Below are 71,218 nucleotides of genomic sequence, written 5' to 3'. Positions count from 1 at the left end.
CTAACCTGAACTTCAGTTTTTGATCCACTTCACAGTCTATAATAATTGATAATTGAGAGTGGCTTTGAAATGTTATCAGCCAGCTCCTTCAGTTCTCATGGATGTATCCCATCAAGCCCTATGGACTTGTGTCTGTGCAGTTTGTTGAAATGCCAGCTAGTTTGATTCTCCCCTACCAAAGGTAAGTCTTCACCACCCAAGGTCTTCCCCTGAGCCTCATAAGCCTGGGATTCCTGAAGACCATCTTACCAGAAAAGGTCAAAGTGGAGTAGGCAGAGTACCTTCATCTTTTCCATATCCTTTGTCAACAGGTCCCTGCCCCTGCAGCTTGAGTGCCACAGTTTCCCTACTCTCCCCTTCACCTGTAGAAGTTTTTCGTTTTGCCTTTCACTTCCCTCACAGGTTTCAGTTCCAGGTGGGCTTTGGTTTTCTTAGGCCCATTTCTGTACAGTTGACAGTGTATATAATAAAAATAATATATCTGTATATTCCTCTCAGATTCCCTGACCTTGATTCTTCCTCTTTATGCTCCATTTCAATTTTTGTTTTTTACTCACTTGTTCATCTATGCTGTCCTCCTGACACCTTTTCTTAATTTTCTGTACAAGTGGATGGATCATTTACAGTGATCTTTGAAAATCAGCCAGCCCTCCTGAGCCATTCTTCTTGTCAGGAACATATCTTATGTGAGTCTCCCAAGCAGATGCCCTGAACAAGCCAAAATCTAGGAATTGCTCTCCCAAAGTACAGGTCTATAACCTTGCTATTTGCCTGCTCTTAGGATGTTGAGCTCCACTATCTTATGGTCTACTTGGCACTATATCTGCAGTCTGGGAAAAAGCAGCTCAGAAATGAAAAATGTTTTTACTGTTGGATATTGCTATGCTTTGTGTGATGGTAACTAGGAAAAAATAAATAAACAGTAACAAAATTACGCCCCAAATATACTTGACAGCTACAAAACTGAGTACTATTTAAAATAACATCCATGGTGGGTAAAGTAATACGGTCTGAAAGAACTTTTAGACAAAACTGAGATGTTTAGTACCCCTCCAACATTACAGCACTATTAAAGTCCAAATTTCCATTTTTAAACCACACTGCAAACATAACTTAATCAAGTGTTTAGTTCTCTGCATAATCATTGCCCAAGTTCCACGTCAAGCTAAAGAATTTATATAAGAAATTATATTTAAAATAAACTTTTTTTAGCTTGCCCACAGCTATCTCATCTATTGGTATGAGGAGTCCACAGGAGACATGTTGCAGTCAAAGCAGAAAAGCAGTATCATCTGATAAAACTTATCATTTTGTTGATCTCCCAGGTGGGAAGGGAGCACAAAATAGGAACGACCTCCCCCATGAAGTACTGTGTCCTTCTTGCTTCTCTCTCTTCTGACCTCTGCCTCTCCCCAAGCTCTCTTCTACTGAAACAGATGATTTTGTCTCTAGTTTTATATCTTATAAAGCTGTGCTTTGCTTACCCAGAACCCCCAGATGCCAATAAGCAGAATAAAGTATTTAATTCCTGCAGTAGCAGTATCATTTATTAACAGGGCCATTAGCATTTGTTGCAGGATCTGCCTGGCAGTTAACATAAGAAATTGGCTGTGAACCATTTCCGATGTCTTTATATTGCAGAAAGCTCCCTGCATTAAAATGTTGGGTTCTTCAATGTCACTCTGACAGCTCCCTCACTCTCACATACATACATACATGTTTTAATTTTAAATTTTGAAAACACTGAAATAGGAAAATTGAGGTAGCTGTTTGGTGGCCCTTAGGGTCTTCAACTACAACATTCTGTTTTAATCTACTCAGTTCAAATTTTTTATTAAGTGATACAGTATGTAACATGACCCTTGAGAACTAGCAGGAGGGGAAAAGAAACGAAATTTGATTTTACTTGACATACTAAAAGCCCATTTGCTTTGTGATCAACAAAAGTTCAGGGACATTTTTTTATTGTAACAAATTGCATCAATTATGATCTGTCCAATCTCTCTGCAAAACTAATATGCACACAAGCTACCTGCAGCCTCCAGGCTCAGCTCCTTGTTTTACTGTGGGTTTTTCCTTTCGGGAAAAAAAAAAAAAAAAAAACAAAAAAAAACCTGCCAAAGCACAATTAACTAAATACTTTTGGTCATGGCATGCAACAGCTTATTGAAGAAGGGGCTTAAGAAAACAAATTGCACTATTTAGTCCCTGCATTCAGATGTGAGAAAAGGGTGGTCTGCTTATGCCTTCAAACACAAAATCCAACTGAGATTACTGACTGCCAGAATTAGGGTAGGCATATAAAGGAATGATGGCTCCACACATGAGCCTTTTCTTGTACTCTTACCTGTATATCTGTTACTGATCACTAATTAGAAATCAGATATTTTTTGTATGTAGAACATTGTCCTAAAATATGTGTTAATTTATAGTTATTATTAATTATGATTTGTATTTTTTATTCCACTTTCTGAAGGAAGGAAAATCTTGCATTTCTAAGAAGAAAAAATCAACTTATGGAAGGAGCAGGAAGCTGTCATGCTTAGTCCAGGACTGCTCAGGTCTGCAAGTTCTGCAGACATTTAGAGATTTTTGGGGAAAATGTGATTCATAATCAAATTTAAGATCTGATGAGTTTTGATGGTTCAATATTTTGATGCAGCAGTTTCTCATGTACCTGCAGACGCAGTCTGTGGGTTTCTGCCTGCACCTTAAGGTTATGTTCTTCTCTGCCCATAAAAGAAAAAGATTTTTTAAATTACTGCACAAATGACCATACTTCCTTTTTACATAAAAGACATCTGAAGAACAACTTCCCTTGAAGTATAATACTCCATCTTGCATAGAGGTTCCTTGGGAGACCACTCACTTCCACTCTTTCCATTCCTTTATCATTCATACTGATAAAGAGAAAATCACGGCATCATCATTCATGAAAAGGTATCTCTTCCCAGATTTTACAGTATAGTCCAGCCAACTAGGAACTATGCATGCCTGAATTTCTATTGCAAAAGATTTCTGGTCCAAGAAAATATTTAGGCAAATGGCATATAAAACTAAGACTGTTCTTTGCAACTCGCTCAGAGTAAACATATGATTCAGTAACACATACAAAGATGTTTTGTTATCACGTTTTAAAATTATATGCAATAGAATATCATTATCCCACATGCCTGGTGACAGGACGAGGGGGAATAGGCTTAAGTTGCGCCAGGGGAGTTTTAGGTTGGATCTTAGGAAGAACTTCTTCACTGAAAGGGTTGTTAGACATTGGAACAGGCTGCCTAGGGAAGTGGTGGAGTCACCATCCCTGGAAGTCTTCAAAAGACGTTTAGATGTAGAGCTTAGGGATATGGTTTAGTGGGGACTGTTAGTGTTAGGTCCGAGGTTGGACTCAATGATCTTGAGGTCTCTTCCAACCTAGAAATTCTGTGATTCAGAATAAATGCTTATCAGACAAATTTGCAGGAACAGAATAATACATAAATATGGTTACACCCAGTTTCTCTTTTTCAAGACTCAGGCTATTAGCTGCCTGAGAGGTACAATTTTCCAAAACAAAAGGTATTCTTCATTATTCTTTTTAGTTTTAAATAAAAAATTACTTTTTTTTTTTTTTTTTTTTTTTGCTGTTGTTGTTGTTAAAAATATTAGTAATACTTGTAGTAAGGAGTTCTCCCATAAGTGTATTAAGGGAATTTAAAACACCAGTAAACCTTCATCTTCTCCTCGCAACACTGTGCTGACTGGTCCTAATGCTGTTATGTGCAATATCTGCAGTTTTCTGTGTCTGTACAATGAACAAGAACTCTGATGACGTGATTACTAACTGCTGTTCCTGTTCTCATGGAAACAGGTATCAGAAGTAGGTACTTAAAACTAATCACAGTTTCATTTAAAATAAGTCCTTTGAGAAACCATGATTAGGTATAGGCACGAGTGTGTCCCCCTCTTTTTTCTTTCTTTCTTTTTTTTTTTTTTTTTTAAATATGGTCTTTGGTCGATTATTTTCCCTACCATCAATTATTTGCTGTCCTCTTGGTGCAATCATCAGAGTGAAAGCTAACGAGTTCCAATCTGTGCATTTGTTTGCTGTGCTTGGTACAGTCTCCAGGTAACACAGTACCAATTTTTATCATTGCTGTCTTACAACTGATGTGGTAGGAATCTGCTAGTACTGTGACAATTATTTTGAGATTCTATTCTATTTTAGCACATTACTGAATTCAAAATCCAGTCAGTCGTTCCCAGTTATTTCCTGGATGCTTTTTTTGAATAAAGTTGACTTGAGTCATACCACAACAGAGTGGCTTTCATCACTTATAAGTATCCTGAATTCATTACTATTTCTGTATCAGTTTTGGTTGAGTTGTACCAGCCTTAGCTATTCTGATACCCTCCTCAGGAAGCACTTGCAAGGGGAAAGGCAATCAGTTACAAATGATCCATATTATTTCTAGCCTGAAAAACAATATTGGTCTCAGTTTACAAAAGCTCTCAGTTTCAAAAACAAATCTGCTACTCTATGGTATCTTTTAGAATAAACTAATCTAGCAGATGATCCAGCCAGCTAGCCAGGAAGTAGATCAGTGACATTCTGACACATGAGTGATATAAAATTTCATCCAGGAGACTGGGGCTTTGAAACTGTCCACCTGATCTCAGTGTATCTATGTACTTATCAACAGCATGACTACACTGCAGAAAAGCCAAAATCATCAGGGGAAAGGAAACATTTGACTAAGTGTAATCCATTTTGCAGGAGCTAGCAGTTGTGGCTTAGTGCCATCATAGAATCATAGAATCACAGAATCATAGAATCACAGGATGGTTTGGGTTGGAAGGGACTTCAATGCTCATCTAATTCCAACCCCCCTGCCATGGGCACTTTCCACTAAACCATGTTGCCAAACCCCTGTCCAACCTGGCCTTGAGCATTTCCAGGGATGGGATATTAGAGTCAGAAACAAGAGGTGTATTACTGGAAATGCATGAAATCTGATTTGGGAGGACACAAGACATTTTACTTGAATGTGACATTCTTATCTTCCAGAAGAACTAACCAGGATTTCATGCAGACACCATTATCTCCCTACCTGCTACCACAATACCTGTCAGACCACACAGTTCTACCTGACAAGATGTAAAGAGTATGAGAACCACAGGAGAATGGCAGAGACATAAACAAAGACATAGATGAAGACAGTATGAACTAAACAAGAAAACATAGCATCTTGTTGGTTGCAGGATCTAGACTTTTGGCCCAGATGGTAATAATTTTAGTTATTTTGAGCAGAATTTTCCTAAACAACCTGGTCAGTCAGAGGAGGGGAGTATACTGGGCTATAAAATAAAAGATGCTATGCTATAGAAGATAACAGAGATTGTGAACGTTTGCAGCCAAAATTCAAATCTTGCTGAGAATCTAGGTTGTTTATCAGATTTGAACAGGAAATAGAAGCCAAAACAAGTTGGTTTTTTTGTTTTGTTTTGTTTTGTTTTGTTTTTTCCCCACAAGCTTGAGTCAGTCTGTTACGCAAGCATATAGAAAGTGAGCAAGCAAGAAGTGATCTATACTACCAAGACGTAAAACAGTTAATATCTTGCTCAAACAAACTTCCCTAGGTGCTGGAAGGAAGGTGCAAAGGTTTCACAATTAAAATAAACTGCCTTCTGTAAAAGAACTAAGTGCTTCTCCTTCAAAAGGCATACAAGTTAGTTTCTCATGAATTGTGCTGTTCAGTTTAAAAGCAAATAGGACATAATAAGCAAGTTATCTTTTGGCTGTAAATGAGGAAATGATTTCTACAATTCATGCTGCAGCTAGGGAAAGGCTGCAATGAAAGTTATAATGTTTTAAAAATCCTTGTGATGCCATGAAAAAAGCCAGAGGAGCCATGATTAATAATCAGAGTTTTCACTATCATGACTGGTCCCAACACATGATGTTTTTATTTCCCTGCTTCATCATGACTCTGAAAGATCTGTAATCCATAATGTAACATAACAAAAATTTATTTTATATATCTTAGTATGAAGGCAGCTAATTTTCACCTGCAGGGCTGACTATTCGTTACATGCCCTATTAGTTGCTTTCTACAGGGATTGCAGGACTCTGCCCCCTTGGCTCCCCCAGCAGGACAGATTAGGCCCTGTACTCTGATCTCCCCACAGTGCTCACCCCCTACACAGCCCTGAGTAAATGCCCCACAAGCCTGTCTGGCTTCCAGGACACCTTAGGGACAGCCTGAACCTGTTTCCCCAGTCCTTTGTGGCCTCCAGGTTCATCGGGAGTAGCCTGAGACACCCATCTCCCAACTCCAAGTGGCCTGTGCCATGCCTCTATCATAATCCTGGCCAAACTCCATCACCCAGGCCATGTTCCTTTCACAGTTTCCTGTCCCTGTCCTGGATCTGTGACCACTGAAACAGCCCTATGAAATCCCACAGCAATTAGCTCACCCTGCAGGAAGTCTCTGAGCCCCAATTCCTGTGAAGTGTGAGAACACACCTTGCTGGGAGGGAATGCTGCCGCCAGTGCAATAAGCCTTAATGGCCTTGACCACATCCTTGGGCAAGGACTGAAGAGTCTTTGGGACTTCAGTCCCTGCCCAAGCTGTTGTATGCAAATCTGTCGCCAGTCCTGTTTCAGGCCCTGCCTTCTGGAAGGGCCTTAGAGCTATGCCACAGGTGGCTGGTCTCCTGGATGACCCCATGGATGTATGTTGCAGCTTTGTCTCCAGGCCTGTCTCTGACTGTCTCCTAGATAGACTTTGGACTCAAGTAATCTATGGCCCCGTCTCCATTTGCACCTGACTGGACTCCCTGTTCCCTGGATCTGGTTCATCACTTGCCTGATCTGGGACTGTGGGCAGACCCTGTTGCCGCCATCTAGCTCTGCTCCTCATGTTCAGACAGATTTTGGTCACCTGTCAGTGAGGGCATCCATGGGCATTAACCATGCTGTGGCCACCCTTGGCGCCTGCTTTATCTCCCTTCAGGGAGCAGACAGCCCTTGCTGCTCCCTGACAATGACTGTAAACAAAAAATATTTAAGTTAGTCCTAACCTTCCTTCTTCCTTTATCCTGTCTGTAATAAAACAGAAGAGGATGAATAAAATGCTAGTATTTTGTTTCCTTTGGTAATAATAATGGAGCAATGCATATGTTATTGTTTTGTAACAGAGATCCTTGCCTTCAGATGAAGCATGTACCCTGTTTTTTAGACTCATTATAAAGCAAGAGGTCACAGGGGCTGAACTAATTTGTAGACTGAAACCTAAAAGATTATAAGGACAGAAAGAAAGCTTTTCTCTTCAGCTGACAAGCAGGAGCTCGGTAGCACACAGTCATGTTCTATTATTTCATTAGCTGTGTGAACTTTAGCTGCCCAACTAAAAGAGTTTTCTCTTTTTTTTTTTTCTTTTTTTTTTTTTTTTTTAACAAATGAGACAAATATACTTAGTTTTTGCAAAATAAGGCCAAAAGACTAGCCTAATATTACTACTGCCTGCTTTTTATCTTTTCCTGTTCAGTGTCTACAGAAGACGTATGGCATTATCTTCTCTGTTACAAGAGCTCCCCTTAGTGTCAAACGAGAGTGTAACAGCTTCAGCTGCGCAATGTGTTCAGTTTGTGCTGCATTCAGGGTGTTCAACCCTCCAGATTGTGCCACACGAGAGCCACACATGGTCACTAACGTTAAGTGTACAATGGAGCACATTTACTACATGCTGGAGAGAAAATGGAGTACCGAGGTACTCAGGTGCAAATACACGTTTCCTATTCCAGTTTTTCAAATATACTTTACGTACAGAAATATACAAATATATTTCAGAGAAGAAAACCAAAGCTAGATCGTATAGCAAGAATACCACTCTACAATCTCTTCTGAGCCTACTGGTCTCACACCAGGCACAGGAAAACTTCTTTGTCTTCTCACCAGATTTATTCCAGGAATAGTTTTGATGCTAGCACAAAAGGCAAATACACAACTGTATCCTTGAAGTTCTTGTTCAAGTTAATTAAAATTGTAAATATTCATAAAACAGGACTGAGTGGTGGGTCTGTGCTCCTAGGCCTGTTGAATTAGGCCTAATATGTTTCCTATTTCTTTGAATGGTTCAGAGGACTCTTCAGCAAAGTCACAGGATATCTCAACTCTTCCAGAACAGACTTCTTTCCATTTTACCATTTGTAGCGCACAGCACTGCCAAAAATTTCTTGAGAAAACAATGGTTTACAGGGAAGAGACTGACATGGTAGAAATCCCATTGCTTTCCTATAAATAACTGACTCCCTCCAACTACAACCGGGGGCATGGAAAGGCTTGTGCTGCTGCACAAGCCTCAGGCAAAGCACTGTCATGCCTAGCCAGCTCCACTCCTGACGCTCAGGGGAGCACACGCTTCACTGGGAGCTCTGCCACTGTCTGAATGGGTTCAACGTGTCCTTGTGTTGCTGTTTGTCATGAGAGGGTGGGGGAAGAGGTTCAGTTCATACCCATTGCTCCCTCAGATCTTGAAATGACAGCACTGCTCTTTACTGAAACAGTCTTTCAGGGTATTTTTAAATACAGGTGTTGTAGAAAAAGCACCAAGAGAAAACTTGTGATGTTCCTTACGTGCAGCTTAAAACGTCCCTTCTGCTTTGTGCAGATTTTCAACTTGCTCTCACCTTCACGATTACTGGATGGAGTATCTGCAATATCTGATCTAGAATAAGGGCCAAATTCAGAAAGTGATTGTTAAAGAAAAAGAACAGAAATTCTTTGTGTATCCAGAACACTTTGTAAAAGTCATTAAAAAGTCCTTAACAATTTATCTTCCTCCAATTCTCTGTTTGCTTTGGATGGCCACTACTGTGGCTGTTTGTTTGCTTTTACATCACAGGGTCAAGCACCTACATTGTGACGTTTGTATCATTGTACCATGGGTATTGCCTCACCTGTGATAACAGATGTCACTGACATAGTCATAGAACAAATGGTAAGATTCCCACTAAGTTTGATGGGCTGGGATTTTACAGATTTCATCACACCACAGCAGGAACAGTACTAAATTGGGACCCTATTTGGGGTGTCATAACACAAAGTGGGATTTTTTAGCTTATCTTGTACAGATCCAGTTTGAATGGGTACCATTGGTATGGGTTTCAGTAGGGGTGCTCCTTGTATCACATAACTTTCTATTTGTTGGATTGTTAATCCTGCCATAAAGAAGTATTTGGGATCTACTCATTTTTTGATATAGGACACAATTTTGTCGCTCCAGCACTGTAATGAATGGTATTTTATGCCTGTATCTTCAGGAAATGACCTCTTCCTCCCATCATAAATGTTAGCTCTCGCTGGCTGTTTAACATGAGTGTTGAAAGTCTTCAGTAAATTCCAGATTAAAAAGTAATCAGGCTGGGCTGGGTTTAGTCTCTTTTCTTGCTGATAGCAATCTTGTTGTAACAAAGCCTACAAAGAAAACAAAAGAATGCTCTGTAATTCCTAAAACATAGTGCAGAAAAACTGTAAAGTTTTAAAGAAGCAATTGATAGAAACTTTTCCACAAGTTATGCAGTCCTTTTTATGTACTTATAAAATGTTCATTCATCTCTGTACAATTGAATCAGAAAAGCTTTCCTCTATTTAAGGACTCACAAACCTCAACTGACTTTTTGTCTTCGTAGCATTTTGATTAGCTTAATTTAAAGAGTTTGATGAGATTGCATGTGAGTGAAAAAGCATGGAAGTCACTCTCAGTTGATAGGCAAACTTGGTTTACAAAACAAGTTCTGTTTTTTTTGGTTTTGTTGTTTGTTTATTTTTTGACCAGAGTTATGGAATCATAGAATGGCTTGGGTTGGAAGGGACCTTAAAGATCACCCAGTTCCAACCCCCCCTGCCATGGGCAGGAATACCACTCACTAGATCAGGTTGCTCAGGGCCCCATCCAGCCTGGCCTTGAACACCTCCAGGGATGTGGCATCCACAGCTTCTCTGGGCAGCCTGTTCTTGTGCCCTTCCACCCTCTGAATGAAGAATTCCCTCCTAACATCTAATATAAATCTCCCTTCTTTTAGTTTAAAACCATTCCCCCTTGTCCTGTCATTGTCTGCCTGAGCAAAAAGTTGCTATCCACCTTTTTTATAAGTTCCCTTGAAGTATTAAAAAGCTGCAGTAAGGTCACTCTGGAGTCTTCTCTTCTTCAGGCTGAACATACCCAGCTATTTCAGCCTTTCTTTATAGGAGAATGTGTAACAGCCATCTCTGCATCAGTAGTGCTAAGGGCTCCATTGAATCTTCCTTAGAGAGTATCAAGCAGGCATGAACACTTGAAGTATGCCCACATTTGCTGATTTCATAACACGTAAGGCACTCCCCTTCAGACTTCAGCAAATGCATAGCTGAAGGGAGCACTGTAGAAACAGGATACTGGTTCATGTTCATATGTTTTCCTTCCATTCTGGAGTATCCTGACTGATTAATGAAGGGGCAGCAATAGGTAGCTGGGAGAACTGTTCCCAGAAAAACCTGAAAAGTACTCCTAACAAGGCTTTGAACACCTTAAATTTTAGATTAAAGAAAAACAAAAGCCAAAGGTGTCAGTTATTAGAACAAATTGTTCTCACATCTTCCATTAACCCAGAGTACACTCATCACTGAGTCAACAGAAGAGCATCTCCTCCTCATTAGTGTCACTTTTTGCAAGAGCTAGCAAAATGCAACCCAAAAGCTGAGCAAAAATACTTCTTTTTTTTTTTCTTACTTCTATTCAAAAGTGTCACTGTAGAAAGCGCTTAACCCAAATGTCTCCCACCCTGTAAGAATTTTCTTCTTTCTTCCCCCATCACAACTTCTTTGGCTCTAAAGATGCAACAAAGCTTGGTTATCAAGAGTGGCCCATTTGCCTCCAGTGTTTTTGTTCTTCCAATCTGAAAATGATTATAAAGACATTTCAGATGTATTTATTGTGCCAGTTTTACATGATTACCTGAAGCCCAAGCTGTAGAGGGCTGAAATAAATGAGACAGAAGTACAAGCCATTCAATAAATGGATAGGAAGAAGACACCACCATCCTAATGCCTAGAACCCATGGATCTAACACTGCCCATTGGGAACACTGATCCACGATGAGGATATCAGCAGTTAGCAATTGCTTGTATATATTTGACATCCTGTTGCACAAACAAAACTTTGGTGTCTCTTTGCAGGAAATCTTGCTGCTATGAGTACAATAATGGACAGAGTTACACAAGGTACCTTTTCCCTGAGTGGGTGTGCTATGTCCATGATGATTAGTACAAGATACCAGAGGCTAGAAAGTTTTGTGTGGACCTGTGTGCTGCTGTTGACTCACTCTAAATAGGCTTATTCAGTCATAAACCCAAATTAATTAAGACATCATAAACATTGCAATGACAGCTACCAACATTAGATATTACATTTAGAGGTAATCATGAAACTTCACTCAGTGTGCAACAAGGTGGGGAACGACTTGTAGCAGCTGAGATACAAGCTGAGGGCAACATGGATGTGCATACAGCTCATGTCTGCAAACAAACAGACCTGTGAACCTCACCAATCATACTCCTGTCCTGCCCTACAGCTTTCCCATGTACAGCAACAGAATATGTATTGCCACATGGCAGCTTCACTTCAGCAGCCACACCAAAAGCTGTCATCCTGAAAGAAGGATCTCAGATCTTGCTGCTCTTCCTTTCCTTTCAGCAGTGGCCATGACTAGTGCCTGTCCACCTTGCCAGACTCCATTGTTTCACTTTCAAAAGCCGTGTACCTTATTTCATTTCAGCTTTCCTGGAAGGTCAGTCTGTATAGAGTTCTTGGGGCTAAACAAAAGAACGATCTGGTTTATAGTATACCAAGAGTTGCCACTTGCAGATTTTCCATAGACTATTTCCTTCACACTCAGTGTTCTCCTAGTTCCAGGAGCAAGTCTGTATGTACGTACATGTTGTTGTTGTCATCTATGTATGGTGCACAGAGATCAAATTATTTTGATCATCAACACCAGGTAACAGCCGCAGTCTGTACCCCAAACTGAAAGCATAAAGTGGGGCAGTGAACCCAAGCAAACCATCGCTCCTTGTCTCTGCCAGTGCATAAGCTGGTGGTATCTGAATCCCTCTTCTCCCCAGAACAGATGAAGACACTTGAATACTGATCAATATGAATGCTGCAGAAATGTCACACTTCTCTTTGAAAAAGAAACTCACTTATTTATTTGTCTATGTGTCAGCTCTGTTTCCCAATCAGTGAGCACAACTTAAAACAACTCTTCAGGCTTTAGAAATCACCCTTCATGTGAAGCCTTAATGCTTCTCTGTCGTGAGCACTCACGCTTGCTGTGCCTGAGTGAAGGGCACCTTCCTTGGTGAAGGACACTATATGTGCTGTCTCAAAATCAGACATTTTTAAAGAAAATCCAAATTGCCAGAGAGTCCTGTGTGAAAATGTTCCTTCTTAAATGTCAAGGCACTCCTCTTCAGATCCCAGGACAGCCAGGAAAGCTGCTTCTCAGCATTCCTCTGAAAGACACACAGGCTGCCTGTAGCATAAAAGCTCCATCATCCTGTAACTTGTAAAAGTCATAGGAAATAAGAGGAATAAAAAACTGTTCACAAGGGGAAAAACACTTTATGCCCTTCATCAGATCCTTTCACAAATCTCCACAAATGCTACTGAATCCTCAAATGAAAAGGGAAGGAAGACTTGTGCCTCAGCTGTGTTCAAGTGACAGCAGCTCAGACCATACTGCTTGCCTTGTCCTGTACTGACATCTCACAATGCAGGTCCACAGGGTCAGTGCTTATACTACCATCGATACTATGCTACAGGAATGACCTTAAGGCCAAATTTGTTATCTGTCTAATTGACGTGCTGTTATAATGTCTTCTTTGCTGATCCTCTGTGACTAGCATGAAGCATCAGCCTCCTCCAGAATCCACGGGCTGCTCCTACACTGCTATGGCAGGCATAGTAGATAGCAACAACATCACAGCTCAGCAAGCTCCTCTTAGAAAGATTATTCATTTTCTTCTCCATGCATCTAGGCCATAAGGAAGTACCACAGGCTAGAGATGTCAAAATGGTTACCTTCAAAATGGTGGCTGGAGGGGTCCAGATGAGCTCTTAATGTGCTTCTTTGCCTGCTAAAGCTGACACGGGCCATGGGACAAAACATTAGACTGCCTTGCTAGACTATTTAAAGCTCTTAGATACAGCAGCAAAGGATGGGCCATTTCATGGCACAGACTTTCTAATCAGATCTCAAGCTTGTTTATGAATTGGAAAGCTCAGAGAGAGTACACTGCAATAGACATGAGCAAGCCCTGCTGTTCTTTTGAGAAATCTTTCTCCCAGAGATAAGCGGGACAGACACTAGAGCTCTGTAGACTTGAGAGGTTAATTTACTGCTTTTCTCCTCTGATGCAGCTGAGCATGTGAAAACGGACACACTCCATAGCTTCGGGGCAAATATTAGCAATGCATCTCTGAATCTGCTACCTCTGCCAAGCTCTGCTTTATTTATAAATGGAGCAATTCTTGTTTTAAAATACCAGACAAATCGCATAGCTCATAGGCAAAAGCAAAGGACAAAAATATGATTACTGCAGCAAGAAGCTGACAAAGTTTGGGGATTCAAAGGTTTGCAGTATAAGGCAAGTAAAATGAGAGGTGCTCACATATATATACATAGACTTATGTTGGTATGATTCCAGAAAAAGTTGTTGTTGTTGTTTTTGTTGTTGTTTTTCTACTGCTCTTCATGTTGTAAATGAGTGTAGAATAAGCTTAAACTGAGCTCTCTTATTCTGATACTGTTCAGAGTGAAAAAAAATGAGATATTTGCATATTCTGTGCACTCACCACTTTTTAAGTCTTTCCAAATTCTGCTCACAAGAAGCTAAAACTCATCTCCAAATATGTAGATTAGGTGAAAAAGAAAAATCTTTTTGTTTCATAGATATGTGTGCAGGTGCTCATATTAGTAGCACCTCACACAATGGTCTGATTTTCTAATCATCTGCTCATTTCTAATTTCAAGCAGCACAACCAAACATAAAATCTATGTTTCCATAAAATCTAACCAACAAACTCACATGATTAAGAAGTGCTTACACAAAAGGAGAATCACACGAAGAACTTTGTGTTAAGAGGAAAAAATGTGACATTCTATATAAGATTTATATACATTTATATAAGGAAAGATAATACATAAGATTATATACATTATTTATTATTATTTATATACATTCACATAAGGAAATATATAATATATATATAAAGATAGTGTGTATATATATATACCTTTATATAAGGAAATTATTTATGTCTCTCACAGACCTCTCAGAATGGGAAGTATGTGGCAAACTGTTCTGTTTGTCCCTGACTTAATTGTATTTCTCCTCCACTTCTATTACCATTTATTTCAGAAATTCTTTCAGCTATAAATAATTGGAAACCAGAAATAACATCCGTTTGCTCTGTTCCTATAGTCTTCATTGCCTATCTGCAGTTGGCCACCATTAGAGCTATAACCCTGAGCCAGGACAACTTTTTGCCTGATCTGGTACAGTCTTATGACCTAGAGGCAATTACACAGAAAGAAAGGCTTGTTGTGGAATGCTATATGGAAAAGTGTATTGAAGGTACAATGTCTTAAGCCTGTTTTTTCTTATTATGAACTATGGGCATGCATCAACATCAGACACTACTCAGTGTTTCAAACTGGTTGTTCAGACAGGTATAATGACTGTGTTACCCAAGTCTGAAGCAGAAAACTGTTTATGTGTGTTTATCTATGAATACCCCACTTGCTAAAACTATGATCTGTGGGAAATCTCATCTCATGCCAGCCTTGGACTTCCCCTACAAATAGATTTCCCAGGATCTGTTCTGCCTCCTCCTGTCTCTGCAGGACACTGCATCAGAGGAATTGGTTGGCTGAGAGAGTACACTGTGAAAGGTCTTGCAGAGATGACATAAAACTAGCTATGCTATCTTGTCCTGCCAGAGACAACCTGGATTAGGCTGGGAGAATTAGCTGAGAGGCTGTGTGGATTAAACTGCAATGGAAAGATTGTCTTCTGGATGTCCTCTTACTTGCATTCCTGAAACTCACCTCTCACCCTGCCTACCTCTGCGCATGTCAGTGTGGCAGCTACAAATCCATACATAATTAGAAAGCTGGAATTGGTACAAGTATTATTTTATAGAAAATATTTGAAATGTATTTTTCATAGCAGTTGGTAAAACGGGGAAAAAGTCCTATGTGGCCACAAGCCACTAGCTAAAAATTACTAGCCAAAGAGAATAAGGCAGAGTTGGAAATGACAAATTAGTTAATCACAGCTCCAGTGCTTGTGTTTATATTTTGCTTTAGACAATTAATCTTTTTTTCTCAGTTACTTTACCTGGAAAATATGGTAAGACATTACTTACAAGTAGGCTGGGATAGTGAATTAGGATGCTGTTTATTGCATGGAGTGCCACAACATGCTGTAGAAGTATTAGGAATGGCTATTATATTAGAGGACTACTTAGGAAATGTTTTCTTAGCTCTGTATTGTCTCTTAACATCAAAGAGTCAGGACAACCTTACCAAGCACTCTGGCACTGTTGTCAATGGAATCAATTGTGACACAAAATTCTTCAAGCTGTTAATGAGATATCTTTTTCCTGTAAGACTCCTAAGAGGTCAGCGGGAAGTGTTGGAAGATTTTTGTATGAAAGTAAAGTGGTGTATCTAAAGGGGGTTAGCTAAAAGAGCAATGAGAAAAGAAACCAACTCAAAGCAGCCAATGGCAAATACACTCAAGTATGTACCAATTTGTGTCACTGGCATAGAAATGCAAGTGGAAGCTCGGAGATGGTCTGACCTAGTTGCTGCTGTCTATAGAGTGACTGATAAGTTATGACTCATACGAAACTCCTACATGGTGGGCAAGTGACTGGCAAGCTTGAGACGGGTCAGAACACATTAGAGACCTGTTTGTTATTACTACTCTCTTAGGCACAGCCGGCGTTACCTACTTATCAGAAAAATCTACAGTGAAAATACCCTTTAGCTGCTTAATAGAAAATTGGTTTATTTTAGCTAAAACTTCTCTTGGAAGTAATTTGATTGCTCTGGCTGCTCTTGTATCAAAGTTGATGAGGAAAAGTCCAAGTCCTTGTTCTGATAGATCAGGCACTAGCCCAGGAACTCTGAATGCCAGGGAGCAAATACCATCTTAACCCAGGACTGCCATTTTTGCAGGGACTGTCCAACAGCTGACTGCATCACCAACAGGTTATTTCTGTGAGATATCTAAGATGGACAGGGCACCTGAGATAGCTAAACAAATGAGGGGATAACTACACTCAGGATACATTTTATGATGAAAAAAATATTAGATCATACTTTCTAGTATTACATTAACACAGCTTGGCTGTGAGGGCTACTTCAAAGCATGTACACTGAGGTCAATCACAAGCCTTACGTCAAAGTTCTGTTATCTGATGAGAGGAAGAGTTGGCCAACAGCATGTATTGAGATGTCACAGCCACCCCATTATGAAGCTGTGTTCTCCACCGTGGTAGACAAGTTATATTCCAGAGTAACATCAATCATTTGCCCAATCCTGCTTTGTTCATGAGAGGTTCTCCACAAGTGTCTGAAGAATCAGTCTAATATTGATTTTCTGGCATGCTCCCACAAACAGGCTTTCTCAAAATCTCTTTTTTTTTTTACCTAAGTTTATGAAGCTAACCTAACTTTTCTGTTCTTCTTCCTTTACTGGAGGTGATGACCTGTCCTGACTGTCTCACTTACTGGGTGAAGCAAAGCCTGATGTTCTGCCTTAGTTTGTTGATACAGTGGTCAGTTTCTTATATAAATTGTGCCTTCTGGGGCCCTGGGCAGTCAGAGGTACTGCTGTTAGCTCATCAGTAACACTGAAAGTCTTTCTGGCATGCATTTTGCAGTATTCATGGCTTTTTTAAAGAGCAGCCTACATGACTTTTGACATGTTGGGTAAGAGGGGGTGGATACGAAGGTAAACAATCAAATTGTGTGAGTTGCCAAATCAAACCCAGGGATGCCTGACAGGGAGGTAAGTGAGGTAGAACTGCTCTGGGGCAACACTGAGAGCAGAGATGTCTCTGTTACTCTGAGGCTTCAAGCTATCCTGAAATAACTGTTTTTATCTTTCTTCATCCTAACAGCCATCAGGAAAAAAAAAAAAAAGAAAGAAAAAAAAAAAAAGAAAAAAAAAAAGAAAGAAAGAAAAAAAAAAGCCTGCTTTGATACAAGACTGTGCTCACCCTTCTCAGAGCTGTCTGTTCTTACCATGGCATTAGTTTTTTTTCCTATTCTATTGTGTTAATGTGGTCAAAAGAATTGTATTGAAAGCATAAAATATTGATCACTGCTCTCAACCGTGCATATATTTTCATGTTTGTCTCCTCTGTCACTGTGCCTCTCTGAGATTTCCTTTACATGAATAATAGATCTAGCTTTATTACTGCATTTCAGGGCTGGATATGGCTCTAACAAGAACCAAGCAGAAGGGTCTGTTCAGCCATTTCTCATCACATAATCCCTTTTCAGTTCCTGTCCTATTCCATTCCCAGTACTTCAACTTCAGGATGAAGTTGAGATTAAGGATTCAGGATTAAGACTGAATGTTAAAGAACATATTATTACTTAATTGTATGACCCACGCAGCTTCTGAGTAACAATCTCAGTTTTAGTACTTGACTGTCACATAAGACGAGTTAGAAACAAAACAGCTTTTACTGCTATGATAGAAGGAGGTTAGCTAGTCTAATTTTCTGTCATAAATAGAGAATCTGGCTCAAAAGTAAAGAAACAATAAGAGAAGTTGTTTTGGATTACTTTTACTCTACAATAAATTCAGGTCATTATCAAAGTTTTATGTGTCATCATAAGACATCTTTATTTTAAGAGTTAGGCCATTAATAAAAGTAGCATGCAAGGTAAAAACACACACATGCAAACTATGCAAGTTAACAACTCTGGGTAGGAATCCACAGCTCACTCTGCAAATAAGGTTGTCTGGATATTATTAAATAAGTTACCTTTCTTTTTCTTTTCCTGCTGACATTTTTATATTATCATCCTGAGTGTCAAATCTTTTTTGGCAAAAGTTGTTTTTTGTAAGCTTTTGCTGTCCTTAACTGAAAGACTCCATCTCATGCATTTTTTTCAAAACACTTTTCTTTTTTTTTTTTTTTCCCCTAAGAGTTCATTCAGGCCTCAGATAAAAGCAACAGAAGAAACAAACAAGGCACAGAATTTTAAGCAGCCTAGAAAAACCTCTTCTCTCAGTTAATTGTATAATCTCCGTTTTGATTGTATAATACTGCAACTGTCTGTTGGAACATTCCAGGAAAGGAATACATAATGAAAGATGAAAAAAAAAAAAAAAAGTGTTTTTTTTTTAGCTTTTTCTATTTTGTATATAAAAACCTCCAAATACAAAGTTTTCCCTCTTTTCTAAGTCACTTTTAAAGAGAAATGTCTATCCTTTATTCCTACAATCAAAGGATGTTAACTTCAGGTGGTTTAACCACTCAAGGTTAACTGTCTCTCCCCTGAATGAAAAAAAAGAAAGAAAGAAAGAAAGAAAGAAAAAAAAAAAAAAAGTAGAAGACATCACTCATTAGGCTGTGAAAGGAAACACAAAGAAAAACCTTACCCTCAGACAAATTTTGAACTATGTATTGTTTATTTTCCCCTCCTAGAGTTCCAGAGAAGCAACCCTAAAGCTTCTGAGCTTCTAAAGCAGATAGGCCTGTGTATTTCCATCCTCATAGCTTTGTGCTCTAGGTGGAAGCTGCGATGCCTGGACTTCTCCCTTCTCAAAATCTGACAGGCCCCAGAATCCCTTTGTGAACTAATTATATCATGGAGTAGCATGATGTAACGGAGTAGGATTGAATGTTTTCTCATTAAATTCTTTATAACAGGAACTTTATTTTCCCAAACCTATGCATTCTAAATAATAAATAAAAATCTATGTGAAAGCACTTCAAACATGGCTTTTAAGTCCTAAATTCTCCTTGGGGCTGCTGCTGCAGTAGCAGTTAACACTTACTCTCCACAGCTTGTGATTCCACAGTGGGGTCAGCTGTTTTCTTGCTGTACTGGCACCACATGTGGCAGATTGTGTCAGATCCCACAACAGTCACAGGAATAAAGCTTTACTGCAGGACGCAGATGTGCTGCCCCCCCACCAACCTAACCTAACACCAGGTCCACCCCACCACCTCCCTGATCTTTTTATTGTTTTCTTGAGTCATGGGCCTGTTCTCTGACCTTGTGCTAGGTATCAGCAGGACAAACTGATGAGTTCTGTAACTTATTTGGGTCCTAACAAGCCTGCCTCAGCAATCATATTCAACTGCTTTACCCATCTCCATTGTGAGAAAATCACTGAAAGCCAACTCTCTCAGGCAAGGCCCTAAAATCCATGCACTTGCCTGCAGAGTAAGATGAAGCGTTGGCTCTGTAAACAGTACCCATGGCCAATTGTACGGATTTGTACAGCCTGCCTGACAGGAAACCGCACCTTCCTTAGTCCCAGTGGGATTACTTAAAGTACACCCCTTGGAGGCAACTGTTAGGAACATGTTTCTATTGCTCACGGCAACTCCCACGAGCCCAAACCCCATCTTCTCCTTTATCCTCTTCCTATGACGGCTAGCCAGCCGAGACGGTGACTTTATGTCGGACAAACGTGTTGAAAACTTTTTAAAAAAGGCCCGCTCCGCGCCGGGAAACGCCGCCGAGAGGAGGCAGGGACCGGCAGCGGCGCCCCTGAGGCGTTCCGGCGGCCATTTCGCGGCGCAGCCCCGGGCCCCGCGGTACCGGGAAGGGCCGAGGAGGCGACACGGGCAGCACCCCCCGGCCATCACAGGGGAACCGGGGCACCCAGAGGAGCCTGCGGGCTCCCCGCTCCTCCTCCTCCGTGGCGGGGCGGTGGCAGCGCTTGCGCGCTGGGGGGCCGGCGGCGGCCGCGAGTTTTGGGCCACGTGGGGCGAGGAGTAGGGTTTTGCTAGGGACAGCCCGTCCCACAGATCATCCCCGAGCCCCTCCGAGCTCTGCTTGGTGCTTCCTCGGCCTCGCCATGGCCCCCGCCGAGATCCTCAGCGGCAAGGCGGTCTCCGCGTACGTACCCGCCCGGCCCGCCATGCCCCCCGGGGGCGCTTCCTCATGGAGGGAGGGAAGCGAGGAGGGAGCGGGCGGACCCCGTTTTGGGGTCGTGGGGGTTTCTGAACCCTCAAGCTAGCTGTGACTGGGGAGAAAAGCCGTGAGGCTGCGTGGGGTTGGGGTTTGGGGGGTGCCTGGGGGGTCCGACCCCGTGCATAGGGCTGCGGTGGTCTTTGCTGGCAGGGTGAGGTGGTTTTAAGGCACCTCGAAGTTTTTTTGACTACTCGGGGATTAATTCAAGCTGGCTTCTTCATATGTGGAAACTAATCGAGAGTAGCAGTGAGTAGCAGCTTCTTTTTACAGCGGAATAAGTCAACCTGTGTGTTGGACTACGCCAGGATGCGTGTTACCACATGTCACGTTCCTACACAGGCACTTGGACAATGCGGTGTTTAGCAAGGAGTAACACTTGTGGTATTCCGTGCTAATGGGTTTTGGTTAGTTAGGTTCATTAGGTACATCCTCTCTGTAACAGGGAGTTAGGATAGAAAGTGTAAATTTGACAAGGCCTAAAGTAATCTCTGGAAAATTGTAGGGACTCGTCTTAGGTATTGCTGCATGTGGCACATCAACATCCAGCTGACAGTGCAGCATTTCTGAAAAGTTGGCCTAATTTCTCTTGAATCTTAAATATTCATGACAAAAGTCTGCAGGTGTATTTTTAATGAGTAATTTGGGGGGCAATTATTAGGATGGTAACTTATGCGTTTCGGTCCCTCAGCCTTGTGTACTTCACTATATCTTATGCACTTGTCAGTGTTGAACCCTGTGCATTCTCCATGCATAATGTGTGGTGCTGGTAGTACCTACAGATCTGTCCACTTCAGATTTCTTTTCTGATGTGATTATGTCCAACATAGCAAAACTATAGCATGGTCTATAGGGATGGGCCTTACAGATATCTGCTCTTTCCTAGTGGAGAAGGTGTGAGGAAATGGGTACTTGCAGATATCTGTCACTTTCTTCCAGACCCTCTAGAGAAGTGCTGATCCAGAGGATTTTTAGTCCAGAACCCAGCCCAAGCCAAGAGTCTGTCAGTAGAAGAAGCAAGTGATAAGCGTGTGCTTTTTCTAAGAATTTTCAACTGAATTGTCTGCTGTAGAAAGGGAGCGTTTCTAGCTTTATATCACCTGCAAAGTCTTTTCAGTTACTGTCCTGTACATTTTTTTTTTTTTATTACTTTACACTTTAATCAAGAAAACTGATTGTAAGTTAGTCAGTTATTAACAAATGAGGCGAATCAATCAATCAAGCAGTGTACCAGCTAGGTAATTCTGGCTTTGCATGTGTGCTTTAAATGAAAACTCCAAAGTGTTGTGAACTTCATCTCCTGCCACCAACCACCCCTTTCCCAGAGAGAGATAAAGAAAATAACTATTTCAGTCGTGTCAGTTACTTAAAAAGAAAGAAGATCAGGTAAATAGTGACATTCTTATTTCAGTGAAACATGTTGTCAGTGTCGGGGAGAGAATGTGCAGAGCAGCAGGCATCACTGTGTGTGTAAGATTTTGGTGTTTAAGTTAATACTTCTCTGAATAAGACGGCTTCTTTCAGTAGAAGCAAACTATTACTCATGGACAGTCTATGAAGGATATTGAATGTTGGATGGGTTATGCGTGAACCTGAGCTGACTGGTTATTTCTTGGTGGCTTTCCTCAACTTCTCTGGCTGTTTTCTCAGCAAGTGAGCCTTAGATTTTTGCTACAACTTAAATTTGCCCCATGGGCAAGTAAGTTGCAAAAGATGAGTTACTGTGTAACAGTACAGTAAACAAATGATTAAGAGGTGGAGAAACAGTGCTTTAAGTATGCGGAGTGTGGAGGGTTGGAAGGAATCAAAAGACAATATTCTCAACCTTTTTTCAATTAATATTATTTCTTTACAATAAAAATACTGTTTCTGTATCTGAAACAGATACTCAGAGGAAACCATTGTAGTGGTAACCTTACAGCTTATTTCTGCTGCAGTGAGCAGTGTGTTCAGTTGTGCCACCTGAAGTCACCTAGGTTTAGAAAATGGCCCATACACTTGGAAACCCCTGACTTGGCTTGAATTGATCACTAGCACCAAGAACAGACCAGCGTTGTCAGTCTGGATTAGCAGCTGATGTGCTGTGATGGCAGGGAGAACTCTGAACATCCCTCCCAGTCCTTAGGGTTAGGCCAGGTAGTGCTCTGAGCTAAAGTAGTGATAAAAGTGTGTGGTATTTATGTATAATAAGGAATGGATATAGCAATGATCAGGCTAAACTTAACTGGGGTAAACAGTGCAGTAATAAGAAAACACTTCAGCTTTTTCACACAGGGTCTAAAAGGGTTTTTTTGAAGTTCCTTTAGAAACTACAGCTAAATCTAATCCAAACCGGAGAAAAAAATCACTTACCCATGAGATCTCATTTATCAGATCCTACCCAGGAGGTTTCAGGCTTGCACTAAATTAAAGTGAACTGTGTGGTCCAGTACAGCTCCATACCACCAAGCAGCCCCAAACGTGAGCAAGAACCCTTTGTGTTAGGTGCCGTACAGATGGTGAAAGAATGGGACCCTCCTCTGAAGAGGCTGCAGGCGAGAACACGTTGTCTGGTAGGCAGCAGGGTGCCAGCGCTGTGATCTGTGCACATCAGCACCAGGTGGCATGGAAAGAGTCCTGAGGGAAACACGTGTAGGGGCTGCCACTTCAGAGCCTGTGAAATGGGAAAAAACTATCACCACTCTTTGAGAAGAAAGGCAATTGTAGATACTGCCTAGAATATTGTCTGAAGTCCTTGCAGCCCCACAAACATGGGTTGAGTCCTTACCTATTGGAGGATGGCCTTATGGCCATATCTAAGCATGGCCTTCCTTACATGAATTTTCTGGACATGATGAAAAAGCCTGTAAAAAAGCAAAAGAGTGTCCATGTATTTATCTCGCCTGAGGAATGCTCATGCAAGTATTTGAGCTGAAAAAAAAAACAAAGAGTGGTTTAAAAAAACAAACAAACAAACAAAAAAAAACTTTGTGAGGGTGGAAGTGGTAGAAAGAAGCAAGCAAACAGTTCTCCTAGGAGATGGCAACTGTATGCCAGGATCATGCAGCATGGGGCAGGAGACAAGAGGACAGGAGACACGTGAACTGATTCCAGACCTGTTGTCTCAACAGTGTGTTTCTTCAGATGGAGCCATCTGTTGAGTTACCAGCAGTGTTCAGATAGACTTCTGCAGGGCATTTCCCATCTAGTGCCACTGCACTGGGACAGCCAACCTGTGGGTCCCCCCAGGAGAGGCTCTTCTGTCTCACTTCTTTGGGGTCCTGGTAGGTTGTTTAGTGGCATGCTCACTTGCAGCCTCGTCACAGTGTTTGAAGATGAAGCAGCTGACCTGCTAGTTAGTGCATGGTGCCATAGTTGATCAGAGAAGGAGAAGATTGTGGTTTCTGCAGTTTGTTTTTTTAATGGGGACACAAGAAGGTGAGTAGTGGCAGTGCTGCAAGCTGTCAGGAGGAATGGCTGTAGGGACAGCAGCCCTGGGCCAAGGCGGTGTGGGACCCGGGGGGATCATCAGCCTTACACAACCATTTCTGGAGGGTTACAACAAGAGCAGTTCAGATGCACGTTTCTGAAACCTTTGGGGAATCTGTGAGCCAGGCAGCAAAGCCAAACCTTTCTCTTTGGGGCAGCCCCTTCTAGAGCATCATCATCATTTCTGAAGGAGGTATTGGCTGAGTTGTGTGTTTGGCCGTGTTCACGTAGACCCTGGGCCCTCTTATCCACAGAAGGGATGGAAATACTGCCTGGTGTCATCTTCAGTTCAGTGCTCACAGCACAGCCACCCCATCCACTGTGTGTACAGATCCCATACGTGTGGAGCTGGGGGCTCCTTGAGGAGGTGCTGGCATGGGAGCTGGGCTTCTCCCCCTGCTTTGCGTGGGGTGGTTTGTCCTTCGCTGCTCTGGGAAATTGACTTTGTAAGTTTAAACTCTGCCTGCTGCTGCAGTCTAGAGGCAGAAAGGCTAACAGCTTCTCTCGTCTCTGGGGCTGGCGTTGTCATTGCACGCCCAGAGCCACGTGCTGTCCTTAACCTGGCTGGACCCTGGACCCTTGTTTGCGGTGTGAGTTTGCTCACGGCAGAACATGCTGCACTCGAGGGGTCCTAGTGCCAGCAGGAAGGAGGTGGGAGAAACAGCCACGTACAGCTGCCAATTTATGTCTGAAAACTTGGAAGTGTTTCCATACTAGCAATAAAAATGTTGTTAATTTATCAGTATGAACTTTTTATCTTCATGAACGCCCGAAGTCCACAGTAGAGTTTGGCAAACTGTCACACAATGGCTGCAGACTCTCAAAGATTATTTTGTAACGTTTTTGTAAATGCACATATTAAAACTGTGCTTTTTGTTCTCTTTTTTTTTTTTAAACTTAATTTTCTCTCTAACCTTTGCACCTGTGGCTTTTGTAGTAACTGGAGAGCACTGGTAGTTAACGCTAGGTGGCTGTCTAACAAGTGATTCCTTGAATCCAGGCTCCTAAAGCAAATCGAGTCTGGCAGCAGCGCTTTGTGTTTGTGCATGTTACTTCTCTTCTGTAGCTGACGGGGAAGTGAGCTAGTGCCTAATTACAGAAAATTACAGCAATACAACATCTGAGCAGTCGTGGCTGCTAGGTGTAAAAGCATGCCTCAGCCCTGCTTCACAGATAGAGGGAAACCAGACCCTCAAGTAGGACTGTTCCTCTTGCACTGGAAGACTGGATTCCAAATAAAATCCCAGATCTGAGACCTTCTCCAGCTGACTGTCCCTTGTGAGAGCTTTACTGCCTCATGAATTGTGACCCATTTCATGTTTGTTTGTGTTTCATTTTGTTTGCAGGCCACAAACCAGTGCTGTGTCTTCATTACTGCGTGTAGGTTGCAGCAGAGGCTCTTCTCAGAAATAGCTCCCTCAAAGAGATGGCCCGCAGCACCCACTTAGTTTCAGACACTCCTTGCAATCCCCGCACTGCTGTTAAGGGTTCTAAATTAATTCAGACCCTGTTGTGTCAGCAGGTGTAGGGTTAGTGCCTTCCCTAGGGGGCTTACAGCTGAAGTGAGGCGCTGCCACCCAGCAGATGGATTTTTGTTGCTTCAGCATGAAGAATTGCTGGGACAAGTCTGGTCAGTTCAGAAAACAGTGTCGCAGCAAGGCAGCCGTAGTGTCAAGTCTTTTACAGAGGTGATAGCTAAAGAAAAGACAGGAACCACTATTTCTGAGGGAAGATTGAAAACAGCCTCATTTACCAGAGCTTGTTAAAAGCCTTCAAACAGGTTGGCCAGGTGCAAACACTTATACATACTCTGAACCTGCTTGTTGGTTGCAGCAGAGCTCTGACGTGGGATTTGTGCTGCAGCAGGAGAGGAGCTTGATTTGGGACCAGCAGGAGGTTGGGTGATTCCCCAGGATGGGACTTGGCCTCGGGGCTGCTTCTGGCTGTGCCAGCTGCAGCTGTCCCCTGGGAACGGTGCTGATGGGCTCCAGCACAGCAAGGTGCTGCTCCTGTTTCCCTTTCTTCTTGTCTCTGGTGTTTCTAATTTGGAGCTCGGTTGCAGGATGGAGTTGGTTTCATTTTCTATCTGTCATCCTGCAGTTTCGGAGGCTATATGGCAGGAACTGCAGCCTCCCAGGCATCAGCTACTTACTCTGTCCCAGGGTTTTGCTGTTGGCATTTTTAACAATCCAGCACCAACACCTCTTCCACGCCACCTTACCTGATGAAGGATCACACACATGGAACCAAACAGTGGCTGAGACATTAGAGAGGAGTGCAAGGCAGGGGAGGGTGATGACAATGGCTTTTGAGCTGCTGGAGCTGATTTATTGATAGTGAGTACCTGGTACCTCTAAAACATTGCATAGTGATCTGGGTATGAGCTGACATTGGAGCTAGATAAACTAATCCTCTCATGCTCCCATCTCAAAGTTGTGTTTTAATAATTACATCCTTAAACTTTGCTTTGCTGGAGTTAACCTGAGCTGCGTTCCAGGACTTAGTTTTCTTCACTGCTTCATTTCTCTTTCTCTCCCATTCTCATGCTCACATGGCGAAATGTTTGGCTTGTTTGGAAGCCCCAGCCTGGGGGCATTTTCCCACGTGCTTGTTGGCAAGCAGAGGAGAAGCAGGAAGGTGTGTGTAGGACCGTAGTATATCCAGCCCTGCCTTAAGCCAAGCAGACAGGAAGGAGAAACAAATAGTATTGACCAACTCTAGCAGAGGTGTAGCTTCGGGGATACTCTGCTTGGCTCTTCTGCAGTCTTACCTCTGTAGATCTGTCATCCTTTGCCGAGACACCATGTGTGACAGAGTTGACTGATGCCTGTACAAGACAGGCAGACTTGGTATAACACGTATGGAAAGGGGATTTGCTTTTGAGTAGGGAGCTGAAAATCCTAGGAATATCCATGCCATGGGTTGTACTACGTTTTCCCTTGTGTCCTATGAGACTGCTGTGTGGAGAGGGTGGTAAAAAGCACAGTGGGGACTTCAAAGACTGGGGGGAGAAGGGAGTGCAGGGGGAGGTTGCATGAAACTTCCAAAATGTCTTTGTGATTTATGGACATCCATCTTATTTGGAGATGGCTGGGACTGGTCTACTCAAGGCCTAAATGTGTGTTTGCCAGTCTGTCCATCCCCTCGTCTTGCATTTCAGCCCCTTGTCTTACTGTTGTATGAGAATTCAGACCTATGGTTAACTTCTACCTTGTGTTTTTTTTTTTCTTCCCTCCTCAGACAAGTGAGAGAGAGATTAAAGAAGCAAGTTGCTGAGATGAAAGAAAAATTTCCAGGCTTCACACCAGGACTTGCAATTTTGCAGGTATTGTTTTCTTTAATGACAACCACGGAAAATCTGTGGTGCTCTGCAGTGAGGAGTGGACAGCTGATGAGCATCACCAAAACTGCTTTGCAAAATGGAAACATTTTGTAAGGAACAGAAGTGCAGAGCTCCGTATGGGATCTTAATACTGTTCTGTGGTGTCATTTCCCCAGTTACCGGGGCCCAGAAAAAGTGGCTTTGTTTTTGTTTCCTATTTCAGACCCTTGCCATTCTGTGTGTTTTATTTATGAAATAGGCTTCTTGCCTATTTAGAGGAAGCAATGCTAGTAGACTTTCCAAGTCTTTAGATTTGTCAGAGCCCCAAAGTGTGTTAGCTCTCAGAGATGTGCTTGTACCAGAAATCTTCGAGACGGGGGCTGTATTAAAAGATTTGGTCTGCTGTTATGTGAGAACATGGGGATAGAAGGAAACAAAACAAAATTCCTGCCATAGAAGACCTCGAGTGCAGAGGATGGAACAAAATCCCATTTCTGACACATTTGTGAATTCAGCAGTTTGAGTAGGTGCTAGGGTTTACATAGAAATGCTTGTGGATGAACAAAGCACTCATCAGTGCAGGTTTGGGACCAGTGTTTGGTGGAATTAAGTGATTTTTTTTCCTGGCAGCTGTAAGAAATGAAAGTGATGAGCAGTAGCAGTTGTCATGAAACAGGATAGACCTCTGTGGCTACAAAGAAATGATGGATCAAAAACGTTGATTTAGAGAAGGGGCTTCTCTCCGTGTTTAGCATTTTAGGAGCCTAAAGAGCTTTGTCTAGTTTCCAGTGCTAAAACAACTTTAGTACACAAATAAAATGCTCATCTTTAATGGCAGGAACAAATTTGTTCATGTTTTTTCTTTCTGGTTTTGTTTTCCATTAGCTTTAAGAAAATCAGCTTTACAGAAGTCTTTTCTTCAGGTGTTTAGAAGGAAGAGGGAAGGTTCATTATTTAAAATTTAGTGAGAGATGATTTGATGGAAGCTTCTGAAATGCTGACCTTGTAACCTAACTTCAGAAATTGCTGCCCTGTAGTGTTAATGGAGTTTTTCCTTGGTTGGCCTGTGTTTTCATCAGTCCTGAATTGTCTCAGTTGTAAATCCTTTACAGCTTGTTTGCTCTTTGGCTCTCTGAGACTTCTGTAAGTTACTAAACAGGCTGGGGTTGGAGGAGTTCATCTCCAAATACAGATATTCTCAACTGTCAGGGCAATTAGCTGTTTCTGATAAACCATGCCAGGTACAGTATGCACACTTTTCTTGAGAGGCATCTGGTGACCTTTGAGCCAGAAGAGTAAGCCGGTTAAACTTTTATATTTGTCCCATGGTCAAGAATGTCATCTTTTGCACACTGTATGTGGACTTCTTGCTAACATCTCCCTTCCTTCTCTTCTGCCTGTGTGAGGCATAACTTTCCCTAAATTCAGCAGACTCTGCAGGGGAGACAGCCGCTTTGGATAAGCCCAGGGAAGAAAAACCAGTGCACGCTGGGTGACTGGGCGATACAGTCACCCCTTCATCTTGTGATCAGTGTGAAAACCAGCAATAGCTCCCAAGTTTCAGTGAGAATTGGGTTTCAAGAGTTCGCTTATCAGTTTTTTTTTTTTTGTTGTTTTGTTTTTTCCTATTTGCCCCTTGTTTTCTTATGGTTGCAAGGATCTTTAGCAAAACATACTGGATGATGCATGCAGTGGCGCTGTAGTCACCCAGTACTGCCAAAAACTATGGGCATTTGTTCTACTTGCTGCTTTTTACATGTGCATCGCTTTGTTCTTGTTTTGTTGGGTTTTTTTGTTTGTTTGTTTTTTGTTTTGTTTGACAGGAAAATTCTCAAGGTACAAAACAGCAGTGGAAGAAATCTTTCCGTGAAGGCACACATGTGAATAAAATTAGGATTCCTGGGTATCAAAGAGGCCCAACTTTTTTGAAAGCCTCAGTCAGATAATTGGATGTTATAAGCACCTGCTGATCACGTTAATTAACTTTCTCAGATGAGATGGCAGGCAATATTTTCTGCTTTAGAGAGCACTGTATTTCTAAGGGTTTTCCAAGAGAAGTAAATGGTATTTACACAGAAGATCAGACAACCTCTCTTTAGCTGCCTCTTACTTGAAAGAACACTTGGTTAGCTCCAGCTGCCTACAGCCTGTATCAGGGTGCTTTGCAGTTATTCAAAAATACCTCTCCTTGGTGTAGCTCTAGGAAGCTAAGGGCTAAGCCCTTGTCAGTCTGTTACTGGGTCTCTATTCTGCAGGGTGACTCAACTGTCTTTTTGACTTTAGGTTGGAAATCGGGATGATTCGAACCTCTACATTAATATGAAGCTGAAAGCTGCTGCTGAGGTAATGCCTGAACTGTTGTTTTTTGTTTTTGTTTTGTTTTCAATATCGAATTCCTACAACAGATCCAATCTGACTGTGAAATTACAGATGTGAGTCAAAGAGCTAAATTTTGCCTGTATTGGAGAAACCAGTGCTAGCCTGAATTCCTTGTTACACAGAAGCAATAGAGATGTGTAATCTGACAGCCGAGTGGAGTACCCTGTAGCAATAATGTGGGTTGATGCTACCTTTTGTGAAATAAGCTGTAAGCATGTATCTGGTGTTCTGTCTTTACTGACCTGTGGCCACCTGCTTACCTTCTTTCGGTGTCTCGTAAGGCAATTGCAGGCACACATCGACATCTGGCACCAAGAGGCTGGGAGTGTTGTGAGTCCCTGTTCTCCTAGGTGACAGCATCCTTGCTGGCATTTCACAGCAGTGTGCTGTGAAGCCAAGATGATGTTGTTCATGTCAAAAGGTGAACAGGACAGCTGAAATATGGATCAGTCCATAAATGGGCAAAGCACTAATCTTTCATCTTCTCTTTCATTGATGATATTTCTAAATAAAAGGAGATAAACCTGGAAAGTGTGACAGAATGTAGATGAGGGCGAGCTGGATTGATAGAACAGCCAGATCGATCTCCGGTGTCATTTCAGAAATCAGATAATTTCTGGGTATTCTCATTTGCAGATTGGGATCAGTGCCAATCACATAAAACTGCCAAACACAGCAACAGAAGCTGAGGTAAGTAATATAGAAAAATCATATAATTTTGAAATTGAGCTAAAGGGATGAAATTATCTTTGCTATCACGGTTTGTAAAAAAGACTGCTTTTCTGTAGCTACTAACTCATGAAAAAAAGAACTGGAAACTGGAATCTGCTGAGATTTTTTAATTTTAATAATAAAACTAAAACAATACTGCATACAATTTGGAAATTTAGCAGGTGTTTCTCAAAATAAAAACTGTGAGTCATTCGTACTCCTGTATGGAAAAACGAAATATGTTGTTTGTGTCTTTTAATCTAGGTAGGGTTGTGATTTTTCCTTACATGAGGCTTGCTTCAGTTTCAGCCATTAGGTTTTTGGTCTTTACTTGTTGTAGGTCCTCAAATGCATTGCTTCTTTGAATGGAGACCCTGCAATTCATGGCTTTATAGTGCAGCTGCCACTTGACTCTGATAAACCCATCAATACAGAAAAAATAACCAATGCTGTTTCACCTGAGAAGGATGTAGATGGGTAAGCTGACATCACCCCTGGAGAACATGACAGCTACTCCAGAATGAAACCTCTTTCTTTTGACTGGTGATTATGAGTCTGAGAATCTTACTTGCCCTTTATTCTTTCAATATACAGTTTGAGTAGCATCAATGCTGGGAAACTCTCCAGAGGAGACCTTGGAGACTGCTTTATTCCTTGTACACCAAAGGGATGCATGGAACTCATCAGTCAGACAGGTAAGGGGGTTTCCATTATTCATTAGTGCACTAGTCTTCAATGAGAGGAGAAACTGCATGCTGTGAGGCTGTCTCACACTGAAACTTCTGTTGTGTTGCCATGTTTCATCTTTGCCTCCTCAGATCGAAGAAAAGCTAGTTTTAAAGTGATTCATCTTTCCTCCCTCCCTTCTAACTCTCCAATTCCCTATCATACATGACCCAGAAGAAAAATAGTATCCTGAAGTAGTGTCAAGACTTAAACTGATCAAAAGACTCCAGAGCCGTTTGAGTTAGTTTGTGTTTGGATGCGCAATGACCTGATTTGATTTTCTTCTAAATTCCTGTGGTGCAGGCATCCAGGTTGCAGGGAAAAGAGCTGTAGTGATTGGTCGCAGTAAGATTGTTGGTGCTCCTATGCATGACCTGCTGCTCTGGAATCATGCAACAGTAACCACTTGCCATTCAAAGACCTCAACACTGGCTGAGGAGGTAAGGAAAGGATGGATGCATGAGGCTGTAGTTATATGCTGCAAGTCAGTGCTACCAGCTGCACATTTCTGCCTGATGTTGTATAAGGCAATGGGTCTGGGTTGTTGTTCCATCTGAAATAGTTTCTCAGTCCTGTTCATTGGGTAGTTGTATGAATTCTTCTGCAAGTTGTATGAATTCTTCTGTAATAGGGTCCTTAATAAGAGGGTTATGATTAAAACAATGAAATTATTAATTTTGTTTTGTTTGGGCAAGTGCTGAGAGTTTCATATTCCCTTCCTGTTCTCCAAGTAGTGGCCTGCAAGACAACATAAGTTCTTGTTTTTATCTCAAAAAGGTCCAGTGGTCTTTTATTTTAGTGGCTGGGAAATGCTAGACCATTCTTTTTTTCTTTTTTCTTTTTTTTTTTTTTTGCTTTTCTCCAGGTTTTTGTTCCAGTCTATTTTCTATGACTGGGAGTTGGTACCATTTTTTTCTTTAGCAGTGAGAGTGACAGGAATAGTGTGTTGCTGTGCTGCCACCTACTTGAATTTTGTTGAGCAATCAACACTGCCAGGCTCTGTAGGCAAGTATCAAAGCTGGAAAGGGGGTAGGTGTATTTGAGTGTAACTCAAATGCAAGATCAGAAACACTGCAATGCTTCATGAAGTTGCTGTTCAATATGACTGTCATTAGTTTGATTAAGAACTGAAGTGCTAATTCTTAATGAAATCTTTAAAATAGCTTATCACCCTTTAAGATGAAAAGAAAAAATTCCAAGGGATAGCAGCTTCCTAAGCTGACATGAATGAAGCAGCGCGAGACGTGACAAGAACTTCAGTCCGAGTTTCTAGTAGCAGACTTGTGACCGGATCTATCAAACTTGTTGAGTACTGCCTGAAAAAATACTAGTGCTGAATTATAATCAGCTTCCCCCTGAGTGGCTTGTTACACAGGCCTGGACATAAAAACCACAAGACAGTGCTGCCACAAATGAATTGTAGCTTACCATTCTGCGTAGGGGTTGTTCTTGGCAGCTGTCTGATGGGTGTTGGGTATATTTCTAGTACTGAGAAGAGCAGCTCAATATGCAGGGAAGTTTGCAGGGAGGGAGATAAGAGTATGCTGGAGGTTTTTCATCTAAAAGTAGTGTATGTGATCCACTTGGGAATCATGAAAGAGTTCAGTGGAGGTTGTGAAGTGTTGACTAGCAACAGTTCAGGGTAGGAGTGTGAAAATAGGCTGTAATTTCTGGCCGTGGGAATTTGTCCTTGCCAAGGAACTGTTAGCTACCTGTCATCACTAATGATGCCCTCACATTCCTCCAGTGGCAATGGGTGAGCACACAGTTTTGCTGCAATTGGAGCTGATTTATGTTGCTGTTGAAGCAGCTCTGCCTTTCTCTACTGCTGGTGTGACATGAAATTGTTTGTTTGGATTTTTTTTTTTTTATAGGTTGGTAAAGCTGATATCCTGGTGGTTGCAGCTGGTAAAGCTGAAATGGTAAAAGGTGAATGGATCAAACCTGGTGCGATCGTAATAGACTGTGGAATTAACCATGTGCCAGGTGCGTGGGTAATGTATAAAGACTGGGGATTTATTTGTATATGTTGCTATGTAAGTACATGGATACAGTTTCCTTGGTGTTTCTAGTCCATATGGGCTTCTTTCTCTTTGAAGTCTATCTTAGGTAATGATGGCAATCCCTCAAGATGCCAGAACAAAACAAGGATTGCTTTGAAGTACTGCCCTGAAGCAGATCAGTGGCAGTTTTGTTTCTTCCATCAATGAGGGTGATTAGCTGTAGAGAAAAGAGGAGTCCTATGCAGTATTACAACAGAATATCCATGTAATTTGCCACAACTACACAGTGAAATCCTGCTGCTGTTATCACTCTTGAGCGTGGAGCTTTGCTGTCATTAGTTTGCAGTTAAGTCTCATTAAGCTGTTCTGTTTGAAATACATAAATGGCAAGCAATCTCTTAAAGTAGCTGTGGATTTGTTGAATCACAACATCTAACTTTTTAGGCTTCTTGTCTTGAAACAAAGCAGTTTCTGCAAGAGTATTGGTGACAGTGGCTCTGGCATAGAACAAAGTGTTTGAACGTAATGGATTTTGAGGTAGGGTTTCAAATAGCTGAGGAACAGGCAGTCTGACAATTTCTGTTTTCACCTCATTTTAAAAATCCAAATTGCAGATACTCAATGATATGGAAAATTAGTCACCATCCAACTATCTCTGTGCTACACCCACAAGGTTTTTAAACGGTAATTTTCATAATTAATCAGTCACTTTGTTGCCATTATTTAAAGGAATGTAAAGAAATTTCTGCTCAACAATCTTGTTCCTCAAAGATGACACTGAGTTGCATTTAAAAACATTAATCCGCAGTCTAATTAAAATTAAAAAAAACTCTGTGCTGTTGCTGTTTGTTTGATGAAGTATTTGTGCCAAGCTACCCAAACTTAGGCAAGTTGCCAAAAAAACACAGGGTCACTGCTGATATGCATAAAGCTGAGCAATGTGGACTATCCCTCACTAGCATGTTAGGAATAAAACTACCAGTGTGTTTTGTGACATATAATACTATGGCCTTTTTTTTTTTTTCCTCAGGCCTGATGTGAACTGTGGCTCTGTGGACACATCCCAGTTTCTTTGCGAATCATCTGCCTTGGGCAGTGCACTGAGGTCTGAGTTTCTTGTGCAGCCAGCCTACTCAGAGTTTTATGCCAGTTTACTTAAGGCATTGTGTAAGGCTCCGCGGACAGGGCTTGATAGAGTACCACGGAAATTGTCACATTTCAAAATGATGTGTACCACAGACTTCTCTGTGGCTTTCTAAAGCTGCTGAGATTTTTTTTTTCTCTCTCCTCCTTCCTTTCTGATAGGCTGTGAAAACATTTTCAGATGAATCTTTTGGAAAACCAGTGGCAGTATTTTGGGAATTGCAATGCTATAGAAAGAAGAGAAGCTGGGTTGCCAGCTTCTCCAGCTACATTGCTGTCCAGATAGAGTGTTAGTGCTGGCTGTGATGGTGCTTTGAGCACTCTGCCACAGTTATCATACATCTTCCTGGACCTCTAAGTGCACACAGCTAGGTGCCTGCTAGGTGTGGATATGATTGCAGATGAAGGAAAAGGAAATCTCTGGATATGCCTATATTTTGCATCTGTAGGGGCAAATCCCAATATGATTTGACATGTCAGTACAAGTAGCTTCATTCACACTTTCAAAGTTGGATCTAGAAATGTTATAGCCGTGTAGCATCATGAAAATTTAGCTGTTGTGCTTTTAAATAGAGGCTGGCCTGTGTGCTCCCAAGGCTCCCACTTTGGATAATTTGGGCACATCTGTTTTTGCATTTGTGCTACAGTTGAACAGAATTTCTTCTGAGTCTCTGGGTAGAGAAAGAGGAAGAAAGGATTGCCTGAAACCTTTACTAGAGTAGACAAGTGTCTTATTCCCTTTACAGACTGCATTATATTTGTATTTCTCTCCCTACTGCTGCATCATCATACCTGTTCATTACGTATGTGTATGCATTTCCTTCATTTCTTGAATCTCCAAGTCCTTGAATGTTGTTTCTCATATGTTCCAGCTGGCTAGAAAACCTACTGTACCAAAGACACAGGCACTGGGAATGGTTATAGTGTCACCGATGTTTTCTGTAGCTATTTCTTTAAAAGCAGAATGATGAATATTAAGAAGGTAAAATTAATGGGGAGAAGCAGAAAGTGCTGTGTATGAGCTTGCCTTCAAAAGGATATTTTAAAGATAATTGAGTAGCCTCTAAGTTGTGCTCAGCAGCACTTGGCATGAGGTGTGGATGCAGGGGCAAGGACTGGGGGTTTTTTGGCTTGTGCTCATGGCTGTGTCTGTGTAACAGATCAGGCTGCTTGTGTTTGGAGTCACATGTTTCGTCGCTTGTTTTCTTCATTTTGAGGCCTGGAGTCTTCCTGGCTGGGGTGGTTGGTAAGGCTGCTTGGAATCCTTGGAAGAAAATATAATTATACTATTTGCCTTTTGCAAACTTAATTAAAACTACTGTCTGGGCTGGAAGGCCAGATTGGTCTGCAGCTTGGGCAGCAAAGCTGACAGTTGCTGTAGAAACAATGTTAACAGCTGTGATAGTCGAGCTTTGAATTTTAGGAAAAAGAAGTGTTGTTTGAAACATAAATGCAGCAGAAAAACATCTAAACTGCTAATTGTCAGTACCAGTGCAGCTAAACATTAGTGTTGGCAGGAGCTGCTTTTCTTCCCTCTAGTTTTACCATTATCAGCTGTTCGTGAGTTTGGTTTCTTTTACACTCCTCCCCCTCACCAAATGTATGTTAAAGTTATTGATTATGTTCTGTACAAACATATACTTACTGTATACAAGATAATGTTTTAGCATAACAATATTAAAATCTACCATACGATTTTTCACACTGCTTAAAGTTGCCTAGGACCTTATACCTGAAATGAGGATCTGCGATTCCAGGATAAACTTAAATTTGCTTTTGTTATAAGCTATGTCAGTAATTGGTGAGTTCCTGAGATGGCTCTGCCAGTTTGCTAATGCATTTTGCCTGTTCTCTCCTTACCGGTGTTCTTAAAGGTCATGTAGTACAGCAGGAGATAGCAAGTTTTTTTTGCCAGAAAGGAGGTTATTTTGCTGGAACTCTGTTAAGCCACCTGTGAGGTTTGTTTTGACAAGTCTGGTATCTGTGAAGTGCAGTATTTACCAGTGCATCATTAAATGGCAATAGGTAATTGAAAAGCTCAGCATTTTCTGTTTTCAGGTTCTGCAAAGGTAGATGAATTTTATCAATAGAAAGGCCTAGATTTCTTCTAAAATGGAATGAAGCAACTGTAAATCTGGAGTTTTGGAACAAGACAGCCATGTTTCTTCTTTTGCATCTTCTAGATCATTGTTTCTTATCTCCTTCGAATTGGAAGCTGTACTATGCCTTTAGAGCACTACAGCAGGATCTGTGAGAGGATGGTTTGGGTGACATCTATTTTGTATGTTCCATTTGTGTGTTATACTTGCACAGATGTAAGACCAGGTGTATGCTTTGTTTCCTCTGCTGCCAAAAGCAGCATTTGTTTTGGAGTCTTCAGACTGCCCTGTGGGGCACGTGTCCTTGAGAAAATACTTGTCTTCAAGGAAAGGGTGACTGATTTGTTTGGCTGAGGATAGACGGCACTTAAGGAGAAGATGTAGTGTATCAGCCCTGACGCTGCGTGTGAAGTATGATTCATCTTGTGGTGTTGCTTTAGCTTTATTTTGCAGCTTCCTAGGTACTCAGCATCTGTTTTGGTTACTCCAGCAAAGGAAAGGGCTTCAGCTTCAGTCAGTGCTGCCCTTTCTGTTGTTTTGGTGACGTGTGATCTGTGTAACGTAATTTTTCATTGAATCTCCAGACAGCACAAAGGCCAGTGGAAAAAGAGTTGTAGGAGATGTGGCATACGATACAGCGAAAGAAAAAGCTTCCTACATCACCCCAGTTCCTGGAGGCGTTGGGCCTATGACTGTGGCCATGTTAATGCAGGTATGTGGGCAGAGAGAGAGACATCTCTCAGCCCATCTCCTCTGTGTTTGCCTTTGGGGTATGTTGCTACTGATCGTCAGCACACTACCAAAAGCAGTTGGTGCTTCTTTCTTGCTCTTATATGGGTCTAGTTAGGATTTGCAGACTGAGGAAGAAGGTGGCCTCAAAAGAAATGTTAGGACAGAAGAACAATTTAAAAAAAGAAAAAAAAATTATATATTTAACTGTGGCCTCTCAAAACAGCGAGAAATTAGCTTGTCTTACAAAGCTCTGGGTATAATTCTAAAACTGTTTGCACGATGATGGGATAAAGAGAAGCAGAGTAACAGTATAAAACAGCTGCTTTGTTGTTTCCTTTTTTTAAAGGAAGCTGCAATAGAAGGTATTATAAATATATAAAAATAATATCTTCACTGTACTATATCTATACAAATATAGACAGATAAATATCTATCTGTATTTTAAGAAAATTCCAAGCAAATTCTCATTCTGGATTGTTAGCATTGTTTTTAATCAAAGCACTTTGTTATTAATCCCAAATTGAGATAGAGGGGCAGGGAAAGCCTTTTGAGTCTCTGTTAACCAACAAGGTCCATGCAGTGGTTGTTGTTATAATGCATTCTCATTCTCAATTTAGAGTACAGTGGAGAGTGCGCAACGTTTTCTGGAGAAGTTCCAGCCTGGAAAATGGAACATCCAATATAACCAGCTTACCCTGAAGATGCCTGTTCCAAGGTAATGCCTTCAATGAAGCTACTCGCAGTGTTCATGCAGTGTAGTACTCACTTCTGTTCCCAAGTTTTATATAACATAGAGCATACAACTTTGTAGATTGTAGCTAGGGTTACATTTGGAGAGATCTAATGAGAAAGCAATGTGAGATCTTCCCAAGGAGAAGGAGAGCTAACCTTCAGTGGTGCTGTGACCTATATTGAAATATAGGGTTGGGTTATTATAATATTAGGGCATAAACATGGTTTTCCATAGATACTTTGGGTGAGCCTAGGTAGTTGCTGATTCAGCAAGTAGAAAGACGCTTATATTTTGGGAAATTTTTCTATGTGACTTGGCAAAAACTTAGCACCTTAAAGTACAAGTTCTTGATGTAGAGTCCAGAAGGAGCAGTTGAAAATACCAAGAATACCATAATGGAGCCCTACCCAGTATCTATAGAAAGACATAAGGTGTTTTTTGTTTGTATTATCTTTCATTTTATTGTTATCCTCTGAAGATGTGTGTATTCTAATATAGCCAATATTGGTAGAATTGATTCATTTAACTAAAAAACATTGAAGCTTCCCTTTTAAAACATAGATCAGATGGTTTTGAGTCATGCTGCCAGAAACAGGGAATTTGTGAGAAGTCTGTGGTATTTATAAACTGATCTTGCTCTTTCCTTCAGTGATATTGAAATATCGCGATCTTGCATACCCAAGCCCATTGATCAAGTTGCAAAAGAAGTTGGCCTTCTCCCTGATGAGATGGAACTCTATGGCCAAACTAAAGCCAAGGTTCAACTGTCAGCTCTGAAACGGCTGAAGAACCAGCCAGATGGCAAATACGTTGTTGTTACTGGGTAGGTACTTCCTTAGCTGAAGAGGCATCACTTACGTGGTGTCAAGATGAAAAGAAATTTTGTTAGCCTGGCCTGTCGTTGTATTGTCTTTTGGTAAGTTGACTGTATGGAGTGTTTTGGGTTTTAGCAAATCACACTGTGACAATCTAGTGGTTTGGGAACTAGAATTACCTCTTTTAGCAAATAGTGGGAATGCAGTTTAACATTTTTCTCTTGGAGGTGCACTGTTTTGCTCTGAAGGTCAGGTTAATGAAGGGCAGACTGGATCACAGAGTTCTCCTAGTCTAGCAGCTTGCCTTCAACAGTAACCTGCAAGATGCTTCTGAGGAAGGTCTTGGGCAGCTGTGTGGTAACTTGCCAATCTTATTCCTGTTGTCAGTTGCTGAAGATTAGCAAAAGTGTGAAACAATCCAGAATTTGATTGGCATTAGCTACAGTCACTGGGTACCTGTTTTATCCCTCTAAGTGCTCAACTACTACAAGGGTTTCATTGTGTCCGTTGTGCTTTGTCACTGCAGGATAACTCCCACACCACTTGGAGAGGGGAAAAGCACCACCACCATAGGTCTTGTTCAAGCCTTAGGAGCACACCTTCACCAGAACGTCTTTGCCTGTGTTCGACAGCCCTCTCAAGGGCCAACCTTTGGTATAAAGGGTATGTGCTGTTCTGTTGATTTCAGGTGGTCTAAATGGGGAAAGGTGGCATTTGAAGATTTTTATTCTGCTACATCGTAGTTTTACATAATTCCCAGTTAAGATTTCATTTCTTTCTTAAAGAAAAACCTTGAGTAAGTTTTTCACTGTTGTTCTCAAGTGCTGTGCTGGGATATTAGCTAAGCTGCTCAACAGTAGCTGCCTTCTTAGAGTCATTAAAGAAATACATGCATTATCATTCTGAGCTAGGGAGACCTTTATTTACATGATTTGTCTGTTTCTCTGTAGGTGGAGCTGCAGGTGGTGGCTATTCTCAAGTTATTCCCATGGAAGAGGTAATTTTTGTACAAAACCTCATTGCACGTATAGCTTACAGACCTTGAAGAGACACTGCGGTCAGATAACGTAGGAAATCTTTTTTGTTTATGGGCCAGTGTATCAGAATGAGCGTTTGATTTCAGCAAAGCTTTTTTTTAGAAAACTCACTTCTTTGGTTGTTTGAGAAGGGCATTTGCATGGTCAAAGAATTTTACAGAACTGAGAATTCCCAGTTCCTCTGTTCCCTCCCCTCTTCTACTTCTGAATTGCTGCGTACCCTTCAGCAAAATACATGCAGTGCCTCTTTTTCCCAGTGCTGAAATTAAGATTATAATGACCTAATACATTTTGGAAGCATGTTAAATAGTTCTGTCAGCAACAGTGGTCACTGACTCCTTCTGTGAGCTATTTTGGTGTACTTGTGTTTTAGATTACTAACATGAAATGGGAAAAGGGAAAATGGGAATCAATAATGCCAAGACCTCAGCCTGTGGGTGACTGGCACTGCAGTGTATTTCTGATGTGACTTGGCAACGAGTAAAATCCCGTGTCTGGGGGCAGGGAACTGAAAGGCACGTGTAGCACGTGCTCTCATGCTTCCTCCAACTCTCTTGTAATTGCATGTAGAATCTTACTTTTGTGCACTACAGATTGAAACAGGGTAATTTGAGGAGGAAAAGCAGAAAAGATCAAAAGGGCTGTTTGTTCCAATTGATGCAGCAAGTCCATAAAAGATTTTTTATTTTTTTTAATGTGAAGGAGGCAGAAGATTGACTTATTCAGGTGCCATGTGTGAATGATAGATGTGACAGGAAAAATAATCTCCTGTATGGGAGCGTTAATAAGATGAGCTAAAAGACTTCAGTGCGTGTAGCAGTGGGAAGCAGCCCCAGTCTTGAAACAAACTGGTTGAAAGGACTTGAAGTATGACCCACATGGTAGAAAAACACACTGTAGTCTTTTTCTGAGTGTTTTAATTTATCAATGCCTGTCTCATAAAATGTAAGTACCTGGAGTCAGTAGACGTAGTAATGACCTTGATACATCATTGGATGTTTCTGTATGCAGCTTTCATCCCAGGAAATGATTAGCAAGCAAATAACTTTTAAATGAGGACTGTAGAACTGAGGTGGTAATAATTGCTGCTTGTTGCATATAAGTAGAATGAGAACAATTAGCATTTCCTTATTAGGATCTGTAATCACTGTGTGACTAGCTCCAGTCTGTTTTTTGCTGTTTGGTTTATAAGACCACAGCAGCAAGGCTCCAGCAAAGTGGTATCATAAAGGCTTCTGTCATATCACTTTTTCTAATGTCCTTTTTTCATCTTCCTCCTGTGCTGCACTGCTACAGAGGAAATGGATTGTTTTAACGACACTCTTCCCTTCCCTGCCCTAACACAAGTTCATCAAGTAAGCTATATATCCAAAATCTTTTGTCAGTATAGCTACAGTGCAGCAAGAAAACTCACATAGACAAGCCCACTCAAATTATCGTTTAATGAGATAGAACCGAGAAAACTACTAGCGTTGTCACTGTGTAGTACGTGGTCTACAAGTCCTGCCTACGATACTGTGTGTGAGTGGTTAGCTTATGCAGAGCTCTGTGCAGTCACAGCTCTACTGATAGCACCACATAAGGTTGCTAGTTTGAATTTAGTTCAGATACCTCTGTGGGAGCAGCCAGAACTTCAGCTAATGTGCGAAACGTTGTGCAAATAATGTGAGTGGGTCAGAAGGAAGGTGAAAGAAGGAGTAATGCAGATGCGCCGTACCATGCTGTTCTCAGGTATCAAGGAGCCTGACAGAACTGTTCTCATGCAAAAAACTGATTTGGAAGCTTTGTTCTGGAAGTTTGTAAAATGACATAAATGTGGGGGAGGCATTTTTCTGTTTCAGAGAAATTCTTTCCTCTCTTCCACATACTGCTCTGAGCAATCTCTTCCCCCTCCACCCTCACCCACTTTAACATTGCTATTAATATGTCTCTTTCCATCTGTCTACAATGTATTGAAATATATGAAAATTGCAGCAGGATGAGGTAACCGATATGTTTTATGTCCTCTAGTTTAACCTTCACCTCACTGGCGACATCCATGCTATTACTGCAGCAAACAACCTGGTTGCTGCTGCTGTGGATGCACGTATGTTCCATGAGCTAACTCAGAATGATCAGGTAGGATCCTTCTTACCCTGCCCAACCCACTCTGGCCAAGGTGCTGTGGGTATGCCAGCAGTACTAACTACATGTTTCGTTCTTCAAGGCTCTCTATAACCGTTTGGTGCCTTCTGTCAATGGTGTTAGGAAGTTCTCAGAGATTCAAATCCGAAGGCTACAGGTAAGTTCACTGGTTCCACATTGGTTTCTGATTCTGTTCCACTTACTCCTCCTTTATGTATGCAGAGCTAGGTAACAAAACTACTCATGTTGCACTGTGGGTCATAGAATCACCTAGGTTGGAAAAGACCTTCAAGATCGTGAAGTCCAACCAACTTACCACGTCCAATCATTAAACCACATCTCTTGGTGCCATGTCCGGACATCTCTTAAATACCTCAAGGGATGGGGACTCCATCACTTCCCTGGACAACCCATTCCAGTGCTTAACTACCCTCTCCATAAATAAATTCTTCCTAATATCCAGTATAAACCTCTCCTGGCACAACTTGAGACCATTTCTGTGTGTCCTATCACTTGTCAGTGGAGATAAGAGGCTGACGAGGCCAACCAACTAATGATTAGATCATTCTACTAGCATTTGTTTTTTACACAAAGTGTACAAAAGTGTTGCAGTCTGTCTTAAAGCACACATAACAATGAGTTGAAGCTCCAAGGGGAAGAATCATTGATGTAAATCTATTATATGCTGTGTGAGTAATGCAGTGGGAGGAGACAAATGGATTAGTGCCCTTTATTAATAGTGTCAATTTAGTGCCCTTAATGTAGTTTAAGAGAAGACAAGAACCAATCTTTGTCACAGCCAGCTAAAGCTAAAGATGAATAATTTGTATGTGGCAGCTATATAGATAATGCAGCACAAAAAAGACAACTTTCAGAATTCAGCAAAAAGAGAAGGTAGTGAATTTTTTTGTCCTAGCCAGATTCAGCAAACAGAAGAGAAGGGGAAAAAAATGCCTGTACCCTACATCCTTTACTTTTCTTCTCCCTGAGAAAAAAAAATCTCAGTTAAATAAGAACACCTGTCATTGAGTCGCAGACCCTGTGGAGATCACAACTCCTCCAGTCCACAGAACTGAACTTCCAAAGTGTGTCCCTGGCCTCTTCAAAAATTAGGATTAACAGGGAAATAGTTTTTCCATTGCACTTGGACCTTCTGGCTACAAAGACAGGCTGGGCTCTGCTGAGCTTATTCCGAGTGCAAACCTGATTGAGCGTGAATACAATCAGTTGCCCATAGGGAGGTCAGGACCAATAGACTACTTAGGAAGCTAAAACTCTAATTTATTAATTGGCTATAATGTCTCAACCATCAGAGAATGTGTGGTTTACTTCCACTGCCAGGCAAAGCAGCTTTGTCATATTACTTGGTGTTGTTGATGGACTGTAAGAGAACTCTACCTTAAGCACCCCTCTGGTTATTAAATGTTGAGATGTAAAGGGATGCTAATACTCCAGAAAGTGGATCTTTTTGATGATATGGTGGGGTTTGTTGTTTTTTGTTTGTTTGTTTTTAATGCTGTGCTTGAAGATGGAGGGAACAGACTTTCTTTTTCCCTGCTGTTCTCCCAGAGAAAACAGGACTTAGCTGTCTAGTTAATTTAAAAAAAAAAAAAAAAAAAAAAAGCTTGCTTGTTCGTAAATCAGCTCAATCCTTTTCCTCATTTCTAAGCTTGCACTTATATTGGGCTTCTTGAGATAATTCTTCTCTCAATTAAGCAACTTGGCACACTGCCCATCCTCCCAGTATGTTCAAGATCAGCTTTCTGGGATGCTGACAGCCTTGTGACTGAATTGTTTAATTCCTCCTTTGTGCTGCTTAACCAGCATGCTGAAAGCAGTGTCTTTAAATACGTATGGCTGTGTGCAGTGACCCTAGGCAAACTAATGAGAAATGGCTGTATGCATGTGAGACTAATGGTTAGAACGAGGCGTGTTAGAAACTGCAGAGCTTTCTTTCTTAATGATTTCCGTAGATGCCTTACACAAAACTTAGTGACAACCTGCCCCGATGAGCTCTATTTTCTGCATTGCCCTTTACAAGTTAGCAAGCAGCAAGCTCTGCTTCCAGGTACACGCTGATGCGGATCTCTTTATGTTGTGGGACTTAGGAAAAGGGACACCAATAGGGCATCTCCTCCTTATTTCTGAATATGCATGTGCTGCTGGCAAAGGCTGATTGCTGTAGTGAATGGTTCATTTCTCTGAATCTTCTCATTATAGTTTTTTTTTTGTCTTATTTGTTCTTTCCTTCCATAGAAATTGGGCATTAACAAAACTGATCCTACAGCTTTGACAAAGGAAGAAGTGAACATGTTTGTGAGATTGGACATTGACCCAGCCACCATAACATGGCAAAGAGGTACAAGAGCCATTAAATGAAAGAGTTATTAAAAAAACAAACCATCTCAAAAGAGGGGTTTGCAAGTGTAGCTGGAACTGTGTTTCCTGGGAAAATGGGAAGGACAGCAGGGCTCTGAGTGTTTGGTGGGATAGGTGCGTGCAGCTGGGATCCCATTCCTACAGGGGCTGACACAGGGGCTTGAATCCTAATCTTTGTGAATTCAGAGCAGACCTCACTAATTGGTGCAAGTTAGTGCTTGTGCTTTTGTTGGTCACTGAGAGTTTTGAGTTTAGCAACTCTAGCCAACAGTCAGGTAAAAAACCTGACTATCTGAGAAAGCATTGTGAGCAAGGAGAGGGTACTGTTCTGGAATTAAACTCAATTTTAATCTGCCCACTTGCTCTGTTGGGAAATGACAGAAAATAAATGCCAGATTTTTAAAAGGTTTTTAAAGATACCTAAAGTAAGATCAGTCTCTGGTCTGGCTGTATTAGTATTTCACTAACAAAAGGAATTTCAGATAAGGAAAAATTTTATTTAGATCCCATGAGGATTGCTTTTTCTTCTTTTTATGAAAATACAAAGTGAAATGTATTCTCCAAAATTTGCTTCATAACCTATAATGGAGCTAAATTAGCCTGCCTCATGGGAAATATTTTATAAAATACTTAGAATTTTTCAGGCAGCTAGTAAGAAACAGCAAGTTTAAGCTGGTATTTGATAGTTTGTGTTTCAAAGATAATTTGAGCTAGTGGGGCTCTATGGAACTGTTCTCATTAAATGGTGGATTCTGACCATTTTGTCCTTAAATTTATAAAATGATAATTTTATTTCCTTTTGGCTGTAATAACTTTCTGATTTCATTTTAACTAATGATGAAAAAGCCATGAAAATTTGAAAAAGCAATTGGACTTATGCTAGCAGCTCTGCTTTTCAGAGAGGCTTTGGACTTGTGGTTAATGCACACACAGGTAGGTAGACTCCCTCTGAACACAATGCAGAATCTGCATGTGATTGTGGTCATCTTAACATCATTGCAGTTCCATTTCAGAGAAGAATCGTGTTGATGAGTTCCTGCCATTCAGTAGGAGAAGATGGTTTTCCAAACTGCCATCCTCTCTTCATGCTGATCTAGAGGAATCTATTACAAACCAGAACTGTGACTTATGGCTTGCAGTGTGACTTCTCATCTTTTTCTTTGCATCCTCACAGTACTGGATACAAATGACAGGTTCCTCAGGAAAATCACTATTGGACAGTCTCCAACAGAAAAAGGCTTTTCACGAACGGTAATTATTCTCCTTTCTTGTGTCTTTTAAAAAGTACTTTGAAAAATACAATCCCAAAGCAAGTTTCTGTAACTCCAGATGTTTCTTTTTTTTTTTTTTTTTTTTACTGGTATTTTGTTAAAGAGAAAATAAAACTATACTTTGTATTGGTAGTGAACTGCTACCATTGAAGTGCTTGGTTGAAGGGACTTTTTGCTGTCTGTTCCCATCAGCCCTTCCCTGAACGTTGGCTTAGTTGGCTTATGACTGTGGCACAGTAACAGTTGTACACAAATGCTCCCTGCAAATATGATGCCTGGCGATTGCTAATCTTAGCCACTGCACATGCTTTGATTGGGATGCGTCTGTCCAAAACCCAACACAGTATCCAAGCTTGTTTTCTGGATTCATTGTATAATCAATGTAGAAAAATGGTCAATTGGAACTGTGATTTCTCTCATCCTTTAATAACTGTCAAATTAATAGTTTAAATGGGTTGTGCCCAGAAAACCCTTTTTCTATTTACTTGAAAAGGTCTCTAGAGCACCTAGCTTCAACAGAGGTATCTGTGTTATGTCAGATGAATATGAATTCTACCCTTCATTTCTTACAGAATCAGTTAGGTTTTTGTTGTTGTTGGGCTTGGTTTTTTTCCTTGTCATGTGCTGTACTGTTTAGTGATGGCTAGATGAGTTAGTAAGCTCAGTCTTCTAAAATATATTCTGTAAGTGTTCTTACATGAATCACTAGTTTATGTGCCAGGAGAGAGTCATATAATAGCAGTGGAATAAGTAGTTTTTACTTTATTTTCCACAAAAAAAAAAGGTTTAAATTTGTCAATTTAAATAATTATATGATTTAAGTATGTTTTGAAAGTAATACTTAAAATTATTTGTATTTGTATTTATTTTTTATTATAATGGAGATGACTAGCCTTTTTTCGGCTGGGGAATCTTGATGAATTCACATTCTTTATTTATCTCTTGCAGGCTCAGTTTGACATCACAGTGAGCAGTGAAATCATGGCAGTTCTAGCACTCTCTGACAGCTTGGATGACATGAAAAGGCGACTGGGCAGAATGGTAGTAGCTTCCAGCAAGAGAGGAGAACCAGTTACAACAGATGACCTTGTAAGAGAGTCACAGTCCTTAAATGCTAACTATCTCTTAGCACTTCTGAAAGTCCTTGTATTGAAAAGCAGAATGATGATTCTGTGCAGGAAAGACTTCAGAATACTGAAAATTAAAATGAAATCTTGGCCTCTGGAGTTACTGAAGTGTTTTTTGTTTTTTGTTTTTTTGTGTGTGTGTTTTGTTTTGTTTTTGTTTGTTTTTTTTATTTCAGTGTGGCTAGCTCCTAACTCAGAGACTGTGTGAACACATGTTCTGGGCAGGGACAAGGGGTTCTCTGTGATGTACTGCATGTCAAATTGAAGCTAGCACCATAGGAATTACGGGGGGAATACATGGTGGCTTCTAGATAAAAAGCATATTTAGAAATAGGAAGAATTCAAAATGCATCCTGCTGGCCATCCTGTTTCTCAGACTCCCTGGAGCGAGGAAAACATTAAGCAGGATCAAAGCCTGGTGCAAATTTAATTACAGATGATGAAATATCTTGTGCTGGGAGACTGTGAATGCTATAAAAGCTGACCTTGTTGCAAATAAGTGCAAGGTCTCCATAAGGCAGCCTTTTGGTGAGGTGCGCAAATCCCTTATTTCCACTGAACGAAATGCTGAATATAATAGCACTGGTGATGTCTGTTACCAGTATGTAAAACAGTCGCAAGGTGCAATACTGTCTTGCAACTGTCCATACAATAATTATTAGCACAGTTCTTGGTGTTTTTATGGAGTCTGTCAACTGGAACTCTCCCAGACAGTGCTTCAGCATGGTTCAGGGATTAGCCTGTGCCCCAGACGCTTTTTTCCAGTAAGTGCTTTGGAGATGGGAACCCTGTCTGGAGAAGGAGAGGGAAATTGAGCTCTGTATGTGAACTGTGCCCTGCAACTTGGCCTCAAGACGGAAAACAGGTTCAGGACTGTTGCACTAGTCAGCAGAGACGTGATACTGGGCTTACTGCTGTCCTGTATAGTAGATTTTTTTTCACAACCTCAATTTTGATGACTCAAAAAGAGCTCTGCAAATTAGCATGGTGCGGTGTTAATGTTTGTCTCACATTTTTTTTGAATAAACTTTTCCAGTGTGACAGAGGAATTCACAGGGTGGGTATCCTGGTCTCTGTTTCCAGCAAAGGTGGAACACAGCACTAAGGCTTAGCCAGCTCTTGCTGTCTGTGAGTTTGGGGAGATATTTTTGCTTGGTTGAGTGATACTATTTTTTTTATTTCTGCATTCATCCCATAAATCTGGGAAGCAGTAGATTAGCAGTGTCTCCTGACTCTGGCCCTGCGGGAAAAGGGTTGGTCTGGGAAGTATTTATCTCGAAGTATCTTGATGTGAGATGTTTGTTGGGCATGGGGAAGGGCATGTGCCAAAGTTCTATAGGCAGCTTTGAGATTTTATTTCCTGTTGCTAATGTGCTGCCAAGTTTTAACGTTAAATACCTGAGTTAACCCCTGTTCTTCAAAACAAAAGTTCCTTTTGCTGCCAATCAATGGAGGCAGATGGAACTTGGGCAGGGAGTTGCTTTGTAGGTTTTATGTGGAGTCTAGGTGATAGAAGTCTTTTCATCTCAAGATATTTTTTTTTTTGTTTTGAACCTAATTAATTTTGTTTGTCACAACTATGGAGTGGAGGATGGTATCAATGTGTCAAACGGATTCTCAGGTTTAACACGTTTGTGCAGGTGGTGGCCATTGGCTTGCATGGTTAGGGGTGTGTTACATGCTCCTAGTGCAGCCAGAAACATGGTGATTGCAGAGACCAGACTGGCACAATAAGATGTCCACATCCTTCTGCTGTAGACCAAAGTCATGGGTGCATTACCAGGAAGCTCAAAGGAACTGGGAAGAAACATGAAATCAAAAACTGACTACAGGTTTTTAGAGATAGAGATGTGTTGAAGTTCTGCTGACTGACACAGGCCTGAAATGTCGTCATGGAAATCTTGCTCAGTAGCTTTCATTATTCTGGAGATGACTGAAGTTTAAAGCTTACCCATTAAATGTTAACTAAGCTTTCATGTGGCAAGATTGAAATAATGAAACAAAGCAGTGCATGTTTAAAAAAAAATCATATAATTGAATACTGCAATCCAACTGAAATTAAAAGGGAAGAAAAGGAAATAATGGTTTGAGGTTTTCGTAACTGCTCTAAACGTTTGGTTCAGTAGCCATGATAACAATTCTAGTTACTTTAGCAAATGCTGGGTGACAACCAGTTCAGTTTTCACTGGACTCTGTCAGTTACAAGGTTGACCAAACCATTATTTTTCCCCTTCCTGGAACAGATGTGAATGAAGTCACAAGTGTTCACTTTACAGGAAGCAGAATTGCAGCAGGGCACACAGCTGCACCCCAGAAGGAACGTGGACTCTGCTGTTTGCCATTGGTTCATGATGCCAGCTTGATCTTTTTCACGAACACAGGGCTTCACTTTAGAAGTTAGCTCTGAGCAAGGGAGTTGGCCAGGATGTAGCAGCTAGTTAGGCACAAATTCAGGTCATTATGTAGAGCCTAGTTGCTGAAGTTAGGGGGAAAAATATCTAAAATTATTCTACCTGTAAAACCCAAGAACGTTGACATGTATAACTTTTAAACTCACTGCATTTATGTACTGCAAAAGAAAGACAGTAATGCTACTGTTGAGGTGTTGGGATGAAGAATGCAGTGTGGTATTTTATCATGTATGAAAATTGTCTTGAAAAACTCTCCCCGCTTTGTTCTACTGAATGGGACACAATAAACCTTATGTATCTAAGGGTTACTATTGTTTACTAACCTGCTGAAACAGCAGTTGTTTTTTATGCCTTTACTACAGACTAAGTTGGCCAAACAAGGTCACAACCAAAAGGCTGCACCCAGCAGAAATTTTTTTATAAGGATGTTAAAGGCATTATTCTGCCCTGTTCTGAGTAATGTTACTTACATCTGGAGCAACTGCTGGTTCTGCTCCTGAAAGCTCGCCAGGATAAAAGCAGAGTCTTGAAACTGCCTAGGAACTGTCTCTTTGTCTCACTACATCTGGAAACTGATAGCTCTTTTTTTTTTTTTTTTTTTTTCCTTTTAGGGAGTGACTGGTGCTCTGGCTGTCTTGATGAAAGATGCTGTTAAACCAAATCTCATGCAGACACTAGAGGTGAGCCACAAGTGATTTGCTGTATGTGTGTTCACAAAAAAAAAATACGGGTTTAGTTCATTTATCACAGTCAGAATGGACTTACTCTGCTTACAGCTAGAGGTTTATCATGGTTTCTATCAAAGATTCAGGATTAGTGTCTTTATAAGTATGCCACTGGCATATGTGATGACACTGAAGAAATGCACTAAACTTTGCTGTATCTCTTTTGTTGACTCCAATGTCAGAAAATGTTTTGAAAATCTAGACAGCATGAGTGCAGGAGAATGGCAAAGAGTTGCTGGGATTTAGCCATCCTTTTCCTAAGTGGGTTAATATCTCCACTTCTGAAGATTATTATAATCTGTAATCTTTCTTTAGTAATGATAATGAATGTTTGATCAAAGGGCTTTAAGATTTGTCTTCTAAGAATGAATTTCTTTAACTTCCGATACTGTAGTACTTAGCTCTTGAAATACCACAAATTTGCTAAATTTTACCCTCTGATTTTCTCTCTCTCTCTCCCTGTCATTCCCACATCCCACCCCCCATTTTCTAGGGCACACCAGTGTTTGTTCATGCTGGACCTTTTGCCAATATTGCACATGGAAATTCTTCAGTGTTGGCAGACAAAATAGCACTGAAGCTTGTGGGTAAAGAGGGCTTTGTTGGTAAGTGGATGGTATGTTGTTTTTGTTGTTGGTTTTGCAGGGAAGGATCTGCTTTTTATATCATGACTGTCTTTGTTGTTTGTTTTTTTTTGTCTTAGAAGAAGCTTCTGATTTCTATAATCAGAGCGCTGATTTCTCTACCCAGCAACCTTTCACGAACTTCCTCATTTTTTTTCCTTTTGTTTTTTTCTCATGCTCTAGTTACGGAAGCAGGATTTGGTGCAGACATAGGCATGGAGAAATTCTTTAATATTAAGTGCCGTTACTCTGGTCTCCGGCCTAATGTGGTGGTGTTGGTTGCTACTGTCCGAGCTCTGAAAATGCATGGAGGCGGGCCTGCAGTAAGTACCAGACAATGTTTCATTTAGACCTAAGAAGCTCTTACTTGTAGTTGTGCAGTCACTTAAAGCCCTGTAGGGTTTGATCTGCTTTTAATTATCTTGAGATCTGCAGCTGTAAAAGGAATCCATATGTCCCAGCTGCTTGTAAGCTGCTGCTTTGTAGTATGTTACAGATACATAGCTGCTTATTTTATTGTCCTAATTAAATATGCCAGGCCACTAGTGATATTATCACAGTCCTTAATTTGTTACATTATGAGTATAGCTTTCATTTTTTTTTCTTTTTTCTTAGGAAAAAAAAATACTCTTGAAGTAGAGTGTTGTATCTTGATGCAGTTTTACAAGAATCAAGTACATATTGCTGTCATGAATAAAAATCTTATGGGGTACCCTCGTCTTTTTCTTCCCTAGGTCACTGCAGGGGTACCTTTACCAAAGGAGTACACAGAAGAGGTAACCTTCTTTAGCTGTTGTGACAGTTGACCACCTATTTGCAGTCATTACACAATATTGTCATGCAGTGCGTGCCTGGATAGCCAGTCTGTGTCAATTCTTTAGCTGCCAGAGAAATGCTTCCTCACACAAGCTATAATGTTCTTTTTTTTTTTTTTTTTTTTAAAAATGATGTTACTTTGGCTCTGCTCTTTCAAGCATTTATTGTACTTGACCTAGCCAGAGCCTTCTGTTTCTCCTGAGCTCCCACAATTGTCTATGTGCTCAATTTTTCATAGTAATGTCTGCTGAGTGTCCCCTGACCCTCTCAGTATTAAAATAATTGCTTGGCTGAAATACTGTCTCTGAAAATATTCAGAGTGCTTGTCTAATTATTCTTCTTAGCAGCAGCAGTTTTTATTCCCCTTCTGCCCTTCCTTTGAAAGCAGAGAGGAAAGTGAACTATAGTCTATGCTTCTATCCTCGTGCCTTGAAAGGTTGTGTGTACTTAAATAATTGGTCTGGCTCTCTTTATATGGCTTCAGCTTTTTAACTTCTAGAGTTTCTGTTGGGTTTGTTTCTTAAAATGATAGGAAGGGATGAAATGTCTGGATTTCCATTAATAATCTCTGGTGCTGTGAAACAAATATGTGTAAACTGAAATCTGTTACCACAAACTTCAAACAAATGTCGTGAAATTCACTGCTAATGATATTTAATAATTAAAGAGGAATGTGCCACAGAGGAAAATGAGACTTTACTGTGAGGAATTAATGAGCATAGGTATTGACTTAAGAATAACAAAAAGTGATAAAAAGTAATTTCTCCTACCTTGACTTGGCAGTTGAAAGCAGCAATTTTCAGAAACAGTCAGTCCTTTTCTAGCATTCCATCTGAGATTGTGCACTAGTCCAGAGTGTTCAGAAAGCAGCTCTGAAAATGTGCCTTGGTGGTTTCATACCCTTTCTGACGCTTTCATCGTGAGCTGTGGATATAGTGGATTTGGAGCAAAAGTTTCACTGCCCTTCATAAAATGCACTTTCTGCCTGTTGTATTCTTTACAGAATCTTCAGCTGTTGGCAAAAGGTTGTAGTAACCTAAGCAAACAAATCCAAAATGCTCGGTTGTTTGGTGTCCCAGTAGTAGTGGCTGTCAATGCTTTCAAGTAAGTAAGCTTGGGCCTGGAATTGATGCATGGGAATAAAATGGTGGTGCTTTATATGCTATGTGGAATGCAAACTCTCTTCTTTTCAGTATTGTCCAGGTTTTGTTTGCAGAAAATAACATTATGCGTTGCTTGAAAATGCTGAATAAATAGAGGAGCTCTGCTCAGTCATTTCACGTGCACTCACTAGTTAAATTTAGCTTAAGATCTTATGATAAGTGACTTATCTGCCATCATTTACACTATAACTGGCCAAATTACTGTGGACAAAAGGTACCTGTGATGATGTGGAATCAAAGTTCATAATAGATGGCGAAGTGCCCTTGCTGTAAACCCCACTGTGTTCAGTGGTCTGCTGCATAGAATAATTGTGCCATGCCGGGAAGCATTTAGGGCTCTGCACGTTGTACTGCAGAGGAAACAGTCTGTGTGGTCTTCCCTTATAAGAGCAGAAGGGCTTTGAACTGGTGTGTTAAGTCTGATACCAGTTGAAATGGAATAGCCAGCAAGAGGCTAGTTCATCTGAAGTGAATGTATCTGAATCTCTGATCTAGAGAAATTTTCTAGTTTGTTGTGTACGTGCTGTAGCACACCTTTAGTATCTCTAAATCAGCAAGTACTGCTGTCTTTTTGAGTTTGCTTCTGAAGACAGGAGTTGCATTGCTGATATAAGCAGAAAATCCAGAGCATGGCTGTCAGTTGTCTTGGCCTTCTGCATGTAGTTCAGGCCTACTTGTTGCTCTGTTTCTCTTTGGAGTAGTGGTGGATAACCCCTCAGTAAAAATGGCTCCCTGGTGGGTAGATGGATCCTGTGATTTCTTTAGACAGAGTTTGAGTCTTGTTGACAAGAATGAGAAATAGAACAAGCTATTCATTTACTGTGCATACATTCTGGTACAAATACACTGACTTTTCTCCTTACAGAACAGACACAAAAGCTGAACTGGCCCTTGTAGTACAACAGGCAAAGGAAGCAGGGGCGTTTGATGCTGTTGAGTGCACTCACTGGGCAGAGGGAGGTAAAGGAGCTGTTGCACTGGCCCAGGCTGTTCAGAGAGCGTCACAGACACCCAGCAACTTCAGGTTCCTCTATAATGTGGAGGTAAGAGCTTGTACTATTACAGAGGGAGGTACTTTGTTTATAAGGTAGAGATTAGCTGGTTTCACTAGCTTAAATGGCTGAAAGTTACCTGAAAGTCTGCTCTGAGAAGCTGAGAAGAAACTTGTTTTTAGAATACAACCTTTATTCCACCAGTCTCAAAGACACGGTTTGTCAGTTCTTGTTGTTTTGATTACTAAGTGAAATATAGTTTATGTCTGATGCTGAAAGATACTGCTGTGACCTGGCTAGAGATGACAAACGGGTTTCTAATGTGACAGCCACGTTTCAGGATAGGGGGAAGTTTATTTCATGATCTAGGGCATGCATTCCTGTCAGAGCATGGACTGGAACAAGTCTGAACACACTTGCTACCTTACTGGAGAGTTTTTGGGTGCACTTGGTGCTCAGGACAAGAATACAACAGGCTGTGGAACAGAATATGTCCATTTTGACCTTGTTTCTTTCTCTGCAAATAAGGTTTATGGAGTCACACTACACGTTGGGTGGAAGAGTGCGTGTAAATGTATTTCTAATGATTTTGTACTTAAGCAAATTTGGCAAATGACTTGGAGGTAATGAAGTCACTGTTATTTCCTAGGTTATGGCCTAAAATCTCCTTTAATAGCAAGCGCCTATTGAGGCACCTAATGAGGTACCTAACGAGGTACAGTTATGTCCTTGTGTCTATTTCAGCTTCTAAAACAGATGCTTTCAATTTTTCTTTTTTTAACCTGATTTATTTGTGCTTTTATTTAACAGTTAATTTGTATTCCCTCAAATTATTTTTGTCTGCTTTTTGACTTAAACTTGAGAGCAAATACAGATGCCTCTTGCAGGGGGTGGTAATTAACATATAAGCACAGCTCATAAGAAATACTGATGTGTATCTTATTGTTTCTGAGTGTAATAAACTACTTTTGTCCTCTTAACAAGAGCTGCAACAAGATAAATGAAACTTGTTTTGAAACCCCTTAAATTATTGTTTAGCTTTGTTTTACAGCAAATGGGAATACCTCCTGTAGCTGCAGATGAGTGCAACATATATGAAGGATTGTGAAGCTGCTGTGATGTTACAGCTCTGTGTAGTTGGGCCATGCTGACTTGCCTGTCTTTTTTCCAGCTCCCTGTTATAGATAAGATCAGACTTATTGCACAGCAGATCTATGGGGCAAGTGACATTGAGCTACTTCCAGAAGCACAGGAGAAAGTCACCTTGTACACTAAGCAGGTTAGTTTTTCCGTGTCATCTGCTACCCAGTGATGCTTTTCATTTAAAATGGTTATACTGAACAGTGGTGTTCAAACTGTGTATAAAGGGAATCATCACTCGAAACGTGTCCTTGCCCAGGACTTGTTGAATACTGCTGTGGCAGAAGAGTATGGAAAGGTGGTGTGGGAAGGAAGAACTCCTCTGACCCAGTCATAAGTCCCCTATACTGTGTGATGGGGGAGAATTCAGTGATCTTTACTTTCCAATCCTTTAGCAGTTGGGAATTAGTTGGGAACCATGCAGACTGGTTCTAAACAGTCTCTGATTTTTTTTTTATTTAATTTGTCATGTCCCACTGAGTTACCTGAACCGTTTTTGAACATGTATACCTTTTTGGCAGCCCCAGCTGTACTGGGGGAAGAGTTCCACAATTGATACAATACTTCTTGTGAAAACATGGCTACTTTTATAAATTTATAACCTGGCGTCTGGTTGTTGATTAGGTGCTTTCTGGTTGTTTATTGGTTTTCTTCTTTAGTGTGGTATTCTTATGAATTTACCTGCTTTTATAGATAGTTTCTGCATTAATGAAGGTCTGTAAAGGGCTTTGAAGAGAACAGAAATGTTGAGAACAAGCCATGCTTTGTTTACAGTGTGCTTGAATAATTTTGCTTTTGAAGTCCTTTAACTACTGGTGTACATAGTTTCTTGCTTTTGTATCTCTTGTACATTCCTTTACAATTCTATTGAAATACCATAGCTGTGTAATTGCTACTTCCTCACAGTGTGCAATTACATCAGACATTTCTAATTAACCAACCTCAGCTGAACAAGAACTTTAGTTCTGAGCTGTTTCAACTAACGCTTTGGGATGAAAGTAGAAAGTAAGCCAGATATCAAGATATCTACCACTTCCATACCATGAACCTTTTCCTCAGTTGGCTGTTTTTCCCTTAATACTGGGGAGGGAGGCAGAATTTGGGAGAAGAAATGGGGATGCAGAATGGTCAGTGGATCTGACAGGCTGTGGATGAAGCAATTGGTGAAGCATAAAATAACATGATAATGCAGAGAATGGCACAGAGAATAGTGCAATTACATTTGAATACAGGAACTGTTGCTGTTTTTTCACTTATTTTTTTCCTCTTTCTCTTTCCCTTTTCATTGCCTTGCCCAGGGATTTGGAAACCTGCCGATCTGCATGGCTAAAACTCACTTATCGTTGTCTCATGACCCTGAACAAAAAGGAGCACCTACAGGTTTTATCCTGCCAATCCGAGATATTCGGGCGAGTGTTGGTGCTGGATTCCTGTATCCGCTGGTAGGAACAGTAAGTGATTGAGTAAAACCCCAGAACTGCAGGGTGTGAAAAAAAACCTTCATGTGCATTCCAGTTACAAAAGGTATCTTAACTGAACAGAGTCCTTGTCATTCACAGATGATGATTTAATGGTCCAGTGTATTAAATGCCCTTCATAGGGGTTTTCCAGTGGGAAGAGGGAAGCTAAAATAGATCCTTCAGATATTTAGCAAGCCCCCGGTGTCCTTCCCAGGTCCCACATCTCTGTCTTCCTGGATTTTGAGGAGTAAGTGAGCTCTGTATCTAAGGAATTCTAGGAACTACAGATTGGTGGAGAGGATAGGAGAAATCCTTGCTCCCCTAACTGCCTGCGTGACTTGGCATTCCTGATGCACTTTGCAGTATTGCAGCAGTGTGCATCTGCAGGTCAGTGTGGAACAAAACAACTCTTCCAGAGCTTACAAAGCAAACAGTTTTTGTTGAGACACCTCCAAAGCAAAGCTGACTTGTATTACCAAGCATTTGTCAGTCTCCCCTTGCATTGGTTTTGTTTTGTTTTTTGCCAATTTTTTTTTGCTGACCATCTGTTCCAACAATTTATTTCCCTGTGCCCTTGAGTTTTTAGTTCTGTTCTTTGAGATGATTGACATAATGTCAGCCAAGAGGAGAGAGAGTAGCTACAATGGAAGCAGGATCCTGGAATAGCTTTGATAGGAATGGGCTGGCAGAAAGAGGAGCTACCTGCAAAATGAACTAACATTCAGGTTTGTGTCCAAAGAAAGAATGTTAGGATGAAAGGCTCCACTGGAAATCTTATCTGCAGAATCTGTTCTGGATAAATGCTAAGTAACTTGTTAGGTTATTGCAGGAGCAGTTGGAGCAACCAGCCCTGTCTTTTTCTTATTATTCTTGGGCCTAAACCTTTTTTTTTTTTTTTTTTTTTTTTTTTCTGAAGTCTTCATGGCAACATGTTTGTTTTAATGAGCTTTATTTCAAAATCATTAAGGGCAAATGGCTCAGATGCTAAAGTTTGTTGATTTAAGAGCTGGATCCTTTCCTCCTTCAAATGCTAGCTCTCCAAGAGCCAAATACTGAATATCTTTTTTAATTATTTTTTTAATAAAAAATAAAGGTTTTCCAGATTACCCAACGTAAATAAAATAACCACATCCTGAATAAAGTCTGGCTCATAAACCTTTTTAAGGAGTACTGTGTGTTGGGATGAAATGAGAGATAGTGTGCTCACTCCTGTTAATTAATTACTTTTTTGCAAGCCAAGATTTAATCCAAACAATGATGTTTTGGATATTTATAAGTACTAGAGAAGGAAAGAGTACACAGCATTAATGAGATACACAATAGAAAGATGTTTACAGGCATTGTTTTGACTTTTTTTTCTGTGCCTTCCATTTCTATGAAGTTGGAGTCTCTGCTCTGCTACCTTCACAAATCTGTAATGTTTTCTTGGACATGCAGTTAATCATGATGCTAACTCTGCCAGAATTAACAGTAAGCCTTCTGGTTAGGGACATGAAGATCACTCTTCTGTGGTGTCTACTAAGCCAGGGAAGAGATGTCATTTTGAGAAGCAACCCAGGGCATTTTGAATCAGATCACTATTTTAAGCCCATTCAACAGGAGATGTGTTAGCCTCAGAGTAATTTTTTGGCAGCAGCCATTGAACTGTGAGCTGAAAACACAGTAAAAACGCTGCTCTCTCTGGAAGATCTTTGTGAAATTTGAGGTGAAATTAATCAACATTGCATGCATATTCTTGTTATTCTGAAGTTAATTGCAAAGATATATCATACTTCTAAATTTTCTCAACTTCTGAGCTTTGTGTTTTTCTTTCCTTCTGGCTCAGAGTTGAAGCTGTTGTTCTTTAATGAAATACTTTGAGGTTTAAAAAGAAATATAATTTCAAGGTGAAAAGGTGTGGTGAGAACAGAAAAACCCTTCTAGACACTTTGAATCTCATTTAATGATTTGGCTCTTGAGAGTAACATATTCATACAACTAAAGATAAAGACAAGAAATGAGAGCCATATCTGAGGTCCACTCTTCTCTCTGTCGTCCCCTCTTCCCTGTCCTGGAATGGAACAGCTATGACAAAAAGCCAGTGCAGTCCTAAAATTCATTACAAAAGGTAACCTTGAAGTGGCTTTTACCTTTGCATAAGGCATGTATACATCCTGCAGTGGTATAGTACATACGGGACTGGTATTAGCACTTTTAAATGGCCTAGGAAAATGGGATGGGATTCCAAAAGCTCCCAGAGTTTTGAGATCTGCAGAAAATGCCTAACCTTGCTGCTGAGCTTATTATCAAAATTTGATTGGTGTGCAAAATGCTTGCTCAGGGAGAAAATACCAGGTTGCTAAAGAGATCTTTAACCTAATGGAGACAGGCATAGCAATTACTGGTTGTGAAAGCTGAGGCTGGGTGATGTAAATGGAAAGTGAGACATTGAATTTTTATTTATGGGGTAAATGACCACTGGCACAAACTGTCAAGCATGGTCACGAATTGTCCACCTTTGTAGGACGTCCATGCTAGCACTGCATGCGCTGCTGGGCTAAACACTGAGTTCGGGAAGGCAAAATTGTCATCTGCATTAGTAAATGAGGCCAAGCGTAGTCCCTGCTGGCTTCGCATTTTGCAGCTCTGAAAGTGGGTATTCAACAGTGGGACAACTTGAAAGGACTGCCCTGAGGCAGGCATAGTGCAGGCAGCTGTTTTGCTGGCTTTGGTTCTGCCACTGCACAACCACTCTGACTTGCATACCTCAGAAATGTTCCAATCAGGAAAGCTGACCTGTCCATTTCTAATTAAGCTTAAAAAAAAAAAAAGAAACTATTAAAGTTCTTGTCTCAACAATAATTATCCCTAATTATTTTACAGTTAAAGTTCTAGAATCTTAGAGTTTTAATTAATTGAGACTTTATAGTCTGCAAAGTTGTATTAAAATATGTACCATCATTTGAATAATCAGCAAGCTGACACAAGCAGTTATTGTCTCCTCACATGAGTGTTCACAAGTCCGTGAACACTCATGTAACAGTTGGTCAGCTGGATGCTTAAGTGCTTTGCCAAATCCCGGACACAATCCCTGGCAGAGGTTGAAGTGTGTGCCACATCTATCTACTAAGCCAGTTCCTGGTTCTTGCAGTATGCTTCAAAATGGTGTACGACCATCACCCAGCTAGGATGTAGGTGTGCAAGGAGCTGTCACCAACGCAGTTCTCAGCAGAGATAAAGTATTAAATCTTCTGTGCAAAGCTATGCTGGTTCTGTTTTAACAATTTATCTTTTGTTGTCCAGATGAGCACTATGCCAGGACTTCCTACAAGACCCTGTTTTTATGATATAGACTTGGACCCATTGTCAGGAGAAGTAAATGGTCTCTTTTGAAAAGAATTGTTAACCAAAGGTAGGTGCCACCTTCAGGTTAGAAGGCTTTCAGTCTTTGGGCTTTATTTCTCAACATGAGATAATGGAGTTAAGCCAATCTCATATTATGCCATATGTTTCCAAATGACATATGATTATAATTCAGCCTGAAAGTTGCCTGCAGACTATATAATAGTAATTAAATTTATTTTTCTTTTTAGCTCCCAGAAGAACACCTGATGAGTCATGTAAACGGAACTATGCCCTGATCTTTAAGTCAAAACAAGATATGACTGAGCTTACAGTGCAAGAAGTGACTGGAAGGAGGAGTGCTGAAGGATCAAACACTTATTTTTAATCTGTAATAATTTTTAAACTACTGTGTTCCAAGCTAGCTGAAACTAAGTATATAAAGTATACTTTGTGTACAACCGTCCTGCTTCATAATTGTAGCTGAAGCAGAATACAGAAACTTGGGTTTAGTGACCTCTTGATTCATTGAGATGATTTTAATAATTAAAAATCCTAAAGCTGGTGCTTTTTGGAACAGTCTTGCAACTTAGTTGCCTTAACGGTAGGGTTTCTGTGGAATGTATTATCTTTGGAAGTCTTGTGCACTGTAATATTCCTACTTGCTGTACTGAATTCTGTATCCCTGTCTCGCACTGTGAGAGAATTGGCTGTGTTATGAAATTGCACCAATTTCATTTAAAAGAGGGAACAAGGAAGAATACTTTTGCATGTCAGCTCTCTCTAGAAGTGCTCACCCTGCCTTCTGCTGTGGATTATTTCTGCAGACACCTGAGCTATATCAAATTTCTCTTTAAGAAAGCCCAGCTATGACTAACAGATTGTATTTTTACTGGAAATTGAATCCCTGGGTATCAGATCTGTAGAGACTGGATCTCTAGGCCATGTCTGTGGCTTTGACCAAATGTCTTTTGAACCCTTTTATGCTCAACAGTAAGTACGGTTACACCAACAAGCCTTGTTTCCTAAGGTACCTTTTTGGTGAACAAAGACAATGTGAGTAGTGATCAAGTCATTTGTACTAGGCTTTGTCAGCAGGCCAAAAATCATTTTGTAACAAAAATATAGTTGCTGCCAGATTTTTAACTAATACAAATAAATTGATAAATACTTGCAGTGCTTCTTGGGTTTTAATGTATGCGCTGAGATTAATGAGGAGAATTTATTTCTGTGATTAACTGCATACCGCGGCAGTCCCAGTATTGACAATTATAAGTGATTATTGCAGTAATAAGTTGCCTGCAATGCACCACTATGTGTTCAATTTTCTGTGTTTATTTTTGTTTCTTTTCTCCTATATGGCGTGTGTCATCTATAGGAAATAAACTACCTGAATTATTCAGTGGGTTGGAGTTACTCGCAGTTGACTGCAAAAGATCTGAATTAAGATGCTAGTTTTATTGACTGCCATGCTTGCAGCTAAATATTTTTGGCTTTCCCTTTCTTTATAGACTTGCCAGGTCCATCTACTTTGATCAGGGCTGAATCTAAAAACATTTGGATTTTGGTGAGAACTGGGAGATTGGTGGTGTAGGTGTGCACCAATGTAAGGGTGCATCTGTAGTACACAGATGCTATATATAGAGAGAGCAAGTTATTCAAGAGGGGAGAATAATTATATAAAAATTACCTGGTTGTCACAGAAGCAGAGACAGAGTAATTTAAACTGTCGTAAGAGCATTTGAGAGACATTCACAGCCCCCTAAAATTTTCTTTTTGATGGTGTTCAGCTTAGAAGTTACCGGCAGTCAGGTTTTCTAGGGTGCATAAAGGCCCTGGGGTCAGAAGGGACATTCCCCAGTTATTGCACCAGTCCAAATGCCTGGCTGGAAGTGCCTCTTCACCTGCAGCACCTTGGCGAAGCCTTCCCTTGCAGCAGATTGCCGCAGCTGATGCTGCCAAGACTGCTGTCAGTTCCTACGTTTCATCTTCCTTCTCTCATCTTGCAGAGGCTTCCCTGTTGCACTGCTTTCCCGCAAGTGCTCTGTTCCACCTTCGTTTGATGCTTATGAAAGATGGGATAAGTGCAAATTTATGCTAAGATTAGCCTCCTTTTAGTTCAGCATGAGATCATAGACATGTGCTTGAGAGAGACGGTTCAAGAGGTCGCTAGTCTGCATCCTGCAGGGAGGCAAAGCAGCAGCTCAGGCACAGAACTGTCGGAGGGTTTGGTACGCATGGGGGGGACAGGTGGTGACAAAGTGTAAGGGCCAGCAGCAAATAATGGAAAACAGCCCTCAGCATCCCTAGAGGTGAGTGGCAGATGCTTTTCTAACCTGCACTTTAAACCTAGTAGGAAGTCCCTACCCTACATCTTGCAGGACTGTTTCATAAATAGCATTGGGGTGTTTTTAACTTTCCTTTGTGACTAAGTATGGCAGTTAGTTCTTGCCCTATCAAATTGGACACAAAGAATGCTTAAATTTCTTAACTGAATATTAAAAGGTTGTCGTCCCTTCCTGTTGCCTAGAGAAAAAACTAATTATGTACAAATTTGTTTTCTGTAGGCTATCTGTGGGCCCAGAGCCCTTAGCTGGTGTTATGGCCATCCATTCCCCTAGCTGTGCTGTAATGAGAGTCTTGCATCACTTCATGTAAGAAACAATACAGATTTTTTGACTAGCAATGAGGACAAAACGAGGAGGTGTTACTTGGCTGGGTTGCTGCACATCACTGTTGTGTACCAGAAAGACCCTCAGAGCCTACGGAGGGGCTAGGTTCTTTCAAGCATGAAAGCTTACCCATCGTCTGAGCAGATCCTCTGCTTTTGTTGCTGAACCTGTTATCCATTACCCTTGTCTCATACCCTTCAGTGCTACCATCTTCCCCTGAAACGACAGGAATAATTGAATTTTGTGTGAGGTGGTTTCAAAGGGGATTGATTAGAACCTGCCTCCTTCAAACCACCCTGGAGGTAGCGCACGCACGCACGTTAGCAATCCTCATTACCACTGCCTGCCTCCGCCTGGAACCAGGGGAAATATCCTCGCGCTGAGGGGCCTTGCTCAGCTTTAACGCAGAAGTGTATTGTAATTAGAACCCACTGCGCACCCCGTGGAGAGGAGCCGTTTCCAAATGAAGATTATTATCCTGCGTGAACGCAAGCAAACACATCTCTTAGGGGAGCTTTTAAAATGGCAATTCCTCATGGTTACATGATACACACTTCTGTCCTACGGGTTGAAATTTCAGCCAAAAGAACCCCTTCTACCTTTTTCCTCTGAGCACGCTAGGGAAGGGGGAGGCCACGTATATTTTTCTAAGGCTAGCCTACGCTGGAAGCCACTTGCAGGTTCCAAGTATGCTGCCTCGCCTGGTTTCTTATATGCAAGCATGCTGTGAAGCAGTTAACATCCTTGAAACATTTGTGGGCGTCAGTAAGCTCCCCGTTGAGATGAATGGGGACATTCAAGCATCTCAAACTACGGTTTCATGTAGTTCTTCCACTGCATGGAAGAACTTTCCTGGAAAAGGTAGTCCTTTTTCCAGGGGCCCTTCCATCAATCATAACAGCTGGAGATGCAATTTTTTAAAGTCAGATCTCAGTAGCTGTGAAGAAAAAAGGCCCATGTGAAAGGGGTACTTATCTGTTATATTGGGGCAAGGATTGGCCTAAATCTAGACCTGGCTGCCCTTACCACCAGCCCTAAATGCGCAGTGACCTAAACAGCATGGGCTTGATGCCTGCAAAGGTTTCAGGTGGGACAAAAACAGCTGTGAGAAGCAAGAGTCTCTTCCTTCCTACACTGTCAGGATGTACCTGCTCTGCAAATGCCAGCAGCCCCTTCCGAGCTCTGCTCCCACCGAGCCTTTTGCTGCTCTTGGGATCCGAGTTGGAAACCGCAGCTCAGGTGCTGGGAGGACCTTGGCCTCGGGTGTAGTTTGCGGTTTGTGCATCTGCTGCTGCTCTGCGCGACCTGGGAGGGGAAGAAGGGATGCTCGGGGAAGAGGGCGAGGGCTGCTGCCCTGCGAGCCTCAGGATGCCGCCTCGCCAGGAGGGAGGGATGCGTCCCCGTAGGACGAGGGCATGCTTCCATAAGAGCCAGGGACGCTGCCTGCCAGGAGATCCGGGCGCTGCCCGGTGAGAGGAAGGATGCTGCTCCCTTTTCCCCATCCCCACGCTCCCGGGGAGGCTGCGAGGCGGCTCCCCCCGAGCATCCCCGGTACCGAGGGCCGGTCGGGGGCTGCTGGGGCGGGGGCCGGGGGGCGGGGGGCTGCCGGCAGCGCCCTCCCCGCCGGCCCGGGGGGCGCGGCTGCAGCGGGAGGCGGCGGCAGCGCAGCCGCGCAGGAGCCGCGCAGGAGCCGCGGCCGGGCCGCGCAGCAGGTGAGGGGCGTGAGGGCGGCGGGGGGCGAGTACCGCGATGGGGACGGGGACGGGGAGCGGGGGGCCCTGGGGGAGACCCCCCGCTTGGGGCCGCTGCAGCCCCGAGGAGCATCCTCACGTCCCCTCCGAGGGGTTTGGGGACCGGGGGGGCTGGCGGGGATGCGGCGGTGCGCGGCGGCTCCCGGTCCCCGCTGAAAATCCCCCACCTATAAAATAAAAAAAAACTTCCCGGGATGAGCCGGGCTGTGCCGGGAGCACCGCGTTTGGTGTCCTTCACACGTGCTTCTGGCCGCTGGATGCGTTTTGCGCTTCGGAACGAGCCGGGGGGAGGCAAAGCGGCGCGGTGGGGAAAGCCCCGGCCGGAGCCTGGAGCCCGGAGCCCGCGATGGGGTCGGCAGCGGGGCCCCGTCCCCGGCAGCGCTCCGGGAGCCGCGGCCACAGCCCCGGACGGCGCCGCCGGGAGCGGCCGCGGGAATTGTTCCGCTCCCCGCGGCGGGGCGCGAAGCGCTCCTCAACAATTTCCCCAAGTAGTCGAGACAGCCACCGAGAAGTTGGGCTGCTCGCTGCAATATGCGTTTTTACCTCCCAAAGCGTTCTGCTGGTGGTTCGAGGCCTTTTTTTTTTTTTTTTAAGGGTTACATACATCTTTCTTTTGATGAACACATGCAGTGTTAATTGAGGTTGCCATGGAAGGCATGCACGTAGTATAAATATGCTTCCTTCTAGCCATGTGATTTGTCTTTTGTATTCCACCAGCTTCTTCTTGTATTCTGTGTTTTGCATATTGTCATATGGTGCATTAAAGATAAAAATATCTGCTGTCTCAGAGTGTAATTTCCCTAGCTGGAACTATGAGTGCATATGGAGCTGTGGGGGAAAGATTTAGCTAACCGTAGGAGAAGAAAATATATGCGTGCATGTGTAATATATTTGCCATAATGTGGGTAATTAAAAAAAATATAGCTGCTTCTGCCACGCAAAATAGTATTTTCTGTGGTGGAACATCACTGGGTTGCCATAATAGTGGCTTTATTTTGCCTGTGCATGCTGATGCTCATTAGCGGAAAAAACTGCTGTGGTGCATCCTGAGGTAGAAATGCTTTTCCACCCTTCGTCTGCACCTCAGACTAAAATATTATGCTAAAAATACTTTTCAATACTTTAATTTTTGCCCTGCGGTTCTTAACATTTCTTTGTTATGTTACAGATCAGGGATGGAAGCATCGGCTGCACTTCGAGGCAAAGCTCACCTAACCTGCGGTGGGAACTGAAGCAGAAAGCAGAGGCAAAGTAGCAGCTGACCTTGTCACTTGGGGGGCAGAGCACCGCCGCCGTTTCACTGTTGCTTCAAGCAAGTTCCTTGTGCAATGTGAATTGCAGGTGGCTCAGCCAACGCCGGTTCTTCCCAGGTCCGTGGGGTGAATAAAAATTGTTAACTCTTGGCTTGATTTGTCATCCTTTGGGGGAATAAAAAGCAGTGTCAGACTGTCTGTTACATGGTCATATTGTTAGACCACGCACAACCTGAAGTGGTTTATCCTGGAGGTGAGAGTGACTCTGGTCAGCGAAGCAAAGGAGAGCTGGTTCTTAAAGTCTGCCCAGAACTCCTTGGAGAGGTGATAAATTGAGTAAGAAGACAAATGGGAGTTATAAAGTGGAGGCAATAGCTTTATCAAAATTTCTCTCTGCACACTGCCACATCAGCTCGTTAAAAACCAACTACCATTGTTTTGAGAACAGTATGGAAAAAAAGCCCTTTGAGCATCCCTGCAGCTCTTGTGTCTGATGCATTAACCAAGAAAACCGATCATACAGCACAGACAAAGAGAGGTGCAAATATGGCAAAGGCAGCTAAGGAAATTCAAATGGAGAACCCAAAAGAGCTGGAGACCCAGAGCGCAGGGACAACGTGCTCCCTGTCAGAAGAACAGGCAGAAAAACCCTCCATGCTCTGCTTCAAGAAGCGGAAGAAGTCCTGTAAGAAGGGGCTGACCATGAAGGATGCATGCGAAGGAGCTTCTGCGGCCTCGGAGGAGAAAAGCCAGTGCATCGGCACAGACAAAGGGGAGGCAAAAGTTTCTGCTCAGCCACGATCCTCCAGAGGAGCCTGGGCAGCTATTAAAAGTCTCACAAGACCTCGGAGAAGGCAAAAATCCTCTTCAAGGAAGAAGGTGCCCTCCGATTCCCAGGTGCAGCTGGAGATAGACGCTGAGGAGGGCGGCACACAAGGTTTCTCAAGGAAAAAGGCGAGCTCAGGTGTGAAGATGCCCTGCGTACGCTTCTCAAGAGGCAAGAAAAAGCGCAGCCCCTCTGAGGCAGTGGAGGAGTCAGAGGGCAGTGTCCAGGCGAATGAAGAGATGGGCATTTCGAATAAAGCCATTGAGGAGCTGGAGGACCTGGCCCCGGCAGAGGAGCCAAGCAAAGCTGAGCCCTCCAGCCCACTCCCTGAGGAGGAGGACCGGGAGGACAAGGGTATGGTAGAGGAAGGGGCTGATGCTGGTGTGAAGAGTGAGCCCTTGGCAGAGCCCAGGCCTGATGTGGATGAACACACAGAGCACACCACTCAGTCCAAAATCACCAGCTCAGAGGCAGAGGCAGTTGATGAACACACAGAGCACACCACTCAGTCCCAAATCACCAGTTCAGAGGCAGCTGATGAACATGTAGAACACACCACTCAGTCACAAATCACCAGTTCAGAGGCAGAGGCAGCTGATGAACATGCAGAACACACCACTCCGATGAAAATCACCAGTCCAGAGGCAGTTGATGAACACGCAGAACACACCACTCAGTCAGAAATCACCAGTTCAGTGGCAGTTGATGAACCCGTCCAGGAACAGCTGCCCGAGGGGAGTCCTCACCAAACTGTGGTGCACGTGGAAGAGAAGGAAGTCCCTGCCGAAGTGCCAGTTTCCACAGAGCAGCCCAACAGCACCCCTGAAATCACCGAGGTGCAGGAAATAGCCAATATCTGCAAAGAGCTGCCTGAAGGGGGTGAATCAGAGAGGAACACAAATCTTCCCGAGGAGTCCAAAGCTGAAGAGACCGTAATGGATTTCAGTCAGTCAGCATTTAAAGATGAGGCAGCGAGCATGCAGAGCAGCTCCAGCCACCAGGAGAAACCCGAAGTCAACATGGGCACCTGCGTCGGCATCGTCATCACCGTCACTGAAGCCGTGGACTCTGACAACAACGACTCTGACCAGGACTATGAGCCGACCCTGGTTTTGCACCACAATAAGCAAAAAGGGAATAAAAAATCAAGTGGGAGTTTTGATTTGGGTCAAAAAGGGAGCCCCGAGGCTGGCAGCAGTGCCCTAGCGGAGGAGAAAGGCCTGGGTGATCAGGGGCACAGGACTTCGGATCAGTACGAGTTGCTCCTCATAGAAACGGCGTCTTCCCTTGTGAAGGCAGCCATTCAGTCATCCATAGAGCAGCTGGTCAACGAGATGGCTCTGGAACAGAACAAACACAACAGTTTCCTGTGATGGTGGTGATACCCCCAAAACAGGAGTAGGGGGAGCGTTTTCAAGCTGCTGTGGCCTGAGGGGGAGAGCAAGGAGGGCTCCCGGGGCCATGGTGTAGTTAGCTCTGCATGCCCGTGAAGTTGTGTGTATGTGTGTGTGAAAAGGGTCCTGGGACGTGTGGCAGGCCCTGCTGTGCACAGGGCATCCCCTGGGCCTGGGGCTGTGGGCAGCATGACTGCCTGTAGCTACAGGAAAATTAAGGTGTTGCAGTGTTTTCGTTTATTGGCATCTTTATGTTGAGGCCACATTTCTGCCTCCATCCATTCCGTATTTCCCCACTGTTAATGGTGTAGGTGTGTACATACAGTTAGGGAAAGGTCTGAGGGGCAGCGAGTGCCTTCCTGCCCTGGGTTCAGTTGGGTGTGCGGGGCTCAGCAAGTGATGGGACTGCAATGTGCAATGAAGACATTGAGGCCAAGCAGGCTGGGGCTGGCATTCAGTGTTGCAAACAGGGGTTAAAAACCACAGTCACCCCTGTGGTCACATTGGATGAAATCGGGTGGCTGCAGTGAGCAGCGCTTCTTGTCCAGCGTAATCCCCTGTCAGAAGCAGCCTGCTCATGACCAGGCACAGCACTGCACACTGTCAGCTCCCCTTGCTGACCCCAAGCTGTGTGAATGCCAAGAAAATGCCAGCATTTGGTTTGCTGGGGGCCACTCCTGCACTGGCAGGAGCAATGGGAAGGATTGCCCATGGCTAGTCTAGAGCATGCCTGCTGCAGGGAGCCCCTTGCCTTTGCCTTTCTTTGTCTGTCGTGGTGAAGCTGTCCGTGGATGTAGCGTATTTTTGATCTGTGGCATGTAATATAAATAGCAGTGAGCTGCATGCAACTCTTGCCTCGGTGTTGAAATAGCTCGGCGGCAGCAGCGATGTGCTGAAGGCTGTGGAATCGCTCTAAGTCAGGAGCAGATTTGGTCGGGCTGCTGGCGGTGTCCCTGTGTGCGGGCAGCAGTCTGTCCCTTCGCCTGGCTGCAGATCCCTCCTGACCTGACTGCAGCGAACCTGGCATCGTTCCCCTCTTTTTCCCCCAGACTCCCCTCTGGCTCTGTGGCAGTGAGTCTGAAACGCGCCCTGAAACGCCAGAGCAAACCCACCAAAGTCCTCAGGGAAAACCCAGACACCAGGGCCTGGGGACACTGCCATGAAATGCCCAAAGAGGCGGGGTGCTGTCCAAAAACACAAGCTGCTCTGCTACAAGAGGGCTTGCTTGCAGCGCGTGTGCACACGCGTGGTGCGTGTGGGCATGCATCACCTCTCACTGCCAGCCCTCAGAAAGAAAGGGGCCTTTTGATAATTTTGGAGTGCAGCTGTGTGGTTGTGATTTACGTACGGCTGCGTGAACGTTTGCCTGTTCTGCTGAGAAAATTCTCCTGCCTGTTTCTCAGCCTGTACAGAAATAGCAGCCTCCCCTGGCGATTGCTCATTGACCACAGTGGGAACATGGAGGTTTCTCTTCCCAGTGCAGTATTTGGGTTCCTGTTCAAACACAAGGGCTGACGACCTTCCTGGTACCCAGTGCACAACCACGTTTTAAACTTTGACACAGGATCTCCGTCATTATTAGAGGACTGCTAGCAGTGAGTGCCACAACTTGTTTCTGCGCAAGTAAAACAGGAAAATCAGAGGGTGTTAGAAAAAAAAAAAAGGTGTCGTCTTTTTCTGTGAATTTATTTAATAAGCTATCAATAATTCAGAGTGTACAATATTAATGGCTTTGTACTTCATACCCTGCCTTTCAGGCACTTTGCCATAACTTTGAAAGGGGCTGTTTTAGGACAGCACGTAGCTGCGGAGCTGCCGCAGTGCCCGCGGGAGCTGAGGAGGGGGAAGCCTGGACTGTCCTCAAGAAATGCAGAAGATGTACATAAAACCAGCAGTTGCTTCATTAAAGTTGAGTGTACCTCTTGTTTTCTGGCCTTGTGATTGACTGGGCAGCTGTGGAGAGGTTTTGTATGTGAGGAGATGAACCTGACAGCGCTCGGTTGTGTCCTGTCCAGCCTTTTCAGGTGGCCATACAGTGTGCACAGAGAGATCGTAATGTTGTTAATAGACCCGAAATGTTTTGAGGTTTGCTCTTTTTTATAAGGTTGCTGGTCAGTCGCTTCCACTCGCAGATTCCTGGGAGCCCACAGACTACAGGAGGGCTCACGGATCTCTTCTGGCTAAGAAGAGCAGCCCTGCCGCCTGACAGCCAAATTCACTGCAGGGTGATCTGCTGGAGCAGCGCGTCAGAGCATCTGCAGGGCAGGCTGAGGAGAGCCCAGCCCCGCAGAGCATGGCTCAGGACAGCTATTGTCACCGCAGCACCAAGGGCTTTGTCTCCCGAGGCTGCTGGCTGCAGGATTCCTGCTGGCAGGCCTCGGGTCCGCCATCTCCCGGCCGGCGGCTCCGCGCTGATGGGAGGCGGAGGGGAGAGCAGCGACCGCCGTGACCCAGACCTATCTGCTACCATCGAGTGGGTCCCACACCCTAATTGTTTTTATTTTTTTGCATAATGTCTTTCATGCAAGGACTCCAGGCACTTTATACGATATAAAAAAAAATGGGAAAAAAATACATTTTTAATAGTGTTATTTGCAGAACAAAATATACACTTCTAACAGCCATTAATGACTTAATTAAGACTCTTTACTCCTTCATTATGATTAGAGAATTGGACATTAATAAAACATAAGGACTTTATTCTTTTGGAGAATAAATTTTTGGAGAAGCATGTGACTGCCTGGCTAAGCGAGAGCACTGACAGGCAGGTTGGGTGTAGGACTGTTTTCTTCATGGGCAGCTGCAAGAAACGGGAATGGTGCGTAACCTCGGTCTCCTATATACCAGTTCAGACTGCTCCTGGGCCACCTGCCCTCTCATCCAAGTATTTGCTGATCTGCTGCACCTCTCGGTTATGGAAGTGTTGCTTTGTAGCAGCATTGTAATGAATTAATTTGTTCTGCTCACCCCACAGTCTGCACTGCTGCTTTTTTCCCAGATGTTTCCAGTGCTCCTCTTGGCAGGGACTATCCAGCTTTCAATTCAACAAGTCCCCTCTCCATGCTTTGCCGTGTCACTTTAAGTATTTTCATTTCCCACAGCTTTTTTTTTTTTTTTTTTTTTTTTTTTAATTATTAGCAGCAAAGAAGAGAGTGCTTAAATAGTGTAACTCATGCCCAGGAACACTTCCAGAGGGATAAAAAGCTTTTCTGTTATGTCAACACTGAGCCCAGCAGAAAACAAGTGTATTTGCTGAAACATTCCTTGTGAAAATTGCTGGTCGACAATGATGGCTCAAACAAATACTGCATTTTCTTTCCAGCCCTGTGGCACCCAAAGAGCATTGAGATGTGCAGGCTGCTGAGGGCCAGACCTCCAGCTGCTGGAGGTTGCTGCTGCCACGCAGACTTCAATCGACCAAATCTACAGCAAGCAGGAATCCAGCATTTGAATTTAAGATGCTTTCCCTGAAAAAAAAAAAAAAAAAAAACGGATATTTTCATGTGTGCGTATATATAAAATGAAAATCTGAGAGAGATTTCACACATGCATAGAAGAAATTGGGTAAAGTTGTGAAATACATGAAAATCTTTCTGTTCTGTGCTGGGGAGTGATGGATGGAAGTGGGACCCTGCTGGTGGACTCACGTGTTAGCAGCAGCAAAGCCATAACGCTGCTTGTCTTATAGATACAGGGCTTCAACCTCTGTAATTCAAAATAATGAAATGCTTCAAGAGAAAAGATTGATTTAAACAATTTTCTTTAATATCATTTTACATCTGCAGTTTTATTTCCCAGAGAAATGGTTCTTGTTAGCTCTTGTTGGGTGGTATTAAAGTAATGAAATATTTTAATTTGCAGCCAGATAAAAATCTTTACATTAAATGTGTTTTTGTTTAGCTAATCAGAGGATGTTATTGCTTACATGGTTATTTAAGGAACAATATAGATTAGTATTTTCAGGAGCCACCACTTGCATGTTTCTTTCTTTTTGCAGCACGCTTTGAAGAGTGAAATTCTTTGCTAAACGTTGGGATTTTGTAGAGACCATTTAGCTGAAAAGTGGATTTTGGCAAAAAATGCCCCAAATCAGGGGTTGCTTTTATCACATCAGAGAGAAATGATAAACATGTTGGATATAAAAGAGGGGAGATGTTAAGAAAGCACACTTTGCAATCCAAATTGGGTGAGATGAAGGCTGCAGGGCTGGGGGGGGGGGGGGGGCATGGAGCAGGAGCCCTGGCAGCTGGGCTGGGGGGCGGCTGCTTGGCTTCCCCAGGGTGTTTTATCTCAGGTGAAATTCAGGAGGCAAGATGCTGAGCTTTGCTATGCCTGGGTTTTGA

General features: G+C 42.2%; 2 protein-coding genes across 3 annotated transcripts; both read left to right on the top strand.

Moving 5' to 3' along the window:
* Window positions 1-20,053: 20,053 nt before the first annotated feature.
* MTHFD1 (methylenetetrahydrofolate dehydrogenase, cyclohydrolase and formyltetrahydrofolate synthetase 1) lies at window positions 20,054-60,240 on the top strand. 2 transcript variants are annotated; one of them, XM_084288190.1, is made up of 28 exons: window positions 20,054-20,187; window positions 26,968-27,052; window positions 29,333-29,392; window positions 30,065-30,118; window positions 30,480-30,616; window positions 30,734-30,834; window positions 31,169-31,305; window positions 32,740-32,851; window positions 36,695-36,822; window positions 37,460-37,557; window positions 38,225-38,398; window positions 38,917-39,053; window positions 39,341-39,387; window positions 41,438-41,545; window positions 41,634-41,708; window positions 43,808-43,910; window positions 45,105-45,181; window positions 46,150-46,290; window positions 49,351-49,419; window positions 49,958-50,069; window positions 50,271-50,410; window positions 50,822-50,863; window positions 51,907-52,007; window positions 52,932-53,109; window positions 54,230-54,337; window positions 55,497-55,649; window positions 58,941-59,049; window positions 59,231-60,240. In XM_084288190.1, the coding sequence occupies exons 1-27, from the start codon at window positions 20,147-20,149 to the stop codon at window positions 59,028-59,030; spliced, it is 2,808 nt and encodes a 935-aa protein (XP_084144316.1). In that variant the 5' UTR covers window positions 20,054-20,146; the 3' UTR covers window positions 59,031-59,049; window positions 59,231-60,240. The 2 variants fall into 2 exon arrangements, with proteins under 2 accessions (XP_084144316.1, XP_084144317.1); XM_084288191.1 differs by lacking the exon at window positions 20,054-20,187 and adding an exon at window positions 20,469-20,508.
* Window positions 60,241-65,201: 4,961 nt separating this feature from the next.
* AKAP5 (A-kinase anchoring protein 5) lies at window positions 65,202-66,854 on the top strand (the record flags this gene model as incomplete). The annotated part of the gene is made up of 2 exons (XM_084287140.1): window positions 65,202-65,900; window positions 66,126-66,854. 2 exons carry the CDS (start codon window positions 65,202-65,204, stop codon window positions 66,852-66,854), a joined length of 1,428 nt encoding a protein of 475 aa, XP_084143266.1.
* Window positions 66,855-71,218: the final 4,364 nt, after the last annotated feature.

Source organism: Netta rufina (assembly GCF_964035555.1).
Source record: "Netta rufina genome assembly, chromosome: 5".
NCBI lineage: Eukaryota > Metazoa > Chordata > Aves > Anseriformes > Anatidae > Netta > Netta rufina.
This window is presented reverse-complemented; position numbering and strand designations above follow the sequence as displayed.

Bases quoted from the DNA above. Each gene is read 5' to 3' on its own strand.
- MTHFD1 (XM_084288190.1), top strand. From the start codon at position 20,147: ATGGCCCCCGCCGAGATCCTCAGCGGCAAGGCGGTCTCCGC. The intron at 37,558-38,224 runs GTAATGCCTTCA...TCTTTCCTTCAG, and splicing joins CTGAAGATGCCTGTTCCAAG to TGATATTGAAATATCGCGAT. The intron at 53,110-54,229 runs GTAAGAGCTTGT...TCTTTTTTCCAG, and splicing joins GGTTCCTCTATAATGTGGAG to CTCCCTGTTATAGATAAGAT.